We start from the raw sequence: 70,148 nt of genomic DNA, 5'->3' as shown, positions 1-70,148 counted from the left end.
TATCTTGTACTGGATATTTATTTCCTTGAGGAATGAGGTATATGTCAGTTATCAGGAAAAAAAAAAAAAAAACTACAGATGTTAGCAGCTTAAGTTGGTAATCATTCATTTAATACAGACAGAGTAACTGAGCAAGTTTAGTCCAACTTGGTCGTTTACAGTGTCAATGACCAGTGCTTCCCTCCCACTTGAGATCATTTACATGCAAATTCTGTGGCAGCTTTGGTACACTAATTCAAAATGCTGCATTATTATACTTAAATTGAAACAGACTATCATTCCTATGCTTGTCTAACACTCGTGTCAGATCATCCCATTTATCCTTTCTCTCTCAGTCGCAAAGAAATTTTACCTGGATGGAAAGAAGTTCATGCAGATGGGAGGATGTATCTTGGCCAAAGCAAGGATTGATGAAGGGAGAATCCATAATCCATCTCCACATATCAAACCAGAGGCAACTGCAGGAACCATCAAACTGGCCTGCCTGTCATTTAGCTTGTGCCATGTAAACACAATCAAACTCCCCATACACATATCAATTGCAAAGTAAGCACCAACAAGGAAAGGCACAGCCATGGCCATTGGAAGAGGAACCCATTTCCCAATACCCTTGGGGTTAAGATCTCTCAGCAAGTTGGCTGCTATGGCAAAGGCAAAAAACGCATAGCAGAGTTGCAAGCAATGATGGGGTAGGGCAGAGAAGCCTTCAACACCTAGAATTGCCATGTTCCGGTAAATGATGGCATAAGGGGCTTTGTATTCTCCATGTGGGTTCCCAACATCAAAAGCCTTGTAGAATAGAAAGAAAGTGAGAGGAGCTACCACACAGCCTATTGCTGTCCCAATAGCCTGGCTTACAAGCATTGATCGAGGGGAAGTGAAAGTGAGATGACCAGTCTTGAAATCGTGCATCAAATCAGAAGAGATGGAAACTATGGATTTAATTAAACCACAGCCAACAAGTCCTGCAACCACGCCATTGTTTTTTCCACTCAAGGCAGCAAGCACAAAAAGAGCCACTTTGCCATAATTGTACGCCATGTTCATGTCAGTTAAACCCGCACCATAAGCATTGCAGAAGCTAAGAGAGGGTGCAAGAACATAGGCAACAACTACGTAATACCACTTCAACTCAGGGAACATGAGTGGAATCGCAATGATGGATACAATGGAGAAGAGTATGTACCCTGTACATGCCACCCATATGGGAATGCTCTCTCTTATGAATACCTCGTTTCGTCGCAGATCATCAAGAGGCTGATTCTGGTTATCCGGAGCTGCTGTGGTAAAAAAGGAAACCAATTAAGGGTACAGAAGAATAAAGACATCAATTTCAGCATGTCAACATCCCATAAGTGCCCGCATACATGATTTAAGTTTCTTCTTGTTCACTTCTGCATGGATATTTGTGGCAGTGAAGTATAGTATCTTGAGAAAATTGTAAAGCCCATCTCCCAGGATCAGGGAAATGGAAATAAAAACCTGCAGCAGACAAGAGGATATTCTAAGACTGGAATTATCAAACTTTATAACCACTCCAAAACGTAATTCATAGTTCAGCTCAAGAAATGGCCTTAATAGTCCAGACTTCAGACCTTGTAACCATTAAGACTCTTCATACTGCTTTCCGATAAAGTTTCAGGGTACCAATCCCCTTTTAGCCCCCTTATCAGTGGCCACATTACTCCCCAAGAGAGCACGGCACCAAGAAGTACAGACAAGTTCACGAGATGGGAACAGATCATTCCCGCTCCAATATAGGTCATACTGAAATCGAAGTAAAATCTGCAAAATTCAACCTGTTTAATCAATGACACAGTAAAGACCACTTTTGGATAAGGCTACAAAGGGCAGAGAAAAGATGTGAAGTACACACGAGTTCTTCCGAGCTTCCAATCCAAATGTAGGAAACTGAGCAAATCCGCATTGCTCTCCACCAGAATAGAACCATTGAAAGAAAGCCCATACAAAACTAAATGAAAAGAACTTTGTGAACCCACGAACTTGCTTCCTGCAAGTAGGATTTGAGTTTGTAAGAAATGTTTCTTACTCAAATTGTTTTGGTTTCATTGGAAAGACAATAGTCCTAAATGGACATACGTACTTCGCCATCTCGTCTCCTTTTGGAGTATGGAACCCGTTGATGAGAATTGCAGTAGCAGTTCCACTTGGATAAGTTAATTTGTAGTCAATTATCATGATCTGTAAAAGAACACAACCACTTCAAGTACCACAAGGACAAAACTCTCCTAAAACTAACTAATTCATAACGAAAGTAACCTGACAGAAGTAATCACAAAAAGCAAACCTTTCTGATAGGAACCAATGCCAACAGCCCAACAAAGCTGCTTACAAAAAGGAAACCAGTCATCCAACCAATCCCAGGCTCCTTGGTGCTCCCAGGAGTATTCCCCTCGGTATCAACCCCTGCTTGTTCATATGTCTTTGTATTCAAACCCAACAGATAAGACCCAAAACCACCTGCAATCCCATAAGTGGCTAAGATTATAACTTATGCAATAGTATGTTGTAAAATATTAGAAATTTAACAGAAGGAGAAACCTTTTTTACTGCCAAAAAATATCAAAATCTCTAACCTCCAACAGCAATGCTATAACATGCCACTGCACAAGTCTGAATTATGGTATTTTCCTGTCGAGTGAATGGAATTGATACAATTCCTGCTTTCTCGAGCAGTGCAGTCCATGTCCTGATGAAGACAAAGGCAAGGAGAGCAGCCGAGACATTGAGGTTGGGGACTAGCCCAGTAGTGAGATTAAGCTTCATCACTATCACACTGTAAATGATTCCGATAACTAAGCTAGCTAGAAGTCCTCGAATTGTTATCTGTCTCTTCCAGGGTGTGACTCTCTTCAAGTCCTCTGGCTCTTCTTGAATCTGCTCGATGTCCTCTCTCTCAGAATTCCCGATCTCATTCAACTCTTTTTCTTGCATGTTCCCGATTTGAATGATCAAAATCTCCGCCTAATCCAATGCAATCAATAACCCCAAGTAGATGAGAAAACGATAAATAATAGCATACCCTGTAAAACCAATAAGAATCAGCTTACCTCAGTTTTTTTCCTCCTTTTCTCCTTTGCTCAGATACACAAAGTCAGAACTCTGGCAAGGCAAGCCTATAAATTCTCAAGATTCTTTCTTGGAATTATACATCAATATATTTGAAGGAATTTTCACGGAACAGAAAAACCCAAATGAGTTTTTGTCACCTTCTTCATTCTATCCTCCTAAACAGGCCCACGTGCCATGAGAACTCAGAAACTACCATATGGGTGGGTATTCGAGGACCTGTTGGTTGACTCGCAGAAACCTTCCAAAGAACGATTTAACAGCAACAAAACCCAATTGGGTCCTCAAATGTAATCACAGGAATATTAATAGGCACCACACGACAACCGTGAAAATTAACCACACAAATTCCCAGATGGGTCTCTCAAATTTAGCCGAGGAATCAACTCAGAGCAAGTTTACGCAATACACATTAGGAATAAAATCCCGTATTTATTGATGCCTTTAGTACCACTAAAAGCCATTCATAGAAGAGTGAGAACACACGCACAAAATCATTCCAAGAGCAGATCTCTTTGCATGTACTACATTGTAGTACATAGCAACGTGTGTAGTACACTCATCAACTTTCCAACTACAGCTCGATTGCGTTTGAACACATGTTCGGCTGCAAAGGTTGATCTCGCCGTTGACTTATCTGCCTATGACTATTAAAGTCTATTCTGGAGAGAGAGAGAGAGAGAGAGAGAGAGAGAGAGAGAGGTGGGTGCGATAGGTATTGAAGTGGTTGAAGGATGGAGTTCAGTCAGCGGTTCTTTCAAACTTTCTACTTTTCCATGCGTGTGGCGTGGTGGAGAGCATCAAACATGCAAGGAATGAGCAGGAGGAACTCCTTGAACTCTTTCAAAGGTCAACATCCGCACGTACAAAAGCATTAGGAGAGAGAACGATTAAAATACATGGATTGCTGTGTTATGAGAGAAGTGAGGTGGATGTCTTGTGATAGACCGGTAGCCCGAGGAAAAAGGTTGTGGAAGTGGTGCTTTGATTCGCTCTTTTTTAACTCTTCCTTAAGATCCAAACGGTGTATATCCAAAGATAGGGTAGTGATCACTGCCCATTTATTATTAGAAATTTTTTATTATTTTTTTAAGTATTTTTTTAACATCTTTAATCATTAAAAAATTAAAAAAATGTATAATTTTATTAATAATCACTTTCTTAATAATTAAATAAAATAAAAAATAATAATAAAAGGGTAGGACCCAATCATTTTTCATCCAAAGAAATGGTGACCTCATACGTCACACCCCTATCAAGCGGGATCCACAGGACTCCAAAGCTACGAGAATACAGCGTGGGAACAACGCTCTTTGGATGAGAGTGGGCCATGTACCGGAATTATGCTGTTGTGGGGGTGAGAATTTCATTTCATTTTCAATCTTTCAGCCACTTTGGCCTCCGGAATCAGGTCAAGGATGTAACAAGCTGCAATTCTGGACTTTTAAAATGTGTCTGCTTTTAGAAAGGTATGTAAGGTAGAGTTGATGTAAGCCTTTTTGATTGGGTGTTGGGATTACATTTTGGAAAAATCTAATTATAAATATAATTATGTAAAAAATATGTATATTAATTTATTGTAATTAGTTAAAAAATAAATTTTATTAAAAATAACATTAATTTAAATTTTAAATATAAAAAAATTAATATTAATATACAAATTAATACATAATTTTACTTATATATAACAAAATTCGTACCTAATGTTGCAACTTGCTTATGCAGACAATTCAATGAAGGCAATATATAATATATTTCTTTCTTTTTAAATCATTAAGATATAAAACACTATGATGCCAACTGGAGCTTCATTTTACCGCTGTTTTTTGTTTAAATAATTAAAAGAATGATTTTAAATATTGATTTTTTTATAAAAAAAAATTAATAATAATTGGATAGCACGCCCACCAGTATGACCAGGCGGCATAATAGCCGCACCCTAAAATACAAAGATGTCAAATGATTGTCATCAACTCGAGTGTACATATAATGCCAATTGCCATTTTGTATATACGAGGCTATTTTTCTTGAATTTATTACAATGTTTATCATCATCATACAGGAGATAGATACATCCGTCTTGATTGGTGGGGTTATAGAAATTTAGATATTCTTGAAGGAATACATAACATCAGATTAATGGAAGAGGTAAACAACATAAGTATGATTGATTACTTAGAAGATGATACAGATTCATTTAACTATGAATGCTTTTCAAAAATAAAAAAATAATAAAAATTCTATATATTGTTATTTTTATATATTTTTTATGTATTCTATTAATGTAATTGATTGCGTCATTTTTTTAATATAAAATAATTATTTTATAAAATTTAAATCTTATAAATTAATTATGTTTCGTGTATGATGAATAGTGTGACGCTTCCAAATCTCACGTACGGATACGTGGAAATCAAGACGTCGGAATGATGACAACACGGATCACCACCCTATCGCCAAGTATCAAGTGTGTGTACATGCAACAAGTGTACAATAAAAAAAACACGCAGCGGATAATAAAAGTCTTATAACTAAGTACCAGAATTTTTGTTTAACGCAAACCCGTTTAAAACATACATAATAAAATATTACAAGTCATAAATATCGTTTCAAAACCAAACTACAAGGCATAAAAACTCCGAATCAAAACTCTGGCGGAGCTGCCTCCTCGGGCTCAGCCTCCTCCTCTTCCTCCACATTTGCAACAAAGTCTACGGTACCAAAATGGTGCCACAGGTAAGTAAAGATCCAAACGCCACAAGATAAAAACATATTAAACTCAACAATATACATAAAAGAATGCTAAATGCACATATCTCATAAATCCACATTTTTCCACACACGCCAAAATCTCATTTTGGTCCAAAACATATCTGTTAAACAAATCCTTACCATTATTCCAGATAATGGCCCAAATCAAGAAAACCACAATTTTTTCCAGAAAATGGATCATAAACCTCAAACATAACCTGGCCATTTTCCTAAATGGCCCGTATCTAATATCCAAAACTCGTTTCAATTTATTGCATGCACCATGATCTCCTCTGGAGATCATCCGCACACTCTGGCTCCTATGTCACACTGCAGGTAACGACTACGCATGTGACATCTAAACGAGCGATGCCCAGTTTATGGACCACGGAGTCGACATGACAGCGTTACCATATCGTGCGATCCGGTCGTCTCCCAGCGACAACCCAAGGGATGTCATTCAGTATTATCCACTCTCGAGTGACCAGAGGAGCTCTACCGAGATAATACCTCATCCCGACTTGGGGTCGTGATATACACGCACCCGAAAATCCATTTACGTAAATAAAACCAGTTTTTCTCAATTTAATACATGCACATGAATGCACATCTCTTGACACAAATCATCCAACAAATAACAATATCAACAATAACAAACAACTCCGTCCTCAAATCCATCCAACTCCCGACTCCTCGGACTCAGTCCGGAATTAACCAACCAGTCAATGAATTTATTGTAAAAGTAATAATATATTTAAATCTAAAATAGAGTTTTGAAAATACTTACAGCGCTATATAATAATTTTCGAAGGATCAAGGAGCTGCAAACGGAGGAGAAAAAGTAACGTAACAGTGTAAAATACACTATGGCTGTGGATTGTAAAATACCCACTTTCGAACGGAAACAAACCAAGACTTGGGATTGATAGGGAATGGCCTAAAGGTATTTATGGAGTTAGTGGAAGTAAGAGTTGGCTGTGGGTGGCGGTGGAAGGCCAAAAAGCCCAAAACGGAAAGTGGGTTGGTTGAGCTTTACCGATGACGGATCGGAGCTGGGGTTGGGTGGATTAGGTAGCTGAGATGCCGATGATGATGTGGTGAAGAAGTAGTGGCCAACGATAAAGGCACAGCGGCGCGAGGAGCACAAAACCGTGCGGCTTGGGTGGTGTTTGTGGTGGTTAACGGTGGCATTTGGGGGGTTGAAAATGGAGGGGTGAGGTCGCCAGTGGGTGGGGAAGAAAATGGAGGCAATGGCGACAGCAAAGGGTGGCGAACGGCGGAGCTGGAAGGAAAGAGTGCCGCGACTACCAGCCGTGTGTGGTGGTTAACGGCTGCATGGGCTGGCCTGAAAATTGAAGGAGGTGATCACCGGCCGGAGGGGAGTCGACCGGTGGGGGCTGTGCACTGCATGGCGGCGGGACGACGGTGAACTGGGGGGTGGAAGAAACAGATGGAAAAGGGGGGGCTGGGTCGTGCGCACGGAGAAACGGAGAGGAAAAAGAAAGAAAGAAAATATAAAGAAAAAGAAAAGAGGAAAAAGAAAAAAAAAAGATGGGGAAAAGAAATGAGGTTCAATCCTCACCTCTAGAGTTTAGAAACTGATCCGACGAAAACAATTTTAAAAGCTATAAAACGATTAAAATAATTTAAACACCACGTCAAGTTAAAATATAATAAATAACTAATAAAAACAACAACATAATTTTAAATCAAAAAACAAACTAAAATAAATTACACAGCAATTTAATCTCAAAACGATAATTAATATTAAGAAAGCTTTACAAAACAAATATTACACAACTAAATAAATCTAATTAAAATACAATAATTTAAAATAAAATAACTAATATTTTAATTAAATTAAAATATTTCTTCAGTGAAAATATACGTAAAAAGGAAATATCACAAATAGTATATAAATTTTCAAGTAGAATTATTTGTTGATTAGAGTAGTGTTATTTGAACTTTAACCACTACCTTTAAGAATATAGGCCTAAATGTCCTTTGATAAAGGGAATTGGAGGATCATTTTAAATCCCATAAATTTAAAAGAATTTGGGGTTCGTAAAGTAGCATTAAAATCACATTAAACCAAAACCACTCACCCATGGTAGGCTTGTCACCTAAGAAAGAGAGAGGATTGCTGGAAGTAGTACAACATTAGGCAGTACAAGATCAACAGAGTGCGTACTACAGTCGTTTATCAAGTTTCGAACCAACTACAGTTCCAAATTCCAATGCATTTGAACACATGTACTTGGACTACAAATTAAGGCACATACCACATCTCCTCTTGCTTCTTCGGCTGACTCACATCTCTATCTTTATCCCCATAGAGAAAAAGGAGAAAGTGAGAGAAGTGATGGGTAGAGGTAGTGGTAGGAGACGGAAGTTCAGTCTCGCACTTATCCTTAGCTAAGTGCTTTCAAGAATATATATATCAAGAGGAAGAAGAACAACTCACTCCTTTGAGCCGTCAACATTCGCACAAAAACGCATCATATCTATTTGATTGCTGGTCTTTGAGGGTACCCAAGTAGATGTATGGTGGGCACAACCACTTGACAATATATAATAACAATAGACTAGTGGGTGGATAGATTTTTTTCCACAAATTTAAAAAACTCAAATCTATATATAATATCTTTTTTAAGAGAGTTTTGGTACATACAAATATAAATAAAGTCGCGTATTAATTTACGTATTAATATTTAAAATTTAAATTAGCACTGTTTTTAATAAAATTTATTTTTTAACTAATCACATTAAATTAATGCACATATTAATACGTAGTTGTGCTTACAACTAGATTTTTTTAAAAAATAAATTATTGTAAAATTTGCAAGCTGACATGATTAGATTTGATATATTAGATGAAAATTTTATTTTTGTAAATCAAACGTTTTTCTTATTTAATTTGAATAAAAAATAAACATTAAAATATATGGTGACTTTTTCTTGCCTAAAATGTACATACGGTAGAAGGCTGATGTAATTGCAAAATTTATTAATGGGGGGTTGCTTTTAGAGTTTTTCTTTTTTTCCTTTTTTTTAACACGTGGAGGAAGATTTGATCATTAGTTCTCTCGTTGAGAAATCAAGGTTGCTTTTAGAGTTAGACCTTACATATGCAGTGAGAAAAAGTATGCATTAATTCCTAGAAATAATATTTATAATTTTAGAATGGGTAAGCGTTGCATAATTATAGAAAAAAATATAAAATTTATATAAAAAAAAAATTAATTTTTTAATAATAAATATTATTATTTTTAAATAGTTAGATAACACTTATACACTTGCGATTTTCCGTGAGATTATACAGACTTTCATATTACTTATCATTGGGTAACCACAAAGTGGAGTGTACAGAAATAGAATCACGCGTGATGGATGGAATTCAAGAAGTTTTGTCCTTTGTGTCCGATTTATGATGAAAAAATATATCAAAAGTTATATGTATAATCATTTTTATTATTTTCTTATACACTTTATTGATGTGATTAGTTATGTATTAAAAAAATTAATCCAATCAATCATATTAGTAGAGTGCATAAAGAATATGTAAAAATAACTGTATGTAATATTATTAAAAAAAAAAAAGCTGGTCTACCACCCCACTTGTATCGCTATAGTGTACCACTAAGTAATTTTTTTTTGCTTAGTGATTAAGGAAGTGATTTTAAGTATATTGATATATTTTTTTATTTAATGATTAAAAAAGTGATTAAAAAATATTAAAAAAAATTAAAAAAAAAACAACTAGACGGCATGCCCAGCCGTATTGTTGGGGTCTTCGGTCAAACCCCCAAATACTAAGGGTTCTATCCTCTCCTTGTTGCTCCTCAAGTGATCGATAGAACTCATTTTCTTGGTGTAGATCACGTGTAGTCCAAAGGGAGCTTGGGTGAGATGAGGCTAGGGTTCAATGGTGGGAAGTATAGATGGTGTTTGGACTAGGTGATCTCGAGTTGGGTGATGATGGTGCACATAAATGTGCCTCTTGAGATACTAGGCATCACTTGTGTGCTAAGGTTTAATGACGAGTGATTTTGGCTAGGTTTTATGAAGAGTTCGAGCTAATGGGGTACACGGTTAGGGCAAAGGTGACTTGTAGAGATCTTAAGATGTAGGAATTGGAAAAATTCCTAAAATGTAGGAATTAAGATCTTGAGATCTAGATTGACAAAGGCTGGCCGAAATTAAATGGGATGGATAAGGGGCTGATTTGTTTTGGTGGAAAATGGAATTTGAGTGAGTCAATCAATGAATGATGACCAATCAAATTATGGATAGAAAATGGAAATGAGAGAAATTAAGATATAGGGTTTCGACCAAGCCAAGGATGCTATGGCCGAATTCCTTAAGGTTAAAACTGACTTGTTTGGTTATGGAGATATGGGAGTGGCGTGTAAGGCTTGATGTAAGGCTAGCGTTTTGTGGTTTATGACAATTGAAGTTGGCATGTAGGGCAAATGAAGGGCTGGGCGAAATGCTTGTTTGGGTAATGGGAAACTTAAAGAAATTTCAAGGAAATCTTATGAACATGTGAGAAAACACATGAATACAAGAGATCTTGCAATTCACAACACAAACTGAAATTCTCAATGAAGGATTCGGCCTCTCCACTCCAAATCAATAAAAGAAAAAAAAAAAAAGAACAAATGAACCAAATAATCTTTGATTCACTAATTGCACAAAGAATTAAAAGGAAACCTCAAATATATTAAAAGATAAATAGAATCACACTTATTCACGAATTGCAAGGTGTGATCCTTCTCCTTGGGGATTCACGAATTGCATCCCAAAAGAGTCCAAGTGCAAAGCACCGAAAATGATAAATCTGAGCACTATGGCTGGCCTAGCCAATCTTCCAAATGACAAAAGATCCTAATGAAATATCTAAAGATCCTATTTATAGAGTTTACAAAGTGGAAACCTCCAAAAGGTCTATAGGCAAATTAAAATAAATAAAAAAGCAAATGAATAATAATTAACAAGTAATTAAATAAAATAAATAATTAACCCATGGTGGTTGTGGCATGCATGGCCCATGGTGGGCTATGGTGGTGCATGACCCATAGTTGGGCTAGTCCTGGTCCGGTCTGTGGCTCGCTGCATAGCATGGCATGGTGCCATGCATTGGTCTGGTGGTGGGCACAACATGGCGCTGTGCGTGGCTTGCCGATAGCGGGTATAGCATAGTGCCAAGCCTAGGCCTGAAGGTGGGCACAAGGTGATGCCGTGCTGCTGTTGTGGTGCCCAGTCAAGTGGCTTGGGTAGTGGTCCTGCATGGCCCGGGTTTGTGACCTGGGCGATGGGCATACATGACCCAAACTGACGGTCTGGGCTTTGGATTGCAAGGCACGGGCTGGAGTCGTGCACTGGATGGCGACTAGCCTCGCTAAGTGATGTTGGAGCACGCATGCTTGCGCGCAGGCGCACACTCAAGGGTACGTGCAAGTTTGCACACATGGTTTGCGCGCGACTAATAGCCTCCATGGATGCTCGCTGCCTGTCATGGTCTGAGCCAAAGCATGCAAGCAGGCTAGCCATGTGACTGTCTTGACCCTGCAACAGCTATGTCGAGGTGTGATCCTGAACAATTCTCTTGAAGGTTGTGACATGTATGCTCCAGGTGGCATAGTAGCTGCACCCTTACTCAAAATATATAGATACTAGATAGGTGAAACGACGTGAATTTATCTTTGACTGAGTTTGATCTCAAGAGAGAGGAGCCATAAATTTTATTTTGGGCCTGGGCCTTGGAAGCTATTATGGAACCTGGGCTCTCCACGTGCCATTCCCCCAAGCAACTCGACTCTGTAATTCCAGCAGAATTAGCCAGGTCCACCCACAATCAAGCCCAAACCCACCATTCATTCTAACATACCGACAACCGTCCGTTTAGGGCATTATAGTACTTTGGTAATGTCCACATTCCGAAGGAACTCTGAACTTCCCACCGTTTCATGTCATCCCCAAGCCGACAGCTTTCTCTTCCAAATTCCAAAACCCTAAACGTAGAAGAGAACCTAGAAGGTAAAAAGTTAAATAAGTTAAATGGGAAGGTCATCGGAGACGAAGTTCTTGCAAGAACTGGTACTGTACGCGGCGAGCGCGGCTTTGAGTTGCCTGGTGCTGTTCGCGGGGCTCCGGCACCTCGACCCTAACCGAGAGGCCTCGAAGAAAGCGCTCGAGCACAAGAAGGAGATCTCCAAGCGCTTGGGTCGCCCTCTCATCCAGACTAACCCTTACGAGGTTTGTTGTTTGTAAATAGTGTTTCCCAGGCTTCCCTAACCGTCAAACTCTGCCTTTCTGTCCTCCTAGGCTCTGTTTATCGTCGTGTTTTGTTTTAGTTTGAGGATTCGCTTGAAGGTTATTATGTTTTTTTTTTCCTTTCCTTTTTGATTGTTTGGATTTTGATATATTGTGGTGAGTCTGAAAGCATGAATTTCTGATTGCATGGATTTTGAATAAGTTTTGCGTTTTTTGGTGTCTGTGGGATATACGAAGCGAGTGAAATGGTTTTATATTACCGAGTACTTGGATATTATATTGATGGAATTCGGTATCCGAGGTTAGAGTTGTACTTTCGGCTCACACTAACAATTCTTGTAAAATGAATTTCCTTATGAGAATGTATTAAAGACCACAATGAGATAATATTTTGATTAAAACTAAATAAAATGTAGTGGGTTTAACACACTCTGTACAAAAGGATTTTTGTTTTGCAATAAGCTTATGCTTTTAAAAGATAAAAAAAAACCCACCCTCCACCCGAACCTGCTGCATTGGATCGACTTTTGGATTGCACGAAGCTGTCATTTCTGTTTTGTGGTTGCAGTTTTCTTTGATGGTTCCTATTCGTGTGAACTGTTTTTTTTATAAGCTATAATTTTCATTTAAAAACACGAAAGGCACAATCCAAGTACATAGAATGTCCAAGCACTTATTGGTGCGGAATGCCCACCATCTTTTTTGTTTAAAGGAAAAATTTTTCTTTAGGAAATAACTTCTGTCGGAAGAGAAATGACCTGGTGGGGATGTTCTATAGCTTGTTGTGGATTAGGTGCTAGGCAGGCTTCTAGAGGTGTACCCACATACTGAATTTGTGTATTCCCTGTGAATACTTGCATTTAGAAGTTAGTATAAAGAATTGCAAATGACCTTTTCATCTCATTTTATGGTAGAGAAATCTCTGTTCTTACTTAAGCATCCATCTCCAAAACACCATTTAGTTTTTCTAGTTATGTGAACTATCTATTACACCCTAAAGATTGATAAAGTTTATGTGGAAGAAAGGTTTGGAATTAACACTAAATAAAGTTTAGAATTAATACTTATAAGAATAAAGGTTTAGAATTAACATTTTTCTCATACTTGATTTGTGTTTTTCTTTACCTACAGGATGTCATAGCCTGTGATGTTATAAATCCTGACCACATTGATGTGGAATTTGACTCTATTGGAGGATTGGAATCCATCAAGGAAGCTTTATTTGAACTGGTGATACTTCCATTGCGGAGGCCTGACCTTTTCTCCCATGGGAAGCTTTTGGGTCCCCAGAAAGGGGTCTTGTTATATGGACCTCCAGGTACCGGGAAGACCATGCTTGCCAAAGCTATCGCAAAAGAGTCTGGAGCTGTTTTCATTAACGTGAGGATATCCAATCTGATGAGCAAATGGTTTGGTGATGCACAAAAACTTGGTGAGTGAAGATACTAACTACACTCCCCCTCTTGGATTTGAGGGTTTTCTTCTGCCCTTTCCAAACATGTATGATTAAACTAAATTATTTTGGCCTGCTAACTTATTTCTCTTGGTCGGCCTCGTCAAAGAGCACGACTTACCCGAGCTATTCGGTTCATTGACCTGAAAACTACAACACTTCATCGATTATGTAAGAAGTATTAAGTTTCACTTTAGTCAGACTGATTGTAAATTAAATGGATTTCTCTCTTAGTTTTGAGATTGCCTAATGATCTTAATTTAAATATTTTTACTTTTTTTTTTTTTTTTTTGGTGATATCAATAGAATGCTCTGGATGATGATGCTAAACTAAGTGGGTTACATTTAAATATATATTTGTTCATTTCACTGTCATCGATCATAAGTGCTGCTGACAACCTACTTGAGGTCAATGAACCGAATCAATTATTATATATCTTGAAACAAGATACAAAACTTTCAAAGACTTGGTTCTAGGTGATCTCAAAACCAAGACGGGAGTCCATTTAAATTGCAATTATTTTGACTAAGTGTATATCTGTAATATAAGAACACATCATACCTAATATATGCTCTTATACAATCACGAACAAAAAGAATCAGTATTGAAACTAATTGTAGATAGTGATTATGCTACTCGAAGTAGTTCTGTCTTCTGTCAAGTGTGGCAGTTTGATTTTGTTGATTCTTAATTTTAAAAACTTTGTCTTTTTATTTCATGCAGTTGCTGCTGTATTTAGTTTGGCCCATAAACTTCAACCAGCTATCATATTTATAGATGAGGTGGATAGTTTCTTGGGTCAGCGTCGTAACACAGATCATGAAGCATTAACAAACATGAAGACTGAGTTCATGGCTTTATGGGATGGATTCACCACAGATCGTGAGTTTGTTTATTTAGACATTGGCTATGCTTATGATTTTCTCTTTAAAAAATAAAATCTGATGGTGGTTCTAAACAGTTTGCATGGTGATGATTAGTTATGTGAAAACAGTGTCTTCTGTTCTGATGATTTCATGTTGTTTTGTAGAGAATGCTCGAGTTATGGTTCTAGCTGCTACTAATCGTCCATCTGAACTTGATGAGGCTATACTCCGACGTCTTCCTCAAGCATTTGAAATTGGGATCCCTGACCGCAGGGAGAGGGCTGAGATACTGAGAGTGATTCTGAGGGATGAGAGGGTTGAAGACGACCTCAACTATGACATCCTATCCAGCTTGTGTGAAGGTTACACAGGTTCAGATCTTCTTGATCTCTGCAAGAAAGCAGCATATTTTCCCATCAGGGACCTACTAGATGAAGAGAAGAAAGGGAAACGTTCTTCAGTGAGTATTATTTTCTTCTTCCAACAATTTTTTTTTTTAATTAAAACTTCTTGGTGCAATGCTTGGGTATGGCAGAGCCTGTTGACAACATATGACGCGTCATATCTTTCAAACTCTTGGGAATTCCCTTGCAATATGGAGTAGATTTATCTTGCGCACTGTAGTTATTGCTTAATCTTAAAGATGCCCATTAAATTCTACTCTCTTTTTGGCTGAGTTTCTTATCTCGCATCTGTTTTGGCAATCATTTCTGGTGTCATAAATTTAATTATTTAAACTCTTTGCTTCTGCTATTGATCATTAATCATTTGCTCGTTTAAGTTCACTGTATAGCTGTAATTCCAGTGTGCAGTCTAGTCAAAGGGTGGGCTTCGGAAGAGCTGTAGGTTCAGACATATTTTTACTTTTTACTAATCACTACGTGTTTTTTGGGGTTGAAAATCCAATTTTAAGAACCATGGCAACAGATTGTTTGAAAATCCAATTTTAAGAACCATGGCAACAGATTGTGTTGTGGACATGAACTGAAATGGAGGGTTGAAAACGTTTGAGTACAGAGTGGACAGAAATTTTGGTATTCTTATCACTCTAGCATTAAAGTCATTAGTTGTTTATATAACTTAACTAAAACAACCATCGTATATCTAGCTAGATGTAATTGACTTCAGTTTTGCATGGTAACAATTCTGGTCGTTTATCTTTTGCTTCAGGCACCGAGGCCGTTATCACAGTCAGATTTGGAGAAAGTTTTTGCCTCATCACGTAAGACGAAAGTAGCCGCTAGTGAGTATACTGGATTAACCCCGCAATCATCTGGGTGGTCCGGGAATAGGGAGCCAGGTGATTATCAGGTTCAAGCGGCAATAAATGAGCTATCTAAGCTTGTGGTTTCCCAGATTTTGAACATTCAATCAGATGGCCAGGAGCCATAGAATGCCCGCATTGAAGCCCAGTACCCTCAATCGAATTTGATCGTTCATTTTCAACAGTAACTTTGGTAGTCATAGAGTATTTGTTGATGGGTTTTTATATTGTTTGTAAACGTATTTAAATTTATATTGTTAACAATATGCTTAATACGGTTCTGCTATCAGTTTTTCTCCATCCTCTTTTGTAATTTTTACAACTTGAACGCGATGGGTGGGCAGCGGAGATGGTTCAACGAAGATGGTTTGTGTCCTCGCGTTTTCCCAACCAATGCAGAGGTGTAAAGGATATTGTAATCTTGTCAAACAAATCTCAGCAGGAACTTTTTTCTCTGATGGAAGTTGGGTTATGAATCCCACATAAACGTTGAGGAATAGCACAATTTACTATTTAGGCTGCAAAGGGCCATAACCTTGAATGGTAAATGTATTGGATAACTCCCAAACATTTGTCTCTTCTAATATTTTCATGGTGCCTTGGATATTCATTTGACAATTTACACGGTTTCTGAAGACTTTGATTCTTGAGAAAATACATGATGGTAATATACCTCTTATGTCAGGCATTGATCTCGCTCTATCTATATGTTATTTAATTGAGATGTGCTACAGGTATAAAGTGTTGAGATTGTTTCGCATTAGTTGTGGAAGGAACTCTGGTTAGTTTATAAATGTGAAGGGAAAACCTCTTGAACTAAATTTTAGGATTGAGAGAGGCCTAAGAGAACTAAACAATTCTCTCGCTTGGAGATTGGTACAATCAATGCATCACTATCTGCCTCCCAAAATTGATATCCTCCACTAGGGGTGGACAAAAACTCTGCCCACTTCGACTCCATAAGAGTTGGGACTCCATCCGAATTTTGTCAAGACCCCAACTCTTATGGAGTCCATGAGTAAGTTATAAACAAGGAGTTGGAGTCGAAGTGTAGATGTGGGCATTCCGACTCCGTCGGAGTCAGAGCCCACTCCTATCCTCCACCTTTGTAACTCATAGTCTCTGTTTTCAAGCTAGAAGACCAATTAAAGTTGTACACAATTTCAATTTTTCAAATGTAACACCCTTTGTCAACATATTAGCAAGGTAAACATGGCAATACAACCTAGAGTGTATACAAAGCTTGTGGTTGCTCCAGTGAAACACAAACATGTTACCTTTTACTATCATCATACTCAGTCTTTATTCAGTACATCCACTTGTTATGCAACGCCTTCTTTCCTTGTGGAAGTTCTGTCAACTCTCATGTTTGATTCCCTAATAAGCAACCTATCTCATCCTTCATGGTCGACTCCCACTTGCTTGAATTTTCATTTTTCAAGGTTTCCTCATAACCATGTGGCTCTCCACTGTCTTCCAACAGAATATAGTTCAAGATGGTTGAGAATTGTTGCGGGGGTTGGATAGTCCTAGTAGACTTGCAAACTGCAACTATAAGTGTGGACGGCTCTAGATCTAATTGTGGAATAATAGGAATGAGTGCATTGGGTCCACTCTCCTCGTTACTCACACCTATGTTTTGCACTATAACCTCTCATAGGTCATCCAGGCTCACGAACTCAGACTCCTAAGAAGTTGCATCAACTATTGTACCAGACCTATCCTTGTACATAACTTTCTCATTAAAAATCATGTTCTTGCCCCTAATGATTTTTCGACTTTGCTTATCCCTGAATTAATAGCCAAATGCCTCATCTCCATAGCCAATGAAATAACTTTTTTTTTATTTGACCTCAAGCTTGCCACAAGCGCCAAAATTAACATGAATGCAAGAAATACAACCAAAAGTTTTGAAACGAGAAGGTTTAACCTCTTTTCTACTCCAAGTCTCCTCAAGCAATCTACACTCTAATGGAACTGATGGTCCTCAATTGATCAGGTAAATGACAGTGCTAATTGCATCTGCCCAGAATGTAGGTAGTAGCCTAGCATGCAGCCTCATGCTTCTAGCACACTCATTGATGGTTCTGCTCATACACTCAGTAACACCATTTTGTTGTGAGGTCCCGAGGATGGTCTCTCCATTCTGATATAATGAGCTACATAGTACTCCTTGAACCCTCCATTAATGTATTCTCTAACATTGTTCGACCTCAAGCATTTCAGCTTTAGGTCTATCTCTATCTTAACTAGAGCTTTCAACTTTTTGAACACATTAAAAACGTTAGATTTTCTGCTAAAAAAGTAAACACAATTCCTGCTATGGTCGTCGATGAATGTGATGTAATACCATGAGCCTTCAAGAGACGGCACCCGAGAAGGCCCCCACAAGTCTGTGTGTAAAAGTTCCAACTTTTGATCTCAGTGCCTATCACTTTTCAAGAAACTTACCTTCTTTTGCTTCTCCAGTATACAGTTTTCATACATACATAGATCAATTCACTTTAGTTCCGGTAGCTTTCCTTTCGACAGTAATTCTTTCATGCCATTTTGACTCATATGGCCAAGCCGACAGTGCCACAACTTTGTAGTGCTCTCTATTGCAATGGTAGCGATGGTGTCACTTGATTGTGATGTCATGTACAAAGTACCGATCTTCTTACCTTGAGCCAACACCATTGCTCCTCCAGTAACCTTCCACGTGATATCAAAGAGCACTACTAAGTGGCCACAATTGTCGAGTTGTCCTACAAAGATGAGATTTTTCTTCATCTTGAGAATGTGTCTGACTTTATACAAAGTCCACACATTTCTGTTAGGAAGGACAATGTCAACGTCTCTCATTCCCACCAAGTTTAGTACCTCTCTATCAGCCTAGTACACCTTTATGAAGTCACCAACAATTTAGTTCTACATAATCTCTCAATGTGAAAAGGTGTGAAAGGAAGCCCTTGAATTTAGTATCCAATCATCGATCGAATTGTAAACTGCAAGTTGTAATGCATCATGTACTTTAGTTACCACGTTTGCACTATCATTCTCCGTCTTCTTCGAATTTTTACAGTTCCTTTTTATGTGACCAATCTTGTCATAGTTCCAATAAGTCACCAACCGTCCAGGCCTTGACTTGCTCTTGTCCTTGTTTCTTGATTTTGATCTACCTCTAGTTGAGTTCTTGTCTTGGGTTCCTTCCCTCAGCATAATAAAATCCTCTTCAGCTATGTGGGTGTAGGCACATTGCTGAACCACATAAATTTGTATCGTGTGATTGATTGATTGTTTATTTTTTGTTTACTTTTGCTTTCTTGTCATCTTTTTTCACAATAACTGGTATCAGAATCCAGGTTTACCAATAGTCTTAGGCCTAACAGTCTGTAGGAGAAACGGGTTGTCACTGCTCCAACACAGGGCTCGATGTGTGAGGAAAAAATTGTTAAGGTTGTCCCATATCGGTTGTGGAATGAGCTGGTGGTTAGTTAATAGGTGTGAGAGAAAGCTTCATCTCTTGAACTAGTTTTGAGGTTGAGAGAGGTTTAACACCACTCAAAATAAAAAAGATCCCACAAAAGTAAATTTATGGACTATCATTGATTCATATGATACATTAAATCTATTTTATAATAAAAGTATATTTATAATCTAACGTACTGCATTAAGTCACATAAATTTGTAGATTTACTTTTGCGATATCTTTTTATAACTGAAGCATTTCTCTAGTTAATTTTCAAAGCATGAATTTTGGAATCTGCGATTAAGCTTTCGATATTAACAATAAATTTCTAGTATTCGTCAAAGCTAATGATTCCCATACTGCTATACTTTAGTAAACGACAGGAAGCATTAGTATTGGTGTAGCCAAATGTAAATGCAAATCAAAATTTAGCTAACCCGTAACATTGTCTACATTGGAAGAGACAGAGACAAATTTTTTGCTTACAAACTATAGTAATTCTACATATTTGTATGGTTACTGTTCCCAAACATTATGTTAATCATTTATGTTAGTGTGTGCAAAGGCAAATTTTTTGCTTACAAGCTAGGGTGGGTAGATTAAGATTATATAAATTATTAGATTAACTATTATATATATAACCATGTCATTCTTCCGATTATATGATTTTATTAAATAAAAAGTAAATAATATATACAGTTGAGTTAAGCTTATTAAATGAATATATATATATAATAGTTAATCTAATTAAATCAAAGTTATTTATTTATTTATTTAAAATATAAAATTAGCAATCTTACAGCAGTTTTCGAAATGACTAAAATAAATCCAAGAAAAAGTATAGAAATATGACTATCTTTATTATCTGATATTACGACTAATAATGTTGTAAGGTAGATGCATGGCAGAAACTCCACTTAGAAAGAAGTCCTTAATAATTAAAAAATAAAAATATCTTTGACAATTAACATGCATGTGAATCATGTGATTCAAAAGCTGCTTCTTTACATAAAATCATCATGAATCTATAAAATTAATTATAAGCTGAATATTATAGCAGTGAAAGATCACGAATTATATTATGTATAAGACATTTTCGTTTTCAACAAAAAACAAGAGTTTGTTTGGATGAATGTTGAAAATTGAATAAGATATTATTAGAATATTATTTTTTAATATTATTATTATTTTAAGTTTTAAAAAAATTATTTATTTATTATATTTAATATGAAAATTTTAAAAAGTTGTAACGATGAGATGAGATAAAATGGATTAAGAGTCTTTTTCAAACCAATCGGCCTCTATTATATTTAGCTTTTGACGGGAAAGAAAAGAAAATAAAATGAGAACAAAAATATTTTATATATTGTACTTTTTACATGATTTTTTTTAGCTTCGTTTGTTTTCGCAAATGAGATGAGTTGAGATAAAAGTTGAAAGTTGAATAAAATATTGTTAGAATATATTTTTTAATATGATTTTTGAATTCAAAAAAATTGAATTTTTTATTTTATTTTATATGAAAATTTAAACATATTGTGAGATTATATGAGATTGATAAGATGAGATGAAAATGATTCTGAACCAACTGTCAAGACTTTTAAGTCATAGTTGCCCTTGATCATTGCCCACTTGCTCTTTCAAGGTTCTGAATGTACTTGTAACTCTATTACTTCTTTATAGATAGTGTGCAGAACGGTGGGATTGGTAATATATATATTTTTTTAATATATATATATTTATATATATATATATATGATTGGTATAAATATATATATATATATATATATATATATATGAGATTGGTAATATTGTTTGAGGGGTTTAAGGTCCAAAATTAAGAACCTGCAAATTATGAGGTTGCCCACGTATCACGGGTGGATAGTCCGCCTTAAGGGTAGGCTTGAGACATGAGATGACACATAAAATTCTCGTCTTATCTTATCTCGTTATTATAATTTTATCAAATTCTTACATAAAATATAATAATCAATTCAAAATTTTTAAATCTCAAAACAATAATAATATTCAAAAATAATATTTTAAAATTTTATTTAAAATAAAAAATTCTCATCTCACCCTCCAAATCTACCATAAATATACTTTTCTAAGGTTTATGGTGTACAAATCTTGCCTAAAACCTTTGAAAAAAGTGGTATCTACTAGGGTGTTAAAGTTATTTTAATCTTTTAATCACTTGTATGCACGTGCACTTTAGTTAGGATGTTATTCATTTGTAGTATATGATACTTTTTCTTATGTGAATAATAAATTCAGTCTTCTTTCTTCCATTTCGTGTTTTCTCTCAATCTCTCATCATGGTATCAGACAAAAAAAACCCTAACTCTAAAATTTCCTCAATGCCGTTCTACATCATCAACGTCTTTTCTTATTCAAAATGACTTTTGATTCTACTTTTTCCGCTACTCATCAATTCGAGGATTATTTCAATCCCTTTTATCTTCAACATGGTGATCGTCTTGGTGTTGTTCTTGTTTCTCAGCTGCTTAACGATGAAAACTACCTTACTTGGAATTGATCCATGTCCATGGCTCTTATCTCCAAGAATAAGCTTTGTTTTGTGAATGGTGCTCTGCCACCACCCCCTTCCTTTGATCCGATGCACAGTGCATGGATCTGATGTAACAATGTCATTCTGTTATGGCTTCTCAACGCCATGTCCAAGGAGATCTAACTCTGCCGAGAAGACGTGGAATGATCTAAAAGAAATGTTTGCTCAGAGTAACCATCCTCGCATTTTTCAAATCCGAAAGAACATTGCTTCTTTAACTCAAGAAGCTTTCTCAGTAAGTTCTTATTTTACCCGTTTAAAAAGTTGTTGGGAAGAGATGGTGCATTTTCGCCCTTTTCCTTCATGTTCCTATGGAGCTGTAAAGAAACTTGTTGATTTTCAACAAGAGGATTACGTATCTTGATGGGACTTAATGAGTCTTATGCTCATTTGTGAAGCCAGATTTTACTTTCTGATCCATTTCCCCCAATTAACAAAGTTTTCTCTCTTGTTCTTCAAGAGGAAAAACAGAGGAAAATTGTTTCTGACTCTTTATCTCCTATTGAATTTGTGGCTTTGCTTTCGAACTGTGATTCTAATCGTGATCCTGCTTGAGATTCTAATCATGGATCTACCAGATCTAATGGATCCAAACACAACAAGTCCTCTATTTCTCGAAAAGATCGACCATACTGTACACATTATCGCTTATCAGGGCATACTATTGATAAGTGTTATAAAATTCACGGGTATCCTCCTGAATACAAACTAAAATCTTTAAACCCTAATGTCAATCAGGCCACTGCTAGCCCATCTGTTTCTGATTGAGTTTTAACCCAAAACTTTCATTTTTCTCAAGAGCAATGTAAATAGCTCATTTCATTCCTTCAAAATCATTCTAATGTTTCCTCTGTCAATCAAGTAGGTACAGTTTTTGCACCATCTCCTTCATCCACATCCGATCCTTCTTGCTCAGGTATATATGTTCTTCTTTCATCCATATTTTCTAATCACACTAAAAAATCTATTCCCTCTCAATCTTGGATACTTGATTTGGGTGCAACCGATCACATGATTGGTGCTTTGTCCCTTTTCTCCAATATCAATTCCTTTGTCAACATATCTGTGAAATTACCTAATGGTTCATATACTCAAGTTACACATATGGGCATGGTTAGACTCTCTGATTCCTTGGTTCTAACTAATGTTTTGTATGTACCAGCCTTCACTTTCAATCTAATTTCAGTCAACAAATTAGTTTCACAGTTATCATGTTTTCTCTTGTTCTTACATGATTTCTATTACATTCAGGACCTCTCTAATTGGAGGACAATTGGAGTAGCTAAGCAATCACAAGGATTATACCATTTAATGTAAGTACCAGGCACTGCTTCCATCTCTTGTAAAATTGCTAATACTGATATTTCTTCTCATTGTAATTCTGTTAGAAACAATTCTCACATTTGGCATTACTGCCTTGGACAAATTTTTGCTCCTAGATTACATGATATTGCTTTTGATCTTGGACATATTACATATCAGCATAATAATCATTATGATATATGTCCTTTTGCCAAACAAAAACGACTTCCTTTTCTTTTGAGTACATCTGTTTCAACATCTATATTTGAACTTGTTCATTGTGATGTATGGGGACCTTTTTCTATACCCTCTTATAATGGCTTTAAATATTTTTTAACCATTGTGGATCATTTTAGTAGGTGTATTTGGATATACTTACTTAAATCTAAATCTGAAACTCGATTTTACATACAATCTTTTTTCTTTTTTGTAGAGACTCAATTTCATTGTAAAATCAAAACTGTTCGTACTGATAATGCTTTGGAATTTGACATGAAATCATTTTTTGCTAATAAAGGGGTTATACATCAACTAAGTTGTGTATATACTCCTCAACAAAATGCTATTGTTGAAAAGAAACATCAACACATATTGAATGTTGCTCAAGCTCTTAGATTTCAATCTCATATTCCTTTAAACTTTTGGATTGATTGTGTTTTAACTGCTATTTATCTCATAAACAGATTACCAACCCATATTCTTTCTAATAAGTCACCTTATGAGGTCTTATTTTCTGCTAAACCTCAATACAATCACTTTAAAGTTTTAGGTTGCCTTTGTTATACTTCTATTCTTGGTAATTCATCAACAAAATCTTCTCCCCAAGCTCAAGCTTGTGTGTTTATTAGTTATCCAGTTGGCATAAAAGGGTATAAATTGTATAATATCCATACTCATAAAACTTTAATTTCTCGAGATGTTACATTTCATGAGATTATTTTGCCTTTCAAGTCAATTCTATACACTCTTTGTCTGAAATCCCATTGGATTTTTCTCAATTTGACATGGTTTTACCTACCCTTTTATTAGACACTACTCTCACTCCCTCTCAACCTATTTCATTCTCACCTTCTATTCCTAATACCTCAGAAAATACATCTGTTCCTACTTGCAAATCTACAAGAAATAGGAGACCACCTGATTACTTGCAACATTATCATTGTTCCTTGACAGCAAATAATGAAGTTACTCATTCTCCTCTGGTTGCTGGTTCTTCAATTATAGGTACTGTATATCCTATCTCTTCCTACTTATCATATTCAAAATTTTCTAATTCATACAAACACTTTTACTCTTATGTTGATTCTCTATATGAACCAAAAATTTTCCATCAAGCCATCAAACATCCTCATTGGAGGGATGCAATGGCTGCTAAAATTAGTGCTTTTGAAGTTAATAAAACTTGGGTTTTAACTGATTTACCTCCTGGCAAATAATCCATTGGTTGTAAATAGGTGTATAAGTGCAAGTTGAAATCTGATGATACTGTAGAAAGATATAAAGCTCAATTAGTAGCAAAGGCTTATACTCAACATGAGGGCATTGATTATTTTGATACTTTTTCTCATGTGGCAAAGCCTACTATTGTTCGTTGTTTTCTAGCTTTGGCTGCCATTCACAACTGGGAATTACATCAAATGGATTTAAATAATACATTTCTTCATGGTGAGTTGGATTAAGAAGTTTCATGAAATTACCACCTGATTTTTCAAAACCAGAAGACTCTTGAGTATGCAAGTTTCTCAAGTCCTTGAATGGTTTGAAACAGGCTTCTTGCCAATGGTTCTCTAAGTTCTCTTCCACCTTACTTACTTCTGGATTTAATCAGTCTAAATTTGATTACTCTTTGTTTACAAAGCATTTTTGGTGATTCTTTTATTGCACTTTTGGTGAATGTTGATGATATTGTCATTACCTCTAATAATTCAAATTATGTTGCTGATCTTAAAGCTTTCATTCATTTACATTTTAAGCTAAAAGATCTTGAAAATTTGAAGTATTTTTTGGGGCTTGAGGTGGCTAGATCTTCCAAAGGTATTTCTCTTTCTCAGAGAAAATATGCCCTTGAGATTGTATCTGATTATGGTCTTCTAGTTGGTAAGCTTGTTACTTCTCCTATGGATCAAAACCTGAGGTTGTCCAAAATTGATTCTTCTGGTCCTTTACTTGATGATCCAGCTTCTTATCGACAGTTGATTGGTCGACTTCTTTATTTGACACTCACCAGACTTGACATTTCTTATTCTGTTAATTCTTTGAGTCAGTTTTTGGACCAACCTTGACAATCTCATCATGATGCTGCTATGAAGGTTGTTAGATATGTCAAGGCTACTGTTGGTCAATGATTGTTCTTTCCCAATTCATCCTCTATGCAGCTGAAAGGTTTTTGTGATTCAGACTGGGCCACATATCCTGACTCTCGATGCTCAGTTACTGGTTTATGTTTTTTCATTGGTGATTCACTGATTTCTTGGAAGTCCAAGAAACAAGTAACAGTTTCTAGATTTTCTGCTGAAGCTAAGTATTGCTCCATGGCCTCTACTTGTTGTGAAATAAAACAGCTTCTTGCATTACTTGTTGATTTCAGAATTAATTTTTCTTCTCCATCTGTATTGTATTATGATAGTCAAGCAGCCCTTCATATTGCTGCTAATTCTGTTTTTCATGACAGAACTAAACACATTGAGATAGATTGTCATTTAGTTAGGGATATGATTCAAGCTAGCACTGTAATACTTTACATGTTTCATCTGGACATCAATTAGGTGATTTTTTTATTAAGCCTTTGAGCACACATCGATTCCATAGTCTTCTTCGCAAGCTAGGTGTGCTTGAGACGGCCTCTTAGTGTATTAAAGTTATTTTAATCTTTTAATCACCTGTATGCGTGTGCACTTTAGTTATGATGTTATTCCTTTATAGTATATAATATTTTTTCTGATGTGAATAATAAATTCAGTCTTCTTTTTTCCATTTCGTGCATACTCTCTATCTCTCATCAGTGCCATTTGAAAAATCTACTTGTCTCATTAAGATAGTTCTCAATTTTTTTAAATGACTGCATAAAACTTCAATTCCTTATATTTATGTCGACCATGTACCATAATAGAATATTTATTGGGGTGTTTATCCAGTTTCGTAAGTGGCCAAAATGATCAGTTGTCGATAAAGAATCAAAGGAAGTGGCCAAACTTTCAATGGTTAGGTACGTAGAGACTGTGTAAAAGACATATAGAAAAACAATATGCGGCGTTGAAAACATGCATGAAAAGTTTAGTTTACTTGTTCAAAGCTACCAACTTCAAACGGAGCAACCAATGTGGTGGCTTTTGAGTGCCATGCGATCAGACTTCTCTCTCTCTCTCTCTCTCTCTCTCTCTCTCTCTCTCTCTCTATATATATATATATATATATATAATAAAAATTCATAAAATTAAATTTACAAACTGATAAGTTAAATCTATTTTATTGAACTAAACTCAATTTATATCAGACTAATTATTGATAAGATTTATTATCTTTTCAACTTCTTATAAAAAAATTAAACACATCTCAATTTACTTCATACGTTTTAACCTAAAAAAGTTAAACTCATCTCAATAAGATCCACAAAATATTACTATTTACAACTCAACTCAATTCATCTTAATATTTAAAAGAAAAATACTATAGATATAAAGAAATTCTACATATTGATACGACACACTACCAATATACTACCTGTCCCTCTAATTTTTTTTGTTTCTCTCTTTTTCTCTCCTCTCCCGTGCCCGCTACCTTCCCGCGCCGGCCATGGTGGCACAACAAAACACATTAATTAATGATGTGAAAAGGGTAGAAACGTGACTCATCAATTAATAAATAGTATTTTGATTTTTCTTATAACTAAAAGAGATGTATTGACCGACCCGATTTACAAAAACACATCTCATTCAAATTATACCATTCAATTTTAAGGGAAAGGAAATTACTAAAACAGATATCCATATATGTGTGTATGTATGTAGACATACCCAACAACTTCCTGAATGTACAGCATGATCACCCAATTATATAATTAAAAAGCAAGAATAATAAACAAAATTATTGGAATAATATTGGTACACATTATCTCAATTCTCATCATCAGCTAAATATTTCATAACGTGGTATTAGATGGTTAGAGATTATTTATTATATTTTTTTTATGTAACTATTATTTAATATTATTTAAGTTTTAAATTTTATATAATTATTATTCATTCTTTAAAAATAAAATTATAATAATAATAAAAAGAGTAAAAAGTTGTGTTCGTATGCATTTTAGAAAGCTTTGAACAAAGTACTTAAAAAAACATAAATATCTCATCTATGGTCAAGACCGTTGAATAATCAATGCGCTTCCCTCATTTAATATAGTAGGTACAATGGTCATACATTCACAGCCACCAGCCAAGCAACCAAAACAGAACTCCCAACTTTTGACCTTTTAATTAATTAAACTCGCCGGATCCCGCCGGCCGTGAATGAATATTCCCTTATAAACGCAACCCCCATTAATTCTCATGCTCCATGTTTTCAATTCTCCTCAACCTTCCCCATTTCCTCAGTTCTTGCCCATCTCATCAACCAAACTAGTTTAAATACCTAACCACACTCTCCAAACTCTCAAACTTTGCATCTAAATCATTGTATTTCGTCATAGTTAGTGTGTGTGTGTGTGTATATATATATATATATATATATGATGTTTCTGGGTTTATTCTTCGCCATCGTTTCTTCTTTAATAATTCTTAGGTTCTTGCTCAAAACCTCTATACTTGGCATTTTCTCGAAATGGTGGCGATGTTTCGAAGATTGCTTTCACGTTTACCAGTCTTACAAAATCCCACAGTACAACGAGTACTACCAAGAAAACCAGCTCTACCGCAAGGTTTCTCTTTACCTTAATTCCTTAGCCTCCCTTGACGATCCCGATCTTACGAACCTCAACCTACTCTCCGGTTCCAAGCCCAGCGAAATTTTTCTCCACTTTGATTCCAACCAGATCGTCTATGACAAGTTTTTTAGTGCCAGAGTTTCGTGGACGAACGGATCGGAACGAGACGATGGAGGAAGCAGCAGCAGTACTAGATCGTACGTGCTAAAGATAAGGAGAAACGACAAGCGTAGAGTCTTGAGACAGTACCTGCAGCATATCCTCTCGGTCACGGACGAGATCGAGCAGAGAAAGAAGGAAACTAGATTGTACATGAATTTGGAGCGAGGAAATGCGCGGTGGAGATCGATCCCTTTCACGCACCCGGCGAGCTTTGACACGGTGGTGATGGACGCCGACTTGAAAAACAAGGTGAGGTCCGATCTCGAGCAGTTCCTCAAGTCTAAACAGTATTACCACAGATTGGGCCGCGTCTGGAAACGGAGTTATTTGCTGTACGGTCCTACCGGCACCGGAAAAACCAGCTTCGTCGCGGCAATGTCGAGGCTCCTTTGTTACGACGTGTACGATATTGACATGTCCAAGGTCTCGGACGACTCAGAACTGAAGACGCTCTTGTTGCAAACTACGAGCAAGTCGCTGATCGTGATCGAGGATCTCGATCGGTTTTTCGACGGGAAAGGTTCGAGTACGACGGCAGTGAGCATGTCGGGGATGCTAAATTTCATGGACGGAATTGTATCGTGCTGCGGCGAAGAGCGTGTGATGGTATTCACTGTGAACGGGAAGGACGTAGGTGATCGGACGGCGATCACGAGGCCCGGGAGGATCGACGTACACATCGAATTCCCCTCCTGTGATTGCTTCTCTGCGTTTAAGAGTTTGGCGAGTTCCTACTTGGGAGTGAAGGATCACAAGCTGTTCCCTCAGGTGGAGGAGATCTTTCAAACCGGCGCGAGTCTGAGTCACGCCGAGATCGGCGAGATCATGATTTCGAACCGGAATTCGCCGACGCGGGCATTGAAATCGGTCATCACGGCGCTGCAAACCAACGGTACGACTTCTAATGGTACGGTCGTTCCGGGTTTGAGTGGGAGTGGGTCGGGTCGATCCGGGGATGAGGCGGTTGAACCGGCAGGGGTATTCTGTCGGGAAAGCATTCACACGGTGAGAGAGTTTCGGAAACTGTACGGACTGTTGAAGATGGGAAGCAGAAGAAAGGAGTCATTGGATATGAGTTCGGGCGAGAAGGAAGGCTCGCGACACGACGTTTAACCCACCTATTAACCCGTGATTAATTAATTGGACGATTGTTTTGTTTTTCGTTTTTGTTTAAGCAAACATGTAAAACGGATTAATGAATTGTATGTAATTAGAGAAGTAATTTACTCATAAAAGAATTCCATGAAAGTGAATTTATAAATTGATATAACTTGATACAGTATGTCAAATTATAAAATTATTTTTATTATAAAGTAAATAAAATTATATCAATTTATAAATTTATTTTTATGTAATCTTTTATATGTGTAATGATTCTTATGTAGTTATATCTGTATTCTCTTTAAAGAAATTGGATAGATTTAAGATTCATTTAAAATAAATCATTTGCAAGAATGGAATTTATTATTTTTAAATTACAAATGCAGAACTTGCATATATTAAAACTGTACTTTTATTCTATTTTATTAACTGGTAAAACTCTGTAACCAACACACTATAGTGTTTTAGGCTTTCAATTCCAATATAAATGAAAGTTAAAATCTCCATGTTAATATCCTATATAATTTAGAGGCTCTACGTATATATAATATCATTGTGAGGGAGGCTTGTCCTCCCGCAACAGGCCGAGACGCAAGAGCCCAGCCAACGGGGCACAAACGAGCCTCAGGATAACCCAATGGTGAGGAAACAAGATAAGAGAGTAAGATGAGCAAGGCTAGCCCAGAGACGAACGACGATGTTTCTCGCATGAAGCGTGAGTCTTCCAAATTAAAAGGCTTGACACTTTTATTGGTTGACAAGCCGTGTATACGAGGTCAGAGATGGCTACTAACCCAAGCTACCAATGACCGGTCAGATAGATAAAGCGGGTGCACTAGGATAGGAAACCTACACTGATTTAGGCATCGGATATGACGCTCACCACTCTGAACCCCCACCCCTTCCATTCTTGTAGGACGATCGGAGAACGGTGGAGTTGCTCAAGCAGTGAAACACGTCATCAACAATTACCTTAGTTATTCTTATTTAGTAAATAATGGATTTTGAAAGTTTAGATTGCATGGATTATATATTTTAATTTGTATTATTTAGATCTTTTTATCTAATTTTTGTAGTGATATTTACTTGTCCAAAAGGGTCCCAAAGGTTTTTGAGATTCTAGTATAAATGTCATTGCGTGTGAATGGCTCAAAAAGCATTTTTTTTAAAAAGAAAAGAAAAGAAAAGAACAACCAATCCCCACATATGACTACTATAAAAAGATTACTTCTAGTAGTATAGGCAACATTGGTTGTGAATATTTGTACTAAATTTTAGTTATACAAGACATATTAGCTAATTTAGCTAACTTATTTTATTCTTATTTATTTATTTATTTATTTTTGTCTTTCTTATAGAATTTTTTAAATTCAATAGTCATATTTATTATTCTAACTGTCGTTTTTATTGTTTCAAAATAAAATAAAGTCAATGATTAATTAACCTAGAAAAGAAATTCTGTATCATCACAAAATAATCATCTTTATTTCAAATTATTTATCACTGATCCAACACAATCGCATTAACATTGTTCCTAAATAAATTAATTCATACAAAAAATAAAGAGAAAAGTAATATTTTTTTTTCTTTATCCCACATAATTTTTATTTAGACGAGAGGAAATGTATGTTTTTTTTTTAATGATGAATCTTAGTTGTTTTTATTTTAATTTAGATTTGAGTGACAAATTTTTAGGTGTGTATATTATCCCTTTAATTATGAGTGACATTTAAAAGGATTATTATCAATCTGAAGAACGGGAAGAAGTTGGACAGAAACAACTATTACGTTTAAAATGAGCATAGAGCATATGGATCGTCTTGAGGCCTTAACTCAGGCCGGTTTGGTTTGGTAGATGAGAAGATCATCATCATATAATCATTAAATTTTTTTAAAATTTTTATATAAAATATAATAAACAATTCAATTTTTTTAAAATAAAAATAATATTAAAAATTTATATTCTATTAATATTTTATTCAACTTCATCTTATTTCATCTCATCTATATAACCAAACTAAACCTCTGTCTCTTGTCAAACTTGAGAGACGAGTGTCTAAGAACATTAGCATTAGTTTGTGTAAAGTTTTAGTCAAAATTGGGTTAATCTATCACTTTTTAACTTTTGGCTATTCAACCAAAAACTATTCAGCCCCATGAGTTTGTTCCCTCAAAGTTACCACTAGTGCAAATTGTATATTTTTTTTCTTTATTTTTTCCAAACATTTTTAAAACATCCTTAAACATTTTTGAAAAATAAGAAAACTCACCACTTTACTAATAATCACTTTCTTAACTATTAAGAATAAAAAAAATAAAAAAATACCCGAGCAATAACTTTGAGAGCCAAAACTCAAGGGGTCAAGTATCATTTTTCTTCATTCAAAACTTTAATCCTATCAACACAAGGGTACACAAGAAAATGACTCAGCTAGTAAGTTGGACAATGACCTGGAAAACTCCATCTCAGCAGAAGCTTTAAAAAGAATCTTGTGATTCTGTATTATGTTATTATCTGGTAGCTAGTATATTCCATTGTATTCATTTTTATTCTTTTCTTATAGTTGTACTAGGGTCTATATATACTGACCTTATACACTATAAAATGCATGGTGGAAACAAATAGAATTCTTGAATTCCTCTTTATTGTCTATGTTTTGTTATGATATCAGAGCTGTCGACTAATAGTCTCTTGATCCGATCCTCCTTCCTCACACCATGGCCACCGAGTATGCAAATCTCTCACAACCTCCAACCTCTATCTCTCCTTCATTCTCCCATATAGTAACCATTAAACTTAACTCAGACAATTATCTTCTATGGCAAGTTCAAATCTTTGCCTATTTCAGAGGCCAAGATCTCTATTTTTATATAGATGGTACTAACTATGCACCTCCTACTTCTCTTTCTACCTCTTCCACCGATTCTAACCCAAAGCCAAATCCAACCTACCAAACCTGGAAACGAATCAATCAGGTGATCCTTAGCATCCTGTTTTCTTCTCTTTTGGAATATGTGATTGGCCATGTTATCTCACCTACTACCTCCAGAGATCTCTGGAAAACTCTGGAGTCTGTGTTTAGCTCTTACTCCCATGCCAAAGAATTTTAGATTAGGTTCCAACTCACCAACCTTTCTCGAGGTGATCAACCAATTTCAGAATATTTCAATAAATTCTGCATGCTCTTTGATACTCTATCTACCACTAGTACCCCCTCTCAAATAAAGAGTTTGTAACTTATATGTCAAATGGTCTTGGTTTTGCTTATGAAACATTCATCACCTCCATCACTACTTGTACAGATCCCATTACTTCTCATGAACTCTACCATCTCCTTCTCATCCAAGAAAGTCGCATAGCCCATACCTCTCCCAGCAATCTCATCATCAATTCCACTGAACCATAAGCCAACCTTACCTCTGGTAACACTTGTGACGATAGAGGTAGACCACCTAATCGTGGCCAACAATTTTAGCAAGGGCGATCCAGATTTTCCCAAAATAGAGGTCGTTCTTCTCAATCTAACCCACAACCTATCACTCAAACAGACCCAATTGCCAGGTTTGCAACAAACCTGGTCATATGCCCTTCAGTGCCATTTTCATTTTGACCATGCCTACCAGTTTGAACCCCATCGTTCTTTCTCTGCCAACTACACCTCCCTTTTCGCCATACCTAACTCCTCTTGGTACCCTGAGTCAGTTGCTACGCACCACATCACCCATGATCTTTCTCATCTCAATATCTCTTCGAAACCATATGGAAGAGCTGAGCAAATTCATATGAGGAATGGCACTGGCTTGCCCATTAATAATATTGGTGAATCTTCTTTTAAAACTAATTCGTCTTTCTTTAATCTCGCTAATTTGCTTCATGTACCTTCAATTACAAAAAACCTTGTCTCTGTCTCTCAATTTTGCACTAACAACTCCTGATTCTTTGAATTCCACTCAACATATTTATTGGTTAAGGACAAGTTGACAGGGATGCTCCTCATCAGCGACCCTCTTCATGACGGTCTCTACTAATTCCCACCACCGCAGTCCTCTTCCAATCCCTCTAACCACATCGGTGAAAGAGATCCTCTCAACTACTGGCATAAATGTAAGGGCCATCCTGCCCTCAATTTGGTGTCTGGCGTCGTGCATGCCAATCATTTGCCTTATTTTCCAGATGCTTCTACTTTTAATTGTTTTGATTGTCCCTTAGCCAAAGCACATCAATTACCCTTCTACCCTAGTAAAATTCGGACCACAAAGCCCCTTGAACTTATCTGGGCTGATGTATGGGGCCCAACTCCTTTAATTTCAAGAAATGGTTTTCACTACTATTTGTCTATTGTGGACCACTTTACCAGATACACTTAGTTAATTCCCATTAAACTTAAGTCTCATGTGTTGAAAGAATTTACGTCCTATATTAAATTTGTTGAACGATTCTTCAACACAAAAATAATAACTATGCAAACAGACGCTGGTGGGGAATTTCTCCCCTTAACTTCCTTGTGCAAAACACTTGGAATCTTCCACTGTTTCTTCTGTCCCCATACTCACCAACAAAATGGTCTCGTTCAACATAAGCACCGCTACATAGTGGAAACTGGACTTTCACTTCTCTCTCAAGCATCACGCCCACTCTCCTTTTGGCATGACGCTTTTCAAACTGCCATCTATTTAATAAATTTACTCCCTAAATTAGTTCTCCAAAACAAATCTCCACACTTCATGAATCACCACAAGCCACATGATTAGTCTTTTCTTAAAATTTTTGGTTGCCTTTATTAGCCAAATCTATGGCCCTACAATCGGCACAAATTAAATTACTGATCCACTCCATGCATATTTCTTGATTACAACCTCGCACATAAAGGGTATAACCGTCTTGACCTCAAAACTCAATGTTTATACGTCTCCCGTGATGTAATTTTTGCCGAAGACATTTTCCTCTATTCCAAACAAATGGCTTCTCCCACTCGGCCATCACATCCACTGTCACCTTACCTATACTTCATCTTCCAAACTCCATCCTAGGCCCATCTCACAACCCAACTCATAATTTCTCTCCCTAACCCAATTCTCTTAACCCACTCTCTAATCCATCTAGTCTTCCCATCTCCCCCAACTCAAACAACCTAGAAGCTTCTTCCTTCTCAAATCACAATTCCCCTACTCATTTCCCAGCTCCACCTCCTTCTCCATTACTCCTTCCTTGTCCTCAAATTATAACACGTTCCCAGACAAATTCTTCCAAAGCAAGGCAATTTACTGATGGCACAGTACCCTTCCCACCTCGACGATGCCTCATCTCCACTGCAACAGTTCCAGATGAACCGTCCTCCTACACCACTGCTTCCAAATTCCTTGAATGGTGCCAAGCCATGTCTCAGTTTGATGCTCTTGTTAACACTGACATGTGAACTTTAGTTCCACCTTCTTGTGCCTCTAATTTGGTTGGATGTAGATGGGTCTTTAGAACCAAACTTCGCACAGAAGGCTCCATTGAACGGTGAAAGGCTAGGCTTGTTGCAAAGGGGTTTCACCAACAACCTGGCATTGATTACACAGAGACGTTTAGTCCAGTCGTCAAGCCATCAACCATTAGACTGTTTCTGTCTATTGCCGTTTCTCATCACTGGACACTATGCCAAATTGACATTCAGTACGCCTTTCTCCATGGCGAACTTAATGAGAATGTCTTCATGCAACAACCTCCTAGACTTGTTAACTCAAGCATACCAGATTTCATGTGTAGGCTTAACAAAACCATTTATGGCCTCAAACAGTCCCCCCATGAGTGGTTCGCCCAACTGAGCTTATGGCTACTAAGTTATGGTTTTTTGGCATCCCAAGGTGATAGGAACCCGCGGGAATGGAATCCCTTGAACCCACAATCAATTTGAAAACTCATTCAAGAAAGTCAAAATCAAGTCAAATGGAAAATCTAAACCTGTTGAAGAACTCGTTTCAAGAACCTAGATTATATGAAAATTTAGATCCGTTGAAAAACCTATCTCAACAACCTAAATTATAAGGAAGAACGCCACAAAAGTTATGATTTGCCTTTGATAAGTTCAAAAGTTTATCAAAGAGAGATAAACACAACTCACAAATAAAAATTCATTCAAAAATATGATATGAATAGTGCTATGCCTACAGTAACTTAAATATGTTTCCTAAGACAAACCCTAACAAAATATATTCCCCAAAATACCCTTGGATGGGCGCCCAACATAATAGTTTCCAAAAAAAAAAAAAGAACTCTTGCTGAAAAATTAAACAATCCCTAAATTACCCCTTGGCCGGCGCCCCTTTCTTGTGATTGCAAGAATTAAAAAGTCCCTTAAAACCCTAGTTCAACAAAATAAAACATATGTGAGCTAAGTATTCTCAAGCCCAATTATTCTAGACTAATTCTTATTACTAATAAAAAGTCATTTTAATGAGATAAACAAGTTCAAAACCTTCAAGTGTCTAAAGCCTTTAAGTTGTGTTGCCATCTTCCATAGCTTGAATCAAACGAATCAAAACTGATTCTTCTTCCTTCAAGCCTATCTTGGATATTGGAGTCTTGCTAGCTTCATCCCAAGTGACTTGCACCAATCCTAGCATAACTTCCTTGATTTTCTTAACTCATGACCTTGTAATAGGCGCATCTAGAACTTGTAAAAAATATTTAAGACTAGGTCCACCTTGGTGCCATCACAAGGTGATCCATCTTTATTCATTTTCCATAAAAATAATCTGTGTATCTTCGTTCTCATCTACGTAGACGATATGGTCATCACTTCTTCATCCTCTGAAGTTGTTGATACTCTGATAGTTGCTTGGGCCAAGCTTTCCTAGTTTCTGATTTAGGTCAACTTTCTTACTTTCTAGGCTTAGAATTAAGTTACATGCCCGATGGAATTCTTATGTCCCAAAAGAAATATATCACTGATATTTTAACCAATACCAACATGTTGGCTGCCAATCCCATTTTCTCTCCCATGTTCGCTTCTACAAAATTATCCAAATTTGACACTCCTGCCTTTGACAATGTCACTCTGTTTCGAAGTGTTGTTGGAAGCCTACAGTACCTTTCCCTAACCAGACCAAACATATCATTTTTAGTGAACAAAGTGTGCCAATTCATGCATGAACCCAAGCTCAACCACTGGACAGCAGTCAAGCGTATCCTAAGATACCTTAAACAGACCATTAATCACGACCTTTTCTTTCTATATAACTCCACTTTTTCCCTTCATACTTACTCGGATGCTGACTGGGCTGGCTACCCAGAAGATTGACGTTGCACTAAGGGTTTTTGTATTTTTCTTGGCTATCATCTAATATCATGGATTTTCAGTAAAAAACACATAGTGGCCAGGTCAAGCACTGAGGCTGAATATAAGTCTTTAGCAAACACTACTACAGAATTAATCTGGTTGCAAACTCTCATCATGGAACTTGGATTTTCACTATCTCATCCTCCTGTATTATGGTGTGATAACCTAGAGGCAACATACCTCACTGCCAATCTAGTGTACCATTCACGCATTAAACACATGGATATTGACTTTCATTTTGTAAAGGATAGGGTGGCAGCACAAACACTTCAAGTCTCATTCTACAGTAGCAAGGATCAATTGGCTAGCATCTTCACCAAGCCCCTAGTTGCAGATAGATTCACTACACTAAGAATGAGTCTCACTGTGCGTGATTCCCCCAATGGACTCAAGGGGGCATGTCAACACAAGCGTACACAAGAAAATGACTCAGCTAGCAAGTTGGACAGTGATTTGGAAAACTCCATATCAGTAGAAGCTTCAAGAAAAATCTTGTGATTCTGTATTCTGTTTTATCTAGCAGCTAGTATATTCCATTATATTCCTTTTTATTCTTTTCTTATAGTTGTACTCGGGTTTATATATACTAACCTCATACAGTGTAAAATGCAGGGTGGAAATAAATAGAATTCTTGAATTCCTCTCTGTTGTCACTGTGCTATTAAGTCCCACATTGAATTGGCCATATCTACTTTTTTAATGCATATTATTTATTTTTTTCATTTCATTTTTAATGCACAATTTCTGAATCAACTTTTGATAGGATGAAAATTAGGTAGGGAGCAACACTATGATTTTATAAGGAGATGAAAATAATTAGTAGTTTTCAATCTATTGTCGGAGATAGAGTTTCATACAAGGAAAATGATAGTAAAAATATTAAATATGTCCACACCAAATGTGCCTATTATATATTTTTATTTCATTTTATTTTATTTTTTTCTTAATGGTTAAGGAAGTGACTATTAATGAATTTATATATATATATATATATATATTTTATTTTTTTCTTAATGGTTAAGATTATTTAAAACATGATTAAAGAAAAATAATAATAAAAACTTATTTGTACTACCGTGCACATTTGGTAAGCAAATTTAATAATCACCCTAGCATTATCCGTAAGTTCATCGTCGAGACAACATGAGCTTTCAGGGTAGGTTTGGATACAAACAAAACACACAATGAAGTTATATCTTAGAGCTATATCATTCATAACTCGTGAGCTCAAGGTGGCTAGACCCGTCTTGATCAATGTTTTAAGCTGTACTTTGCTATCTGTCTAACTTCTTGAAAACAATAAATATAAAGATTGAATCCTTGATGCATAACGATAACATTTGCATGCGTTATCATTAAGGCTTGATTTCAATCACTCATGGAAAGTCATTAGTTATATCTCAACTTATACTTCAAATCAACTAGTCATTGCCTACTGCATGCAATCCAAGATGTCATGATTGTATATGGCAGCGGGTGAATACTCTTGGATCAAAATTTGTTTAGTTTATTATTCATTGGTTTCTAAAAGAAAAATTATATTAAGAAGTCTTACACCACACACGTACTAAAGAAAAAAAAATAAAAAAAGATAAAAAATAAAGATCCATAATAATAGGTATGTGGAATAAGACTGTTGGATAGAAAGAACTCTTCTTAAAGGAAAGATCTACTTGGTAACCCTACACCACATACATGCCGAGAGAAAAAAATAAAAAGATAAAAAATAAAGATCCACATTAGCAAGTGTGTTGTAAGATTGCTGAGCAGTAGAACTCTTTTAATAGAAACATTGTACTCAACAGCCCTATATCACATACCTGCTGAAGAGAAAAATAAAGATATTAAAAATAAGAGTAACTCTACTCTTAGGCCATTAAGGACTCGTTTGGTTATACAGTTCAGATGAGATGATATGATGATGAGATATTTTGTTGAAAGTTGAATAAAATATTATTATAAGATAATTTTTTAATATTAGTTTAGTTTTGAGATTTTAAAAAGTTGAATTGTTTATTATATTTTATATAAAAATTTTAAAAAGTTATGATGATTAAATAAGATAAAATAGTTTGATTTTGTATAACCAAACCAACTCTCTAACACCACACATCAGTCGAGCTGGCTTTTTTTTATTTTTATTTTTATTTAAAAACGAATTGCTAGACTACTCCCTCCCTAACCCAACCGAATCCCCCTTCCCTCCATGACTCAGCCAAATCCAAAAGAACCCAAAAGATCAGTTTCATCAAACCAAAAAGTTCTAGAAATTCAAAGAACCCATTTAATCATAGCGTCTACAAAGAAAAAAAAATTGCTAAAGTATCCAAATACGTCTTGAATACGATAGGAATTAAGAAAAAACAATAGACTTCACAAAATATTTTCTTCTTTTATTCGGTTTCCAACTTAACAAACTCTACACTTCGTATGCTATAGTTACCAAAGGGGAAACCAAAAAACAAACAACATAGGTACTCTCTTTTTAGTACTCTCTCTCTAGACAAACAGTTGACGAGGATTACTGACCAACGAAAATTATCATTTGGGGCTGCGCTCAGTTCACACAAGTCTTCTTTGACCAAATTGCTCCATAGTTCTTCATTGTCTTTGTTTTGATAGGTGAGCAACACTCAAGAAAAAAAAAAAACAAGACATAAGATATAAACAAGGAGAAAATCTACTCCTAATCAGTTTTTCAGATCACACACCACACGAATCTTATGTGGCAAACTCGGTCTAATTTAAATCCGGTCCACTAAAACGAAATCGTCCCTTTCTCGTGTGCCTCTCCCTCCCTCTCAATCTGAATCCTTCTCCCCACTTCAGAAATCTCTCCCCTCACCAAATCCCTCTCCCCATTCGTCAATGACTCTCCCTCATTCTGAATCCCTCTCTCCCTTCAGAAAACCCAAACTTTATCTGTTGTGATTTTTGGTGCTTCGATTTTCTTTTCAAGTTCGAGTTGACAGAGGGCAATAAGTCTTTCAAATGAGAGCCCCATGTAGAATCGAACAACAAGCACTGATTTGAAGGTCTATAACAATCATTCGTCTTCAACCATTTTTAGGAGATTCTTTTGTAGAAAGTGTCTGGAATATATAGGATTTAGGGTTAAAATTCATTTTTTTTTTTTTTTTTTTGTTGGGGGGTTGAATTTTGAATGGAACAAGCTTTGGATATTAAGGGCAAGATCTTCACGAAGAAACGTTACGCGGAGAAGCCTCTAATGAAGAAGACGCGAGTCCTAATTTTTAATTTTTTTTTAGTATCTTTGTTTCATTTTCTGATTTTTCTCCTTCTAAAATACACTATTTCAGTGCATTTTATATGTTAATGTTTCTAAGTTCTATAACTTTTCGACGTTGAGAATTTTAAGGAGTTTGCAAGGATGTGCCATGGAACCTTTCAAGAGCAGTGGGCGTAAGAAAAATAGAGAAAAAAAAAAGGATTTCAAGAATAAAAAAGAAAGAGAAAACTTGAATGGGAAACCATAGCTTCAAAAATCTCGAGACATGAGCTAGTTGTGTGAATATGGGAGGGAGGAGAGTGGAATGGTCTCTCTAAAATGCATGCGTTTAATTAAATAAAAAAAAAGCCACATCACCAGTTTCGTATGGTGTATGTGGGGAGGAGGCTGATGAGTAGAACTTCTCATACACAAGAGGAGGAACAACGTTGAGAGCATATATAATGGATCATTTATGATAGACATCATAAATTCCCATTTGATTGAGATATCATTTTCGGTCTCTTCATCCTTCGTGGACTTTTAGAGCTCGTGTGTTCGTGAAGTTGGGTCTTCACTAATGAACGAGAACTTATTAGTTGAGGAGCAGAACAAAATTAGGATGAAGAGTTTGACAAGTTTAGTTTAAAAAATAACTTTTTTATCAAAAAATATATTTTGATGTCAAGAAACCGTAAGGGGGAGAAGGATTTCTCAAAGAGGGTAGACAACTAGGAATCAAGGCGAGATGAGATTTCTTAAATAGGTAGAGAGCTGAACGAATCAAGAGGGAGAGGGATGAGAGATTTCTCAGAGGGCAACTAGGGACTCTCAGAGGAGAGTTAGGGATTCACGATTTAACAATTGGACTAGACAATTTCTTAAACCAGATTTGCCACAAGTATGTAGTGTGTGATTTCAAAACCGGGCTAAAAATAAAATTATTCTAAAAATAAATAGCTAAAGAAGAGGAGGTGATATGAATAGATTAGTTGGGCCTCCTTTGCTTATCGAAACATAAAGCCTGGCCTGGAAATACCGGTTGCAGGCTGCAGCCGTTGAAATTCTCGTTTTGTCCCCGTCCTTCTCACGTGCTTCTCATGTGAGAAGCACCTTCCTTCCTGAAGGTCGTTTAGGGACAAGTCCCTAGTGTTCTTCGTCCCCATTTCCTCTACTGTCAAACTCACATCCCTCCCTACCGTCTCTCTCTCTACAGCTCCAATTCCTGATTTCCCAGTCTCGGGTTAGCTCCTGTCCCGTCTCTTCGGTGATTTCTTCGCGCCCAACTCTTAAGGTACCTAACTGATGTCTTAATCTACACGCTGAATCCGACTTACCTACTATCGAATCGGGGATAGATCCTAATTTCTATTCGTTTTTGGGCTTTAATTTGATCCTAATTTCTTATTACCCTCTGCTATCTGAATGACTCATTATACATCTAGTTCTAGGTGTACTAAGAGACACAAACGCATGTGATTGATAGCCTGTTATGTTAACTTGACATGGGGATTTTGCGCATTGAACAATCTGAGCTTGATATGCAGGGTGATTTTGAAAACACATTGACAGAAACAGGCGATTCACATGCACACACACACGCCATTGCTCCATATGCAGGAGATGCAGGGTTTGGATTCTCCGACCTAGGATGCTTTCGGTGATTAAGAACCGTAACTATTGCGGCTTTCAGCATTTTCAGCTTAATTTGGATTCTTTAACTTATTTCTGAAATGGGAACTCATATGCTGTGTTTACAGATGCATATGATAGACATGCATTGATTTTGAGCTTAAAGTGTGTATATCTTGCTGTGTGGCTTTCTATTTTAGCAGAAAGAGGCTTGCGTTTTTGAGGAATCTTAACTTGGAACTTGGTGATTGTGCATGGTTAGCTGTAGTAGACGCTGTTTTCTTCGGCTAAATTCGACAAAGAATTTTGCAGGTGCATAGAGTAAAGCTGTAGGGTTTTGGAATTTTGCCATCAGCATGGTGAGTTTGCATTACTAGCTTAAGATAAATCCAATGATTAAATCTGGTGTTCTGTCTGATGCAATGTTGGGCTGAAGTCAACAAAACAAGTGTTTTGACAATTTGTTTATCCCAGAATTACCTAATTGGAGCTTTCAAGCCAGCCTGCACCATTTCAATCACATTTTCCGATGGAAAAACACGCAAGCAGGTTCATTATCAATTTTCATTGTGTGCAGTTTTGTTTTAAGTACCAGATGTGTTTGATTTCATTTAAGGACGTGAAAAATATTGGGTAAAAGCGAATTTCTTGGTTTTTGAAGAACTTAATAACACTGTATATTATAGTATATGATGTAAATTTAATTCCTTTGACTGCTGATGATGGCTGTTGAAGAACTTACGGGGAGTTTTATTTATGGAAAGTGTTGGGTAACGACGGCTGAACTGGGGCTTATAACACCCTTTTTTTTTGGGGGGGGGGGGGGGGGGGGGGGGACTTAATGTCCAATGTGAATGCTCTCATCCACAATTTAATTTATACTGAAATAAAGTGTTTTGACTCATGGTCTTACAATATGCCTTTTTTTCCTTTTTATTTGCTCACTTAGGTTCCGCTAAAGAAGGAAAATGGTCACACAATCATGGTGCCCCTTTTCCAAAGTCAAGAAAACATTGCTGGGAAGGTATTTGATTGATAGAATATTTCTGAATGCCTTGTATTATAATGCAAAATAAAATCTCAATGTCTTAGCATTACTTGAAACACTTTTTTTTTTTAATCTTTTTCAATGCATTTAGTAACGGATCTTGTTGTCTTACTTCAGATTTCTATAGAACCATTTCAAGGGAAGAAGGTTGATCATAATGGTGTGAAAGTTGAGCTCCTTGGCCAGATAGGTATGGTTTTTGCTTCAATGTTTCAATGTGGTGCCCTGTCACTCATATGTTGAGAGAGATTGTGAGCAATTCATAGGAGAACATTTTTCTTTTCACCCCTGTTATGTATGGAGTTTTTGCTTGTACCAAATACTCCAAATTTTTGAAGTACAATGGCCAGAGGATTATTAACAAGGGTATATCTTAATCTTTAACTACCACAGCTTTTTTGGATGCTTATAATTTGTTTTTTTTTTTTTTTTTGAGGATTCTTTTGTGGTATACAATCTGTTTGTTATCTAAAACTTGTTGGGCTGGGTAGCCAACAGCAGAGCGGATAACTGCTAATTGCCACATTTCATTAGGATTGAAAGGAGATGGTGCAAGGGACCAGCTGGAAACAGCTGCTAATACCCAGTGGAATGCATTAGCTGTCCTAATTTTTATTTCTTATAGTTTGAATTGAAGTCATGCAGTTTTTGTTCAGGCATCTAACAAATGTCCAGTGGGCCTGTGACAGAATAATATCACACATGCCCTCTTATGTAATTTTTGGCCTTTTATCTTCTAGGTGGTCTTATTTACATGTTAATTTAAGAGAATTTCTGGCGAAAAAAATTATAATAATCTGAATCTCTGATCATTCTTCCACTGCTTTTATGCTTAGCGTTCTATTAGAAATTCCTCTGTATAAGAGAAATTGTTTATTCTTTCTAGCTCCTAACTTGTAATAGGTGTTGTCTTTCGTATACACCCTGCATACTTGGGCAACTTGTTTCAACAAAGTTTTATTTACTTATCACAAAAGAAAAGAGAAATTGTTCATTCTTGGCTAATCTTAAAGCAGATGGGCACAAAACCAATCTGACTGGCCATGGATCTGGCCTAGTTGTAGGACATAATATTAAACTTGATTATTATGCTTTCATGGTGATAATAGGTGATGCTTTAGATGAATTTATTGGACATTTGAAAAACAGAGGAGGAAATGAATGAGTAGTTTTTGGGAAGTCATGAATAGATCACTTGAAAGGATAAATCTTAGAAGCAATTGAGTAATGCATATGTCATTGTAAGGCATGGGACTTTGAAGATTTCAACACAGTGCATTTACTAGTTTTAAAAAAAAAAGAAACAAAAACCAAGACAAAAAATGTCATAAAACTCACTTGACATTTCCAATGTAGATTATCGGTGAGGGTTGTATTTGCATGACAACCCACAATTTCGTATGTTCTTTCCTTTGGATGACGCTATGCTAGTATATTTTAGCCTGATAGAGTACTGGCTATTAGAACGCTGTTTTTTTTCCTGGTAGCATGAATTTTTTTAAAATATGAAGAATGTAAAATGCTGTTTTAGAGTGACCAATTACCCCTGTTTGGCTTTGTCTTTTCTTAAAAGAACTGTATTGGTACAGATTTACACTCTGCTTACACCTCCGTTTTCTTTCTTTCTTTTTTATTTTATTTTTTTGTTTATTTTTCATTTAAGTTTTTTAGTTTTAAATTATCTCTTTTTAGTTTTATTGTCATATTGTTCTTCTGGTTCCTTTTTAATATCTTTTCCTTATCGCTAAGATGAATCTTTAACGATACTGTATTTTGATTGCAGAGATGTACTTTGATAGAGGCAACTTCTATGACTTTACTTCCCTTGGTAATATACTTCCTCCTCTTTCATTAGCTTTGACTATTGGATTTCAATATTGACTCCTCATTTTATTACTTGTTTCTAATTAACAACCCCCCCCCCCCCCCCCCCCCCCCCCCCCCCCCCCCCCCCCCCCCCCCCCCCCCCCCCCCCCAAACAACAAAAAAAAAAGCACATGTAAATATTTTACCCCTTACAATTTGATTTATGCCATCAGTTATTATGGTAAGATTTAAAAATGCACAAACAAATCAATTTGATGAGGGGTTTATTTAATGCTATTGTTTGTAGTTCGTGAACTGGATGTTCCTGGAGAAATATATGAGAAGAAAACATATCCATTTGAATTTTCCACCGTTGAAATGCCTTATGAGACATACAATGGGGTGCATGTGAGGCTTAGGTGAGCTATTAATCATATTGTAAGCTTTCAATTCTGACTGTGTATTCATATTTTCTGTTGGTATATGCTTTGTGGTATTTAACATTGACCACTTTTCATTGCTATAAAGATGATCCTTGTTCCTAGAGATGTTGAGTAAATTGTTAAGTGCTCGTGGATAATCTGCCCATGCTCCTAACTGTGGTCACCTACTTTATGATTGGTGAATAATGCATATTAGGCTAGGACGCCCTCCCCCCATCCCTTTCTTATGAGCTGATCAAATGTAGCAACATCCTTTTACTTGTGTGTTCAATCGTTTATTGACAGAACAAATGATATCTTTTTGGATAGGCTGTGATTAAACATTTTTAAACCTGTTTGCTTCTCGCACTCCCACAATTGAAGTTCAAGATATCTTAGCAACTGGGTGATGCAGCATTTTCTGATTCTTAGTTACTCAGCTCTCTTTAGGTATTGTGTACAGCTGCTTGCTTCTGGAAATGTTCTGATATTTAAAATTTTATTGGTTCTTTGTATACCACTAGTGTACTCAGGCTATGCCTCTTATATCAATAAAATTTACTTTTACCTATCAAAAAAAAAAAAAAACAAAGGAGAGAATCCTTAATCTATTCCCAGATCATTTTTCTTATAAGTAAAATGAAATTTTATTGAAACAAGTAGGCCTGGCTAGGTACACTAGAGAAATATACAAAAGAGAACACCTAGTTACTGGTTAGGAGCTAGAAATAGATGCAAGAAAATCATTAAAGCTAGCCCCATTAAATACAATATAAGAAGCCATAGAAATAAGGTGTGGAAAAAGAAACATCTGATTTCATTGGTAATGTTAATAATAAATCATATTAGTTTGCCAATTGCAAGTTGCCATATTATTTATCACGAGTAGTGTCTTATGGTAATGATGATGTTAATGTTGCAAACATGTTAATTGAAGGTCACAACCTTATTATTATTATTTTTTTTATGTCGGGGAACTTCTCCAAGGCAGGACCCTTCGGACTTACCCTTGCAGAGTAAACTCCGGTTTCGTGCACCGTACCCTCAAAAGTTTTCCTAGACGAAACTAGTTAAATCACTGGCTTTTCACCAGGGGGTGTGGCCTCAAATGATTGTTTGCACCCATGAGGTGTTGAACAAGGCCTTCACCCCAAGACCTTGAAGGGAGTGATATCCCAAGACCAAGGCCTTCACCGCTTGGGACCTTGAAGGGAGTGATACCCCAAGACCAAAGCCTTCACCACTTGGGCCAACCCCTTGGGGTTTGAAGGTCACAGCCTTATTATGATACCCCGTTTTTACGTGTATTTTCACTGAAGGAGTATTTTAATTTAATTAAAATATTAGTTCTTTTATTTTAATTTATTGTATTTTAATTGGATTTATTTAGTTGTAATATTTGTTTTGTGGAGCTTTCTTAATATTAATTATCGTTTTGAATTTAGATTGCTGTGTAATTTAATTTAGTTTGTTTTTGGATTTAAAATTTAGTTGTTACTTTTTACTAGTTATTTATTATATTTTAGTTTGGTGTGGTGTTTAAATTAATTTAGTCGTTTTATAGTTTTTAAAATTGTTTTCAAAATTGTTTTCGTCGGATCAGTTTCTGGACTCTAGAGGTGAGGATTGGACCTCATTTCTTTTCCCCATCTTTTCTTTTTCTCTTTTTTTTTTTTTTTTTTTTTTTTTTTTCTCTTTTTTCTTTTTCTTTTATTTCTTTTCTTCTTTCTTTCTTTTCTTTCTTCTCCTTCCCGTTTCTCCTCCTGTGCGCTACGCCCTCTCTCTCTCCTCACTATCGCCGGTTTCGTTCCACCGCCCAGAACCGCCGCTCGCCGGCGACGTGATCGACACCACCCACCCAGAAATCTTCCCCTCCGGCCGGCGCACCTCCCCACCAAATTTCACCTCCATCCGAGCCGCCGTTAACCGCCACGAGCTCCTCCAAGCCGCACGGTTTTTGTGCATTTCCGCCGCCGTCGTTCCACCTCCGGCCACCATCTCTTCACCACTTCATCACCTACCTCTTGCCGTCCTAAACCACCAATTTCCAGCTCCGATCTGTGGCCGGAGCAGCTCCCATGAGCTCAACTCCATTTTGCCGTTTTTTCACTTCCACCGCCACCCACGGCCAACTCTCACTTCCATTAGCTTCATAAACACCTTTAGGCCATTCCCTATCAATCCCAAGTCTTGGTTTGTCCCCGTTCAAAAGTGGGTATTTTACAACCCACGGCCACAGTGTATTTTACACTGTTACGTTGCTTTTTCTCCGCCGTTTGCAGCTCCTTGATCCTTCGAAAATTATCATATAGCGCTGTAAGTATTTTTCAAATTCTATTTTAGATTTAATTATATTATTGCTTTTACAATAAATTCATTGACTGGTTGGTTATTCCGGACTGAGTCCGAGGAGTCGGGGGTCGGATGGATTTGAGGACGGAGTTGTTTGTTATTGTTGATATTGTTATTTGTTGGATAAATTGTGTTTTGAGGTGTGCATTGCATGGTGCATTCATGTACATGTATTAAATTGAGAAAAATTGGTTTTATTTGTGAAAATGGATTTTCGGGTGCGTGTGTATCATGACCCCAAGCCGGGATGGGGTATTATATCGGTGGAGCTCCTCTGGTCACTCGGGAGTGGATAATACTGAGTGAAATCCCCTGAGTTGTCACTGGGCGACGACCGGATCGCATGATACGGTAACGCTGTCGTGTCGACTCCGTGGTCCCTAGGCTGGCGGGGACTAGAGGATGGCCTGGTCCAGGTACGCGCTGGGCGTTAGACTGGGCATCGCTCGTTTAGGTGTCACATGTGTAGTCGTTACCTGCGGTGTGTCACAGGAGTCAGAGTGTGCGGATGATCCTTAGGGGAGATCATGGTGCACGCAATAAATTGGAACGAGTTTTGGATATTGGATACGGGCCATTTTCTGGAAAAATGGCGAGGTTATGTTTGAGGTTAATGTGATCCATTTTCTGAGAAAATTGTGGTTTTCTTGATTTGGGCCATTATCTGGGATAATGGCAAGGACTGGTTTTAAAGGATATGTTTTTTGGGCCAAAATGAGTTTTTTGGCGTGCGTGGAAAAATGTGGATTTTTGGGATATGTGCATTTGGCATCATTTCATGCATATTGTTGAGTTTAATATATTTTTATCTTGTGGCGTTTGGAATGTTACTTACCTGCGGCACCATTTTGGTACCGTAGATTTTGATGCAGATGTCGAGGAGGAGGAGGAGGCTGAGCCGGAGGAGGCGGCTCTGCCAGAGTTTTGATTTGGAGTTTTATGCCTTGTAGTTTGGTTTTGGAACGATATTTGAGACTTGTAATATTTTATTATATATGTTTTAAACAGGTTTGTATTAAACAAAAAATTCTAGTATTTAGTTATAAGACTTTTATTATCCGTTGCCTGTTTTTGTTGTACACTTGTTGCATGTATACACACTTGGCACTTGGCGACAGGACGGTGACCCGTGTTGTCATCATCCCAACGTTTCAATTTCCACGTGTCCGTACGTGGGAATTGGGGGCGTCACACTTATTGAAATATATTTGATTTTTAATTGCTTTTTTTTAAAAGGAAAAATTATGGTGAGTATCATTTCAGTACCTTTGGCAGTCTCAAATTTAATTACCTTTATTTTATAATCATTTTCTAATCTTTATTTTGTTAGAGGATATGATTAAGTGAGTGTTAACTTGCTTCCTATGAATAAAATTTCTTGATTACCCACCCATAAAAAATAAAGTGAGTGTTAGCGTTCTACTGTACATTGTTCTTTGATTATACATACATATACATATACATATACATATATATATATATATCTATATATATATTGATAAGTGCAAAATTATAATTTTTTGGATCTCCCCTGTGCAGGTATGTCGTGAAAGTTACCATCACTCGTGGTTATGCTGGCAGTATAATGGAACACCAGGATTTTGTGGTAGCAGCTCCCTCTCTCCCTCTCCTTCTCTATATATATTAGTGATTGGTAATTAGTTTGTTTGGGAATTATAAACATGCAATACCTTATGCTGCAAAAGTACCTCCTGAAGTTCTACCTAGTGATTACTTCTTATATCTGGTGTTAAAAAATAATTTTTATGCATGGAGTAATGACTTTGGAGGGGAAGCTCTAATGTATCCTCTAACCAAAAAATAAAAAAATAAAAAATAAAAATTCTGACTGTTTGTTGTGCATTAGTTTCTTTCAAAAAATACTTTTGCAAAGCGGTTGCCATTCACAATTTTTCCTGTTTCGGTGTAGATTTAAAAATTGTCACTAATGTTACAAAAGTTACCTTATAATTTATTTTCCAGTGCTATTTACATTAGAGCTATTGTGGTATCTCATTTCTGGTTTATATTGATGTCTTTATTTTGGCATCAGGTTCGAAATTATTCCTCACCACCATCCATTAACAACAGCATCAAGGTGAGTACTGTAATATATGATTTATTTGGTAAACCTTTTGTCTGTTTGCTGCTGTCTTGTTTTAAAGGACCATAATTAATGCTTTTCAGTGATTATCATACATCAAGAGGATTTTTAAAACAAACAGTGTGTTGAATATGCGCTATCAATGCTTTCCTCATGTATATTGCCTGTGTACCAGGGCTCTGCCTATTTCTATGAATATAATATCTTTGATTACCTATAAACAAAAAAAAAAGGAATATGCGCTATCAATGGAGTGAAAATCCTTGCTTTTGATTGCATATTTTAGAGGTTCTGTTGCATTTGTATAATCCACTGTGCAGCAAATTAACGAGAGTGGGGATTCTCATAATTTGCATCTTGTATGCAGATGGAAGTTGGAATTGAAGATTGCCTACACATTGAGTTTGAGTATAACAAAAGCAAGTATGTTGAACAGTATAACTGGGATTTTTCAGTTGGTATTGAAGATTGCCTGATCATGACTATAGTTAAACCTGGCCTTATAGGGTGGTTCCATCTGTACACAGTTGCTAGTCTAGTCAGCAATTCATTGTTTTGTAGGTTAACTATTAAGGAGTACAGATTAAATTTAATTGATTAATTTAGCATAAATTGAAGGGGAGGATCTTTGTCATTGCTTATCGGTGTTACAATATGCAGGTATCACCTGAAAGATGTTATAATTGGCAAGATATATTTTCTTCTTGTAAGAATCAAGATAAAAAATATGGATCTGGAGATCAGGAGACGAGAATCAACGGGTTCAGGTGCCAATACCCATGTTGAGACAGAGACACTTGCTAAATTTGAGCTGATGGATGGTGCTCCTGTTAGAGGTATGCTAAGAATTATTCTTCTGCTTTTCTTCTTATCCCAACCAATATAACACCAACAAATAGATGGGAGATGGTCACAGCAACAAAGAGAACAACCATGCTTATACATACAATAAACAAAGAAACCATGCTTATACATACAATAAACAAAGGAAGATTCTATTTGCAGTCCCCAAACTGCGCACGACTAAATGAAACGAATCCCCCTTCCTCATTTCCTCAGTTGTAGCCTTTTTCATTTACTCAGTTCCCTCCCTGCTTCCCCCTTCCCCTTCGTCCTACTCTGAAACCCCTTCCCCCTTCTATCTAAAACGAATTGTTCGAGTGGCGAGCTTACGACTGTAAATCCCTCAGATCACATGAGCTTTGGGAAAAAGGAAGAGACTTGAGCTAGGCCATGGCCGGAGACACCATCTGGGGAACGAGAGGCTTTGAGTTTTTGCTGGACAGGTAGAGTAAATAGGCTTCTAGCAGTGCTCTCAATGTCATCAAGAAGGTTTTGAGAGATGTTTTGATTTGTAACTTAGAACACACCCCAAGTTTTACATGCATGGCCTACTATTGTGAGAGCGTATGGGTCATAGAGATCGACATCTGGTATGGACTTTGAGTAAATAGTCTTCTAGCAGTGCTCTCAATGTCATGAACAAGGTTTTGAGAGATGTTATGATTTGTAACTTAGAACACACCCCAAGTTTTACTTGCATGGCCTACTAGTGTGAGAGCATTTGGGTTATAGAGATCAACATCTGGCATGGACTCTGAGCTAAATGAGTCACCACCTGAAGGAGAAGACTCGACATCGAGTTGTCCCCATGTGTACGAGTTAGGTAACTCTTGGAGTGAGGTGAAGTCAACGTGTTTGTGATACAGGTGGACAGGATGGGCTCTAAAGGAGTCTTGAAGGCATAGTGAAAGTAAGGTTGTACGACAACCGACGACATCGGCCGGCATCGACGCAAACCGACCGCTGGAGCACGGAATCAGTCGGCCGGCAGTAGAAATTCCTTAAAACCGATGTTGGCTGGTTCAGTTCTAGTTTGAACTGGATTCAAATAGCCGAACCGGCCAATTAAATAAATATATATATATTTTTAAAATATATCTTAGGTAAACGATGTCGTTTCACTTAAGTATAAGTGAAATGTCGTCATTTTAGACCTAACGTATACAAAAAAATATAAATGAAACAACGCCATTTGGTCTTAAACCAAATATATAAGTGAAACGAACCAACCGGCGTTTTTTCAATTTGAGCCCGTCTTCTTCCTCCTCCCCTATTCTTCTCCAGTCCGATTTTTCTCACTCACTCACTCTCTCTCCTCTCTTAGATGAAGCTTTACTCCATGGCCACCGACCGAGAAGCCGCTGGAATCGGCATGGCCGGTATTCCTCCTACGGCCACCGACCGAGAATCCGCCGGAATCGGTATGGCCGGTATTCCTCCTACGGCCACCGACCGAGAATCCGCCGGAATCGGTATGGCCGGTATTCCTCCTACCCAGCGGCCAGTTCAGTTGGTCTTCCTCTCAAAATCTTCTCTATAGGTCAGTTTCGGTTTTTGACAAAAACCAATGTTAAAAACCGAAACCGCAGCAGTCGGTTTTCACCCCTAAGTGAAAGTTTTGCTGTGAGGGCTTTGTATAAGCGAGAGCTAGGGATTAGATTAGAAAGAGAGAGGAGGCCAATGGTGGTGGAGGACAGAGATTGAAGAGTGGACAGAGATTGAGTGGAGAGAGGCAAAGGCTTGAAAAAAACTGAATCGAAAATTAGGGGTTGGAAGTCTGGAAGATGGCCTTCAGGGAATTAATGTAATTTAACCAAATTTTTAAAGTTTTTCGGTAATTTACTGCATTTTGTGTGCATGGGGACTGTATGTAGATGAACTCATAAACAAAACACATGTTTTCCCTATAAAGAAGTAAAAGAAAACAAGGTTAAATACAAAATTTATCTATGTGGTTTGCCTTACAGCCAATTTGTTCCATGTTTTTCAATTGAACTTTGCTCTCCTTGTGGTATTAAGATTTTTCAAATTGGTCCTGCTTTTAGAATTTCAATGCTAAATGGTTAACAATGTTAATGCGGCATGCCATGTGGCCTTGATGGTTTTACCATGGGTTTTGTCCAAGCTTGTTGGAAAGTGATCAAGGGTGACCTTATGCAGGTCTTTCAAGATTTTCATACTAATGCCATATTTGAAAAGAGTCTTAATGTTACTTTCTTAGCACTCATTCCCAAAAAGATGGGGTCTGTGGATGTTGGAGATTATTGCCCCATTAGCCTTGTGAATGGGGTTTACAAGATTCTTTCTAAAGTGTTAGCGAATCAATTGAGTACGGTGATGGAAAAGTTAATTTTGAAGCCGCAAAATGCATTGGTCAAAGGTAGGCAAATCATTCGGACTTAATTGCAAATGAAGTTTTGGATGGACGACTCAAATCTAGAGAACCCGGGTTACTTTACAAATTAGACATGAGAAAGCCTATGATCATGTCAATTGGAAGTTCCTACTTTATTTACTTGCAAGATGTGGCTTTGGGGAGAAATGGTAGAAATGGTTAGAGTTTGCATCTCTATAGTTCGATTCTCTATCTTGCTGAATTGTTCACTGGTGGGTTTCTTTGACTCCTCCCGTGGTTTGAGATAGGAGAATCCTCTCTCCCCTTTACTTTTTTTTATTCGACATAGAATCTCTCAGTAAGATGATTGTGGGTCTTGTGGAAGGTTGTTTTCTTTATGGTTTCTCAGTGGGGAATGGCGATTATGGCTCCATTGATATTTCTCACTTGCTTTTTGTTGATGATACTCATCTTTTGTGGAGCTAATCTCGGGCATATCCAATCTTTGAGGGCTTTACTTCTTTGTTTTGAAGCCGTCTTAGGTTTGAGAGTTAATCTCTCAAAGTCTGAATTGGTGCCGGTGGGGGCTGTCCCTGAAACGAAAAATTTAGCCTCTCTTGGGATGTAAGGTATCATCTCTACCCCTGAAATTTCTTGGCTTACCATTGGGTGCTCCCTTTAAACCAGAGAGGATTTGGAATGGTGTGATGGAAAAGGTGGAGCGCAAATTGTCTTCTTGAAAGAGGTTGTATTCGTCTAAAGGGGGTAGACTCATTTTGATTAAAAGTACTCTTTCTAACTTACCCACCTATTTTCTGTCCTCTCTCCTGCTCCCCATAAAGGTTGCCAACCGTATTGAAAAGCTACAACGAGACTTCTTGTGGAAGAGTTCAAATTTCATTTGGTTAATTGGTCAATTGCATGTACTCCAATTTCTGGTGGTGGATTGGGGATTCATAACTTGATGAAATTTAGCAAAGCACTAAGATTCACAGCTTGGGGAGGCTCAACGAGGATGGTGCTCGAATGATGTATGCGGCCCATATGGTGTGAGTTTGTGGAAATACATTAGGAGACATTGGGACATCTTTTAAAGACATGAACATATTGTGGTGGGTGAGGACTCATGTTAGATTTTGGTATGACAAATGGCGTGGTGAACGAAGCCTCCAAAACACCTTTCTTGCCATTTTTGAGCTCACACGAGAGAAGGATGGAGTGATAGCCCATCTCTTGGTCTTTTCTGGCGGCTTCCCTCAATGGAATGTAGATTTCATTAGGGCAACTCAAGATTGGGAGTTGGAGACTATCATAGAGTTCTTTGCGGCATTGTATTCTGTAAGCATGACAGAGATTACCATAGATAAGATGAATTGGAGCTCCTTCATTAAAGGTAAAATCACTCTCAGATTTTTTTACCAAGTTCTAATGAGCCTTGGAATGACCATGTTCCCATGGAAGAGTAATTGGTAGACGAAAGCTCCTTCAAAAGTAGCTTTTTTTTTGTATGGACAATATCATTGGACAAAATCCTCACCATAGATAATTTAGGGAAACGCCGGGTCATTGTGTTAGACTGGTGTTGTATGTGTAAGGAGAATGGTGAATCAGGAGATCATTTGCTTTTACACTACAAGGTGGCTAGGACCATGTGGGATGATTTTTTCACGAGAATTGAATTGTCATGGGTCATGCCTCTTGAGATGGTGGATATTTTTGCAAGTTGGAGAGGCCTCCGAGGTAACTCACAAGTGGCAGCAATATTGAGAATGGTTCATATATTTATGTGTTGGTGTATTTGGCAGGAGGGAAATGATAGAAGCTTTGAAGATCGCGAGAGAACAATGGATGAGCTTAACGTTTTCTTTTTTAAGTTGTCCTTGTGGGTGAGGCCATTGTTTGTAATGGGCTAGAAGTCCATGATTTTCTCCTTTCTATTGTAAACTCTAATTAGGTAATTCTCATGTATACTTCCTGTATACTTAGGCTTTGCCTACTTCTATTAATAAAATTTCTTGATTACCTATCAAGAAATGCGGCATGCCATGTGTCAGAAAAATTTAAAAACGTAAAAAAATGTTAAGAAGATGGTAAAAAATAAAAATAAAGAATGAAAACTTAAAAAAACCAGAAAATGATAAAAAATTCAAAAATCCCCAAAAACGTGAAAACAATAAGATAAAAACTTCAAAAAGTTGGAAAATAAAACTTAAAAACCAAAAAGAGATGAATAAACGAAAAATATTAAACTAGAAAAGAGCAAAAACAAAAAAAAAAGAAGTGCAAAAAAGGGGCAATGGATATGAATATGAATCAGCATCATCTTGTGGCGGATAATGGATATGAATCAGATTTTGGATCAATCTATATTTTGATTGATTGCCTCCATTTTGTTGTTGCTAGCAAATACCACCATTTTTAGTCTTGGATCTTCCAATCCAACATTCCCCCTTGCGCTTACATCTCATCCCCAAGACATGATCTGCATAGAGTGCCCCATGGTTCCTCAAGTGCCAGTCACAGAGAGGAATGCCATCAACCAGGGTGCCATGACCACTAACTACTTCTTTCCCCCTCGGGCTCTACATTTCAAGTGGCTCTACATTTCAAGTTTATTATCCTAGATGTCTCCTCTACTCTATCATGGGCCTAGCCCCTTATTCTATCTTATCTACTGCCTTGCTCCTTGGCTCCCTATAGCTCCAGCTGATCAAATTGTAATAGCTTTCTTCTTGGGTGGCTCGCACCATGGGTGGTATTGCTGAGCTAGAGTGGGCTCAGCAGTCTTGTCTCTTGGTGCACGTGTAAAGGCATAATTAGTTCCTCAAAATCTCACTGCACTGACCATAGTAAACTCCTTATTCTACCAAAGTAGAGATCTGATTTAAATGACCAGGTAGAATTTCACTTTGTAATGCTGCAAACAGTGCAAAGGATGAATCCTTTTCCTTTCCCACCAACCATGGGAGCGCCTAGTGCACAGAGGAGGAAAGTTCATTTTCCTTTCATGAAAGTAGCTCATAAAATAGGGATGGCCAGTCAAAAGTTAGGTTCCTTTGAGAGCAAATTTCAAAATCAACAAGGATCATAGGAACGAAGGGAGTCTAGTACTGGGACGCAGCTCCAGTTTTTTTCTAGTATGGAGGCAGTAGTGGAATACTTTCATTGGTGTTCTTGTTCATTTCGTGGGCTCTATATCGTTCTCATTATAAAGACCTCTTTTCTTCCACTATTGAATCATTATAGGAGAAAACCATGTGGTTTTATGATTGGTTAATTGATTTTTTTTCAAGTATAATTCGCTTGTTCAGTTAAGGCGGCTTTAGTGATTTTCTGTCTACCTTCCAACTACAAGTTGTTACTAGTTGGCATAGTAAAATGTTTATGAATGGAATTTTAACAGGATCAGTTTGATCGTTCTAGAAATCACATGGAGTAAATGTTCAATTGAAAAGCACTAGGAGAACTTGACTTGAGACAAACCGCAGAGTCCGATTTTTTATATAGCCCTAAAATAAACAAACATGCATTTAATGACATGAAACTGACCGAATCTGTTCAGTTATTGGGATAATCATGTCAAAGGTAACTGCAGTTATAAGATAAATTTCTTAAGGTTCTGAATTTTCAAATGACAGTTATGTTATTTGATTGCCCATAACTGGAATGGCTGATCATCATTTGCTTGAATTTACAGGTGAATCAATTCCAATCAGACTGTTCCTTAGCCCTTATGAACTGACTCCTACGCATCGAAATATCAATAACAAATTCAGTGTGAAGTATTATTTGAATCTTGTTCTAGTTGATGAAGAGGACCGGCGGTACTTTAAACAGCAGGAAATCACTATATATAGGCTTCAGGAAACTTCTTCCTGATTACGTATCTTTACAGGTTTGGAAGGGAAGAGAAGACTAATTGTCTCATAGACACCTTGTAAAGCTTCTTTAGGTTTCATTTCGTTACAGATTCCATTTTTTTTTCTTTTTCCCCAATGAAGGTTAGAATGGCTTGGTGGTACTCTTGCCTAGTGAAAGCTTTGTTACGATATAGTCACAAATTATGTAACATGAGCCATGCTGGGGGGGGGGAAGATCTCTGCTCGTTGTTATGATACAATGAACTATTATCTGAAACCAGCTTTTGTGACTTACTGTTGTAGCAAAACTCTCTACTTTGTTTGAAACTATATAGAGCATCCTCTGTATTTTTAACTTTTGTTGCTTTTTGTATTGTATTTTATTTTAAGAGACTGTTGTGTCCTTCAGAATGCAATGATTACTCTTTCCTCCTGATGATTTTCTTCTATACGATTTATTAGGTTGTTTGGAATTTATTGTTGGAACCATCTGGCCAATATCTCAACATCCATTGCTGAATTAGAAGGACAATCAGCCTCAACTTCAGCTTAATAGATGTTGAGAAACTTAACAATTCGATCTTGGAGGATCACTAAGCCTCTTGTGATGATTTCTAGGACTTTGAAGTTCCAAGAGTTATCGACAGGATAACAGTTCCAACTTACTAGATTCGGTACTGTTTCTAGGGGAGTGAGGGTTGTTACATTATGTTCAAGACCATGGTAGTGTTGAGCCAGAGGTTGAATTTTCTGAGCTTCCCTCCTTAATTATTGTGATTATTATTCTTTAAGTAAGGTTGCGTGAACATTTCGTTGCTTTAATTGGGATCTTGTGCCTGAGATCTTTGTTACTGTCATGGATTACTGTTGAGTCGAGTTCTAGACACAAGTCTTAGGTGTGCAAATCCCTCACAAGCCTTTTGAAAAATGTGAGACTCACCATAAAAGAAAGTGGATTTTTTCGGGTGTATTTTTTTTTTTTTTTTTCAAAAGGCTTGCACGGCTCCGATTAATCATTTTTCTAAATTTAGTAAAATTTTAAATAAAGATTAATGCTTCTATAGCATCCAGAGAGAAAATGTTGGCTCAAAACTTGCCTAAGCGATTTCAAGTAATCCCTTTTGTTTTACACAAGGGAAGAAGCCGAAGGGCTCCGATGTTGAAAACAAAAACTTTGCCATCAAATGTTCTGAGAAACAAATGAAGTTATTGGTTTATTTACATCGTTGCCTGTCCATCATTTAGTAGAAAGCTAGGTTGCCTATCCATCGTTGTAAAGTTGGGCATGGGTAGAGGAGCCAGAGGTTCATCCCAGTGAGAAATAAGCTCTGGTTCCATAATAAATATTGGTATTAGCTCCTAACAGCATATATTAGGTCCAAAGGAGAGATATCTTCACTTATAATAATTTCCTACTCTACTTCCACAAAAAAGCCTCCAATACGAGACAATCGTTCTTCATATAGAGAAGTTCAATTTAGGACAAAAGCAGAGTCAATAACAATGTGAAGTAATTGACATTCTCATTTGGGGACAAAAATTGAGTTGATCTGGAAGCACCATTTGGCTGTTCACTCTTCTGAAACTGTCGGCAAGTCTTCTTTGAACCATGTGTAAAGGCCCCCTTCTAAGTGGAAGACATGGGTATAACCGTTGAGGACAAGCAAGTAGGCTGCTATCAGTGACCTGTACGAAGTAGAATTTTGTAAACATTGAACCTTGTGAGAAGAGATGGGCCATATTTGTTAATATTGAGAGAAAAACTGGTTTCTTCATCTTAAATTCTGTCATCTCCAATCACACTTGCGGATGTGACTGTATTTATTATTGCGAATATGTATTTATTATTTACATCGCCACAACTGTGACTCGGGAATAAACAAGGAGGACAAAGTGACAAGGATGAAAAGTGAACACCATGTTCTGCCTGGCGCATGAGTATCATCAGACCTTATACAACTACTTATGTCTCTACATCTGAATGCAATAACATAATTGCTTCTTCACTGAGCAGAATGAAGTATACCCAGATAGCATATAATCTATACTTGCACCTCTCCAGTCAGCATGAAATACAAATGTTCCAAAAGAATTCTACTAAATGGAAGCATAAAGAATACTGTCTAGCTTCATTTATAACCTACAGATATTGTATTAACAAGTTTATTGGATTATCATTGTTGAGGCATGTTTTCCTTAGTTACTTGAACTGCTTTGATAAGACATTGGATCAATGTATCTTGAACATTCTGACTGTATTTTAATGCACATGCAAAAGTTATGCATAGTAAGGTTCAATGAAGTCCGAAGGATTGGACCCACCTTGACTGTTGACCTTCTGGAAGACTTTGAGTTGGTTTCATCGTACCCCCAGATGAGCAGGCTACTATAATCTTCGCTTCTCTATCCAATTTTGACTCCACAGCTGGAAGCATACTCAAACAAAATGTTACTTCTAAAACTCTACATTATCAAAAATCAATGTAACAGTGCGAATACTTTTATTAAGTAACTGTGCCTTACTTTTCATGAACTCTGGGTTCTCTTCTGTACCAGAGAAGATACCAAAAAATGCAAATGCAGCACGTCTGGCAATGTCCCAAGCTGTCCATTCCTTTATAAGCCTATATATTTGCACATTAATAGCACCTGGTGGATGAGCCTACACCCAGAAAAGCATTATCTTAAGTTTTTAAAGTACAGGAAAAGGAACTCTACTTTATGGCATCGTATTTGTTACTCCGATGGCCATCAAAAGCTTAACATAGGAAGAATAAGAAGTGAAGAATGCATTGTTAATGAATATTACAGGTTCAATTGCAGTTAAGAGTTTTTCCACTTATTTTGATTTCTCCTTAGCAAATCTAGATAACATATAGTAAGCAGATTACCTCTTTAAATTCTGCTTCAGGCCGCACATCAAGAATCACAAAGTTGTTTTCTTTCTGAAGGCGTAGAGCTTCCTTTACATCCACACTCCTTACCTGAAAAATAGGAAAAAAAAAATCCAGATATATCCATCTATATTCCAATAATCCATCACCAAATTCCCTTGAGTGTAGTCTCCTGATTCTTGCTTGCATTTCATTCAAAGTACCACAAACCCTTTCAAGACAGCAAGTCTGGCACAAATTATTGTCATTCTCTTTCAATGTGTTTGTGTGCTTTGACCGAAATGTGTCTGCTTTACGTTTCAGAATTGTAGAATTAGTACTTTACGTTCAGTATCTGTGAATCAAAGCTAGAGGTGGGGCTGTACCTTTTTCTGTAGCAGATACTCCCTCTTAATCTTCCAGTCTTCTTCAGCTGATCCCTCCAAGAAAGAAGTAGAAAAGAATGAAAATCAGTGTCAATTTAATCTAGGAGATAAACATATCAAACAGAAGAACCAATATCAAAACAAACATATCTCTATTTCAGTGATCATGTCGTCTTGAAAAATGCCATGGATCGGAGATTGTTATTAATTATATGTAGCCTAGAAAAGACGTACCTGGTGTTTTTGCAGTTTTTGTGGCTGCACTTCGGATTCTCAGGCCTCTTGGTACAGACTTTGATGACAATCTTTGCCTCGGGGATCTGAACCAGCAGGGATGGTGATCAAGAGTATGTTTTGGAGAAAACGTTGGCAGCGAGGAATAGATATAATAAGGCTGTAAAGATGATGAAGATGATGGACTCAGGGTAATTGAAGGCAAAGTTGCCATTCTAGATCGAAAGCTTTAAACAGCTATGGAGTTTTCAAAGTCTCAATTACTTCACAGCTCATTAAAACTTCTGCTGCTTTTGCTTATTCTGGTTTATAGTTATGTTGATAGATCTTTTGGGTACTTGGGGTGATCAGGTGGCATGGTCATGGGTGTTTTGGATATTTAGCTGTGTAGAGAATCTGAGTTTGTGGTGGATATTTTGAAGTGTCTGTTCCGATTGGATATCTTTCAACCCCATCACTCGTTTCCTTGCAGGGCTTTAAAAAGGGCCATTCATTCATTCCACGTGGCTGCAATGGGTCAGTTTACCTATTCTACATTTTTGTTAAATAATGTCTGTGTAAGCATTACACAATATTTAAAAAAAAATTAAAATTTATTATTAAAAAATTAATTATTTTTATATAAATTCTGTATTAACTTTATTTTTAAAAAAATTATATAATATTTATATATTCTACGACGATAAATACCATTTCTCTAATTAAAATAATACTTTTTGCCCAAAGCTTACACAAAAACTTTGGTAATTCTGTGCTGCTACTTTATCAAATTCTAGCCTATAGATGAATTGTACTTTATTTTTTAAATAAATAATACAGGGTTGACTTTGGATAGTACTGTTGTACTTCGAACATGTTGAAACATGGTTTAAACTTTCAAGAACTAGAAGTCAACACCATCACTTCGTTTTGCAGCTCAAATGATGTTAGTTTTCTCCATGTCAATAAGGTAGAGAATAATTTCTACTTCAAAATTCAAGGACCCTTACACATTAAAAAGAAAAAAAAAAAAAAACAGAGGAACAGAAAACAAGTAAACAATATATATATATTTTTAAAATAAAATCCCTTGTCTTGTAATGAGTTGGATGTGGGTTAGGCAGAGAATGAAATATGTTCTCAAATTCTTATCAAAATTAGTGATTGTGTTTGGTAGTTAAATTCAATTTAACTTATTTCAAATCAATTATTGATGAAATTCATTATTATTCTAATTTTTAATAAAAAAAAGTTAAACTCATTTCAACCTACTTTATATATTTCAACGTAAAAAGTTAAATTTATCTCAACCTAAAAAAATTCACTCGTTTCAATGAGATCTACAATATTATTATTTACAACTCAACTCATTTTATCTCAACATCCAAACACAACTTTATTTAAACTCAAGAGTTTCAAGTGATAGAAAAATAGAAACTTGAAATCTATTCTATAGCATTTCTTGAGTATTTAATGATATACAAAAAAATTTACATAAACAATAATAATGAGTAATGTTTGATATACGTTCTAAATAGACAAGTCTAGTCTAAGTTCTTTGTAAAAAAGTAGATCTTACTAAAAAAGAATAATTTTTTTGACACTTTTTAAAGTGGGGTATACTTTTTTACAAAATTTTATACCAAACTTATTTATTTAAGACTTATATAAATCATTTCTCATAATAAATATGATAGAATTCACTTTCATTTATTTATCAATCTATCTTACCCGGGACTATTAGCAGTAGTAGGAAGATGTTGGGAGCATGGCAATTAACTAAGACGGGCACGTCTTGTTGGTCAACATCAATATATAGCGTGCTGCTGCAATCATGCAAAGACGTATGGGGGCAGACTCAGACCAACAACCACATGCCTCTTTCTTTATTCTGCCTTGCCTTTGATTGTGGGCAATGGGCATCAATCTCTTTCATTCTGAAATCTAAGAATTTAGAGTTACATAATTATTAACTTCAAACCAATTTTCTCTTTCTTAAATTTTTGCTGCCTCATTTTAAAGCACCTCAATTATTTCTGCCACTCCGCATTGCCGACACTCATATTGTTTTTTGAATGGAAAAATTTAATTGTAAGTATAATTATGTATTAATATGTATATCAATTTAAGATCATTGGTCAAAAAATAAATTTTATTAAAAATAGTACTAATTTAAATTTTGAATATGAAGAAATCAGTATTAATACACAGATTAGTACGCAACTTTATTTATACGTAGCAAAACTCTAAATGAATATTATATATCTATTAAAATCATCCTAAGTACTTATCTCAAAAGTATATTGATTTAAACCCTCCTAATTATATAAATCATCTTTAATTAAAACCTCCCTTTTTAATTAAATATCTAATTAATATTTACTGAATGTTCAAATTCTCTTTGTTTAAATTTTTGTTTGAATACCAATTGATTGAGCTTGAACTTATTATTGAAGTTATATTTTAGATTTACAGTTGTAAGGGGATTTTTCTCAACATGCAAGCTCAAATACGAAGGTGGCCCAGGTCAACCGGTCAATCCATCGGCCCATCAGAGGACCTCGGCCTTGGGGTAGAAGTCAGCCAAAGGCGTCAAACATGTAGGAAACCCACTGTAATGCAAAGGGGGAACACACCACCTTGACGGAGCTTAATCCCATGTATCTCTAAGTAGTTAGGTGGGCACAAATCGTAGGGAGCCATTAATCCTCTGACGGATGGGGAAGGAAGAGGTTGATGGTGTGCATCCACAGAATAAACAAGACAGAGAGCCACGCAACATTAATTGCATCACCTCAGAAGTTATGCCGCATTAAAGGAATTTAACTGAAGGAATTGCTGAGAGGACATATCCCTTGACATAAAGCATGGATAACCGACCCCAGAAATCGAGTATAAAAGACAATCCTCATGTATTAGGAATTCTTTCTGAACTCTCTATTCTCTTACACTTAATACTAAGACGATACTAACTTTGAGATCGGAGGCTTCTCAACCACTATCATGGCTCCCATCTCACGATGCTTTCTTTGTATTCGTAGGCCCAAAACTAAAGATCCGAGTTGCTGAAAACTCAACCCAAAAGCCTGCTAACATGACGTTAACAAATTTATTTATTTTTATAATACATTTTTATGCTTGTTTGCGGATTATACGATGAAAAATGATTTAGCAATATTTTTTTTTATATAAAAACAAACTCACAAATTGATTTGACGTTATATGATACATTAGATATCAAACCTACTTTTATTATAAATTAGATCTATCATATCATATAAAATCATATCAATTTATGATATTTGTAATACTTCTCTTATATGATTAACAGACGAGCGAAATAGGCTATTATACGTCTAAGAAGATTTTCCAGACACACACATAAAATATATTTATGTATCTCTTAACTTTTGAATCTATAACTATTATAATCATAAAATTAAAAATAATATTATTAAAAAAATTAGTACAACGTGAAATAAGATTAATTAAAAATAATATTGTGGAACATGAGGAATTTAATCGAAGAGCCTTCCTTTCCTTCCCACTGGGTAGTGCGTAGCAGAACCACCGACACCGACGGACCTCCGTATTAATAAATCGGACGAGCCTGATCTCGGCACGTGGCAGCCGAACGTCAAGTTGGATTTACATTAGTGTGAAAACCGCGTCCTTCTGCGCAAGGCAAGTGTTGCTTTATATAGTCCATTTCTCAGTTAGTTTGCAGGGAGGAGTGGAGAGTTTAGAGCAAGTGGCATTTCTCTCTCGGTTCTCTCTCTTTCTGATTCAAGTGGCTCTTCGAAAAGTGTGAAAATGGAGATGTTCTACTATTTGGTGTTTGGGGGATTGGGAGCGGTGGTGGCAGCACTGGAGCTGAGCAAAAACAAGGATCGAGTCAACACCTCGCCTGCTTTCAGTTCCTTCAAGAACAATTACCTTCTCGTTTACTCTCTCATGATGGGTACGCTACCGTTTAGCCCCCCGCATAAACCCACATACCAAATTACACATTCTGCATCTTAATCTCTCTTCGGATCTCGCTATCACTGTTTTTACAATCCCCAATGTGTGCTTTTATCTCTGTCTTTACGTTTGTGGGTTTGCTGAACTTAGATCTGATCTGATATCTGTGAATTAAGAATGCTCTTTTGTTTTTGTTTTTTCCCCGGGGATCTTGCTTTGTTATCTGGATATGTATGCATTGCTTCTCGTTGATTGTTTAATGGGCATTTTAGGACCACTTTGCTGTTATTGCTTTTGGCAGCGAAAAGGGTTAGAAGAGAGGTGAAGGCATGCTTTGATTTACATAATAGATATTAAAAGGATTAGAGAAGAGAAAGTGCTACCTTTCAAAATTAAGGCGAAGGTGACACGCTAAAAGTTTGTTGCTTTGATTATGAACTGGTTGAGACCGGTGGATCTGGATTGCATTCGTGGAAGTAGATGGTATTTTGGCGTAGATCGTAAAATGATTATTTTAAATGTCCTTTTGTCCCTCTGATTGGTTGCCCAGGAACTTGAAGAAAGGAAACAATATTTTTTGTGATAATGTTTTGGTTATTTAAGAACGGAGAGAGCAGAGCATTTTGCTCGAATTGAGCTTGTGCGCAAATTAGACAGAAAGCAAACCGTTCAGGATTGAGAATACTATTCATCATCCTTTTAACCATCGTCTTTACGTCATCATCATCTAATGTGACATCAAATGATTGGAAATCTATTTATCATCCTTTACATATCTTCCAATCATTTGATACCACATAAGGGGATTGTGAGAAGATGATAAATATCATTTTTCTTTAAAATCATGTTTTCTCTTTCATTGTTTTCGTAGCAACCAAGAGGAGTATTGTTGTTTTCAGATGTTACATCCTCTATTTTTGTTTTCTATGGCCATAAACATAGTCCTCATACAAGAGGACTATGCTTTTGACTTGTGATCGATAATGTCAGCGGGTTATAGTTGCTTTCGAGACCATGTTGCGTTCTGCATTCGGTGGATATATTCCAGTTTTGATCATCTAACTGTGATTCTTTTGGTTTACATCGGGCACTCTGCACTCCAATGCATCAGTTTTTTATGACCCATTGAATTGGTAATATTGTTTAACAACTTCTTATCTAATTTCGGTCTAAATAGTGGCTGTCTTTAGAGTCATTTCTATCCACCAACAAGAAACATGAAGTTATTAACAATTTAAAGACATTATACTCCTAGACAAAACGGGGCATATAATATCATTACTTCAATTTCTACTTTCGTAGTTACATTCTGAATCGGTTTTACTTTTTATGTTAATATTTGTTATTTTTTAAAATCACTGACCAATTCATGAAGAACATTTTAAAAGGCAAATCAAAGTACAGGGCTGAAGTGCCCAAACTCCAGATATTACAGTCATCTAGTAAGACTTAACAATAAATGATAACAGCATAAAAATATACTGCTAAGTATAGTTGAAGAGTAAACAATCTTAGGGGAATGTCCTACCTAATTCATACAGGTGCCCTTTGATGGCAATTAACTGGTAAGCCTGCATCTTATATTTGAAATGGTAAACCTCACAACTGTACCTTCATAATAGTTGAAACCAATATGAATGATAATTTTTTCTTACCTATAATTATAAATATTTATTGAGGTCGTAGGTGGAAAGGACTAAAGCTTTTTTTTTACTGAAGTTAGCCATTGATAGCTGCAATCATTTGTCTAATGGTTGCTATTTATGCGGCAATAGCCGGGGATTGGTTGCAGGGTCCTTATGTCTACTATCTTTATAGTCAGTATGGTTTTGGGAAAGGGGAGATTGGACAGCTTTTTATTGCTGGATTTGGGTCCTCCATGCTGTTTGGGACAATTGTTGGATCTCTGGCTGACAAACAGTGAGATTTTCTCAGAACTGTCGTTTTTTATTTATTGATTGATTGGATTCGTTTCTCCCTATATTTTTCCTTTATGCTCTGAATGCAGGGGCCGAAAGAGGGCATGTGTGACATACTGCATAACATACATCTTGAGCTGCATCACCAAGCACTCTCCTCAATACAAGGTTTTGATGGTGGGCCGCATTTTGGGAGGTATTGCCACTTCCCTTCTGTTCTCAGCCTTTGAGTCATGGCTTGTTGCAGAACACAACAAGGTGAGGGGTTGCTTTACTCTTTCACTATATTAGTTATTGTTTACTGACATAGTTGCTTTTAGAAATGTTATTGATATCGATATTCTTCTGAGTAGTCCATTAGGACGGCCTAAACACTGACAACAGGTGCCTTGTGGCCATCATAGTCTCTTTATGCTTGATTGTGATTAATAACCTTAGGGAGAACCTGTGTAGTTGAAGCCTCCGGGTCTCATGGATGACCAACAGAGTTATAATTGGCTGACCAAGCAGCGTAACTAATTTTAATTTTCCAGAGATTTATTAATTAGATCAATTCATCCTGCCCTCCTGTAGGTGGCATTTTGGGGGTTGGGTGGGGTTGTCCAGGGGCAAAAATATTTCTTGTATGTTTCAATGAGTAATGCTATGGAGCACGCCACATTTTAACACACCGGCCCCACTGGCCAGCGTGTACAGTAATATTGAACTAAGTCTTGGAGTTTTTTTTTCTTTTCAAAATTTTATGGGGCCTTTTTTGTCTTTTCACATGGCAGTGTGGATGGTGTGTTAAAATGGCAGGCTGAAGAATAGATTTTCTATATTTCAATTTAATGTTGACATATGTTTTTATATAAGCATTTATCCCATCTCTTGAGTTAAGCCAAATGTCTGGCCAGATTAGGTACCGAGCAGTAAAATACCCAAAACAGGAATAAATAAACACATAATAATGAAATCTTGACCGATCCCATGCAATTAATTATGTCAGATAATGGCTTTACCTTGCTACTTGTCTCAATAAAATTTCTTATTCATAAAAAAAAAAGAAAAAGAAAAAAGAAAAATTATGCCAGATAACTATACATTTATGCAAGTATAATTATGCCACAGAAAATTATTTTAACCTTCCATATACCCTAAAACTCTATAAGGAAAAAATAGTAACAACACTGAAGAAGGGAAGCAAGAAATCAATAGAGTAAAAAAGAAAAGGCTGCTTACTGTCCTGGGTGTCTAAACGTAGAACCAGAAATATTAACTGCATTGTTCTATACATAATTTGAACTTTAGGATGACTTTTCTTTAGGTTTATGTATAAAATTTTTAGTTATTTGGAAGCACTTTTTTATACCACGTTTTCAGCATGGTGTCCCACTTCCATTCTTTGTATTCTCCTATTCCTACTTCATCAATCATTTTTAGGCATGTAAATCATATAGTTCTGAGTTTACTGCATTTTTCACTTTGTCTTCAGAACTTCATGTATAATCAACGCTGGATATTGATATCTCCTCTGACCTTTATCTCATATTAATGAATCTTAATTGCGTTTTTTCCCATATGTACAGAGGGGTTTTGAACAACAATGGTTGTCAATCACATTCTCAAAGGCTATATTTCTTGGCAATGGTTTGGTTGCCATTGTTGCTGGATTGTTTGGTAATTTACTTGTTGATTCCTTGGCTCTTGGCCCCGTGGCACCCTTCGATGCTGCTTCTTGCTTTCTTGCCATTGGTATGGCCATCATTTTATCATCATGGACAGAGAACTATGGAGATCCTTCTGAGAGCAAGGACTTGCTTACCCAATTCAGGGGTGCTGCTGTGGCCATTGCTTCTGGTAGAATACCAATTTTCACTATGCATTCATTTTATTCTTTTAAATAATACCAAAGCCTATCAACAGAAACCTTCGAGATGCATATCTTCAGCACATGCATGGAATGGACTTGTCATCTGGTTCCACTCAACGATTAACTATGCCACAACTGAAATCTTGTTTAAAAGATCATTATACTTTGATCATGAAACATGTGATGGGGTGGTCCTGTATGATGTGGCAACCTGAAAGCAATTAGCTTGCTGTTTTTTCTCATGGTTTTGTTCTGCATGGGTATGCATTTTATGAGGACTCGAACGAAATGCATACTTTCTCTTGGACCCAAGATATTTCTTTGCAAGTTCTTCTTTGATCTTCATCGTGTATTTATCGTTGTTCTCTAATTTTATTTTCTTTGCCGTGCTTCAGTTTTATGCCCCCATTAATCATTACTTTTTCTGGTATTCAGATGAGAAAATTGCATTGCTTGGTGCAATACAGTCACTGTTCGAAGGTTCAATGTACACCTTTGTGTTTCTATGGACTCCGGCTTTAAGCCCAAATGAAGAGGACATCCCTCATGGTTTCATCTTTGCAACATTTATGCTGGCTTCAATGTTGGGAAGCTCCCTTGCATCTCGGTTGATGGCCCAATCATCACCCAGAGTAGAGAGCTACATGCAGATTGTTTTTACAATCTCTGCCGCTTCTCTTCTGCTTCCCATTCTGACCACCGTATGTTGTGTTTCCATCACGCCTCTTTGGTGTTCGATATTATCTTATGTTCTTCTGGCATCTTCTAACATCAGTCTTTGGAACAGTTCTTGGTTGTACCTTCGAAGGTGAAAGGTGGAAGCATCTCATTTTCAGGCTGTATTCAACTTCTTGGCTTCTGTGCTTTTGAAGCTTGTGTGGGGATATTCTGGCCATCCATCATGAAAATGAGGTCCCAGTACATTCCTGAGGAGGCCAGGAGCACCATCATGAACTTCTTCCGTATTCCTCTCAATATTTTTGTGTGCATTGTGCTGTACAATGTATGTTGCACTCCTTTAAACACCCTAATATATTTCTTGAATTTTGTGAATTTATTGGCTTTGGAATGTGGGAATGTGTAGATGGCCGGACACAGCCCCCACCCCATTTTGATATGTGCTGATGTTCGGGCACGAATCCAATTAAAACCCCTTTATTTGAAACTCTGCCTTGGTTGGAGTAACATCGTTGTTACATGATGTCCAGCTTAGCAAGCATAACCAGATCCAACCCATTTCGGGCCCTCCTCCTCTTAGTGCATTTATAAAGCAGAAGCTTTTGGGTGTATGTGGGAAATCTTCAATGAACAGACCTCTCCAGGCCAGAGAAAAAGAAGCATACTTTCTCTCTTAGGGGATAAAGCTAGGACTGAAGCTTAAGGGGGTCCAAGTTGACTGAAATATTTTTCGGTGGGCCATTTTAATAAAATAACAAAAAAATCACCCTTAAAATTTCTGTTTTTACAGATTTTTTTAAAATGACTCTAAAGTCCCTAGATTTGTCACTGATCTCTCTCTCTCTCTCTCTCTCTCTCTCTCCCTCCCTCCCTCCCCCCCCCCCCCCCCTCCCCCCGCCCCCCCCCTCCCCCCTCATACCCAACCGCTCCCTCCCATGGTCTGACACTAACTAGATATTTTGGTTCATCTTTGAAGGTTAATGCGTTCCCCATCACGGTTATGTTTGGCATGTGCTCAATTTTTCTCCTTGTGGCATGTATCTTGCAGAGGCGGCTCATGGTGATTGCTGAGAAGCCAAGTATAATCCTTGAACCATATTCTTACAACTTTTATTCATCTTTAGAAATGGACTGAACTATACTTGATTCTAGCTTATATTGAATGGAGCAGAAACATGTAGGGAAATTGTCCAATATTATGATCATTAGTAATAACCTGAATCATCGGACGGCCAATTATGTTTATGCTTATAAATTGCTACTATGTATGCATTTGTTACAGAAACAGAAGATTGGTCATCCTTGAAGGAAAGGGATACTGAGGCTGAACCATTAAACATCTAATTGACGTTGAGCTGACAGACAACTAGGAATTCTTGGGAGGTCAAAAACCACCACAGGGTTCATCCGTCATATTGTTTGATTGATGGTTCATTTTGATACGAAAGTCTATATTGTATAAGATTAATAGTGGTCTGCCCAGCAAAGGTAGAGGGCAAGGGGAATGGTTATTTAATCTCTGCTTAAATTGTATTTTTGGCCGTCACTAAATCAACGTGGTAGTGTATTAGTTATATCTTCAAATATTCTTCTGGGGAGGGAAGATCTACTTACATTTGTAATGGGATGAAATGCACTTATGACTTGATGCTTTTAATGTTCTCTTTTTTGGCTTAAAACGATTTGTAGATGGATTTAATACATTCAATTATAATATTTTTTTTTTCTTGCTCTGTAGTAGATAGATTTATTGAAAAGAGAGAAAAATTTGGTCTTGGATTCATATTTTGGGGTAGAAAAATCTGGTCTTGCTCCCTTCTTCTTCTTCTTCTTGCATTCCTGTTGGCTCCCCCTGCAGAAATCCATTAACCAATGACTCTGATTGCAAAAACTTCTTGAGTTTATTGGACACAGAGTAGGCTAGAAAGATCAGTGGCGGAACGGATTCCTCCTCTGTTGACACAGGATGAATATTTTGGGGCCTAAGACAGTATTAATACGAGACCTTTTATACTACTAGTTTGTTGTTTTTTCGTCTACTCCCATTTATAATTTCTATTTCTGAGTAATAAATTAGAGTTGATCCATGCAAAAATGGCAA

The 70,148-nt window shown here is 36.7% G+C and overlaps 7 protein-coding genes across 23 annotated transcripts; 5 read left to right on the top strand and 2 right to left on the bottom strand.

The window, feature by feature from the left end:
- Nucleotides 1–81: 81 nt before the first annotated feature.
- On the bottom strand, nt 82–3,677 carry LOC122311387 (metal-nicotianamine transporter YSL3-like). Of its 2 annotated transcripts, none has more exons than XM_043125935.1 (8): nt 3,072–3,677; nt 2,598–2,985; nt 2,309–2,481; nt 2,105–2,202; nt 1,877–2,011; nt 1,596–1,785; nt 1,368–1,482; nt 82–1,277 (listed from the first exon to the last, which is right to left on the bottom strand). In XM_043125935.1, exons 2-8 carry the CDS (start codon nt 2,953–2,955, stop codon nt 349–351), a joined length of 1,998 nt encoding a protein of 665 aa, XP_042981869.1. In that variant the 5' UTR covers nt 2,956–2,985; nt 3,072–3,677; the 3' UTR covers nt 82–348. The 2 variants fall into 2 exon arrangements, with proteins under 2 accessions (XP_042981869.1, XP_042981868.1); XM_043125934.1 differs by having other exon boundaries at nt 82–1,280; nt 3,072–3,672.
- Nucleotides 3,678–11,757: 8,080 nt separating this feature from the next.
- LOC122311453 (outer mitochondrial transmembrane helix translocase-like) lies at nt 11,758–16,159 on the top strand. Its single transcript, XM_043126006.1, has 5 exons — nt 11,758–12,099; nt 13,249–13,549; nt 14,295–14,453; nt 14,602–14,897; nt 15,608–16,159. The coding sequence occupies exons 1-5, from the start codon at nt 11,902–11,904 to the stop codon at nt 15,827–15,829; spliced, it is 1,176 nt and encodes a 391-aa protein (XP_042981940.1). The 5' UTR covers nt 11,758–11,901; the 3' UTR covers nt 15,830–16,159.
- A 5,254-nt stretch (nt 16,160–21,413) lies between these two features.
- On the top strand, nt 21,414–25,831 carry LOC122310920. 5 transcript variants are annotated; one of them, XR_006242700.1, is made up of 4 exons: nt 21,414–22,640; nt 22,976–23,037; nt 24,200–24,250; nt 25,291–25,831. XR_006242700.1 is itself a non-coding variant. In XM_043125183.1 (4 exons), exons 1-4 carry the CDS (start codon nt 21,738–21,740, stop codon nt 25,331–25,333), a joined length of 378 nt encoding a protein of 125 aa, XP_042981117.1. In that variant the 5' UTR covers nt 21,417–21,737; the 3' UTR covers nt 25,334–25,831. The 5 variants fall into 5 exon arrangements, 3 of the variants coding, with proteins under 3 accessions (XP_042981117.1, XP_042981119.1, XP_042981118.1); XR_006242701.1 differs by having other exon boundaries at nt 21,417–21,959; nt 22,587–22,640; nt 24,200–25,831; XM_043125183.1 differs by lacking the exon at nt 24,200–24,250 and having other exon boundaries at nt 21,417–21,959; nt 22,590–22,640.
- Nucleotides 25,832–27,434: 1,603 nt separating this feature from the next.
- On the top strand, nt 27,435–29,373 carry LOC122310917 (AAA-ATPase At2g46620-like). The gene has a single exon (XM_043125167.1). The coding sequence runs from the start codon at nt 27,750–27,752 to the stop codon at nt 29,217–29,219; it is 1,470 nt and encodes a 489-aa protein (XP_042981101.1). The 5' UTR covers nt 27,435–27,749; the 3' UTR covers nt 29,220–29,373.
- Nucleotides 29,374–40,888: 11,515 nt separating this feature from the next.
- LOC122310918 (vacuolar protein sorting-associated protein 26A-like) lies at nt 40,889–56,985 on the top strand. Of its 12 annotated transcripts, none has more exons than XM_043125180.1 (13): nt 40,889–41,055; nt 41,309–41,434; nt 41,597–41,752; nt 41,868–41,942; nt 42,343–42,417; nt 42,559–42,631; nt 44,225–44,269; nt 44,555–44,666; nt 48,561–48,627; nt 49,075–49,119; nt 49,493–49,548; nt 49,786–49,961; nt 56,626–56,985. In XM_043125180.1, exons 3-13 carry the CDS (start codon nt 41,750–41,752, stop codon nt 56,685–56,687), a joined length of 789 nt encoding a protein of 262 aa, XP_042981114.1. In that variant the 5' UTR covers nt 40,889–41,055; nt 41,309–41,434; nt 41,597–41,749; the 3' UTR covers nt 56,688–56,985. The 12 variants fall into 12 exon arrangements, with proteins under 12 accessions (XP_042981114.1, XP_042981112.1, XP_042981104.1 ...); XM_043125178.1 differs by lacking the exon at nt 56,626–56,985 and adding an exon at nt 56,001–56,518 and having other exon boundaries at nt 41,309–41,421; nt 41,706–41,752; XM_043125170.1 differs by lacking the exon at nt 56,626–56,985 and adding an exon at nt 56,001–56,518 and having other exon boundaries at nt 41,309–41,421.
- Nucleotides 56,986–57,535: 550 nt separating this feature from the next.
- LOC122310919 (rhodanese-like domain-containing protein 14, chloroplastic) lies at nt 57,536–60,021 on the bottom strand. The gene is made up of 6 exons (XM_043125181.1): nt 59,657–60,021; nt 59,423–59,469; nt 59,055–59,147; nt 58,687–58,825; nt 58,486–58,588; nt 57,536–57,849 (listed from the first exon to the last, which is right to left on the bottom strand). The coding sequence occupies exons 1-6, from the start codon at nt 59,868–59,870 to the stop codon at nt 57,735–57,737; spliced, it is 711 nt and encodes a 236-aa protein (XP_042981115.1). The 5' UTR covers nt 59,871–60,021; the 3' UTR covers nt 57,536–57,734.
- A 3,240-nt stretch (nt 60,022–63,261) lies between these two features.
- Nucleotides 63,262–69,784, top strand: LOC122310708 (molybdate-anion transporter-like). Its single transcript, XM_043124823.1, has 8 exons — nt 63,262–63,596; nt 65,374–65,518; nt 65,607–65,775; nt 67,086–67,356; nt 67,805–68,070; nt 68,157–68,372; nt 69,024–69,126; nt 69,330–69,784. Exons 1-8 carry the CDS (start codon nt 63,449–63,451, stop codon nt 69,389–69,391), a joined length of 1,380 nt encoding a protein of 459 aa, XP_042980757.1. The 5' UTR covers nt 63,262–63,448; the 3' UTR covers nt 69,392–69,784.
- The last annotated feature ends 364 nt before the right edge of the window (nt 69,785–70,148 follow it).

Source organism: Carya illinoinensis, chromosome 5 (assembly GCF_018687715.1).
Source record: "Carya illinoinensis cultivar Pawnee chromosome 5, C.illinoinensisPawnee_v1, whole genome shotgun sequence".
In the NCBI taxonomy this organism is placed as follows: domain Eukaryota; kingdom Viridiplantae; phylum Streptophyta; class Magnoliopsida; order Fagales; family Juglandaceae; genus Carya; species Carya illinoinensis.
Note: the sequence above shows the minus strand (reverse complement) of the source record. Positions and strands in the feature narration are given on the sequence as shown.

Excerpts from the sequence above, each read along its gene's own strand:
- LOC122311387 (XM_043125934.1), bottom strand. The coding sequence starts at position 2,955 with ATGCAAGAAAAAGAGTTGAATGAGATCGGGAATTCTGAGAGAGAGGAC. Across the intron at positions 2,203-2,308 it reads CATTGGTTCCTATCAGAAAG|ATCATGATAATTGACTACAA; the intron begins GTTTGCTTTTTG and ends GTTCTTTTACAG. Across the intron at positions 1,483-1,595 it reads AGAGTCTTAATGGTTACAAG|GTTTTTATTTCCATTTCCCT; the intron begins GTCTGAAGTCTG and ends TGTCTGCTGCAG.
- LOC122311453 (XM_043126006.1), top strand. The coding sequence starts at position 11,902 with ATGGGAAGGTCATCGGAGACGAAGTTCTTGCAAGAACTGGTACTGTAC. Across the intron at positions 14,454-14,601 it reads GGATGGATTCACCACAGATC|AGAATGCTCGAGTTATGGTT; the intron begins GTGAGTTTGTTT and ends GTTGTTTTGTAG. Across the intron at positions 14,898-15,607 it reads AGAAAGGGAAACGTTCTTCA|GCACCGAGGCCGTTATCACA; the intron begins GTGAGTATTATT and ends CTTTTGCTTCAG.
- LOC122310920 (XM_043125183.1), top strand. The coding sequence starts at position 21,738 with ATGGTGCTCTGCCACCACCCCCTTCCTTTGATCCGATGCACAGTGCAT. Across the intron at positions 21,960-22,589 it reads TAACTCAAGAAGCTTTCTCA|GTACAGTTTTTGCACCATCT; the intron begins GTAAGTTCTTAT and ends TCAATCAAGTAG. Across the intron at positions 23,038-25,290 it reads CAAGGATTATACCATTTAAT|TTTTTGGACCAACCTTGACA; the intron begins GTAAGTACCAGG and ends TCTTTGAGTCAG.
- LOC122310917 (XM_043125167.1), top strand. The coding sequence starts at position 27,750 with ATGATGTTTCTGGGTTTATTCTTCGCCATCGTTTCTTCTTTAATAATT.
- LOC122310918 (XM_043125174.1), top strand. Across the intron at positions 44,270-44,554 it reads CTATGACTTTACTTCCCTTG|TTCGTGAACTGGATGTTCCT; the intron begins GTAATATACTTC and ends TATTGTTTGTAG. Across the intron at positions 44,667-48,560 it reads GGGGTGCATGTGAGGCTTAG|GTATGTCGTGAAAGTTACCA; the intron begins GTGAGCTATTAA and ends TCCCCTGTGCAG.
- LOC122310919 (XM_043125181.1), bottom strand. The coding sequence starts at position 59,870 with ATGGCAACTTTGCCTTCAATTACCCTGAGTCCATCATCTTCATCATCT. Across the intron at positions 59,148-59,422 it reads AGTATCTGCTACAGAAAAAG|GTAAGGAGTGTGGATGTAAA; the intron begins GTACAGCCCCAC and ends CCTATTTTTCAG. Across the intron at positions 58,589-58,686 it reads GAACCCAGAGTTCATGAAAA|CTGTGGAGTCAAAATTGGAT; the intron begins GTAAGGCACAGT and ends GTATGCTTCCAG.
- LOC122310708 (XM_043124823.1), top strand. The coding sequence starts at position 63,449 with ATGGAGATGTTCTACTATTTGGTGTTTGGGGGATTGGGAGCGGTGGTG. Across the intron at positions 65,519-65,606 it reads GGATCTCTGGCTGACAAACA|GGGCCGAAAGAGGGCATGTG; the intron begins GTGAGATTTTCT and ends CTCTGAATGCAG. Across the intron at positions 69,127-69,329 it reads GGTGATTGCTGAGAAGCCAA|AAACAGAAGATTGGTCATCC; the intron begins GTATAATCCTTG and ends CATTTGTTACAG.